The 72,089-nt window shown below is 39.0% G+C and overlaps 1 protein-coding gene and 1 long non-coding RNA gene across 2 annotated transcripts; both read left to right on the top strand.

Moving 5' to 3' along the window:
* Window positions 1-9,694: 9,694 nt before the first annotated feature.
* On the top strand, window positions 9,695-20,852 carry LOC110905266. The gene is made up of 4 exons (XR_002572991.2): window positions 9,695-9,802; window positions 9,904-10,032; window positions 10,137-10,200; window positions 20,826-20,852. It is a non-coding gene; the product is annotated as an uncharacterized LOC110905266 (long non-coding RNA).
* Window positions 20,853-28,063: 7,211 nt separating this feature from the next.
* Window positions 28,064-32,311, top strand: LOC110905265. The gene is made up of 8 exons (XM_022151123.2): window positions 28,064-28,143; window positions 28,766-28,906; window positions 29,074-29,163; window positions 29,297-29,401; window positions 30,154-30,255; window positions 30,357-30,485; window positions 30,590-30,653; window positions 31,218-32,311. Exons 2-7 carry the CDS (start codon window positions 28,778-28,780, stop codon window positions 30,599-30,601), a joined length of 567 nt encoding a protein of 188 aa, XP_022006815.1. The 5' UTR covers window positions 28,064-28,143; window positions 28,766-28,777; the 3' UTR covers window positions 30,602-30,653; window positions 31,218-32,311.
* The last annotated feature ends 39,778 nt before the right edge of the window (window positions 32,312-72,089 follow it).

Raw genomic sequence — 72,089 nt, forward strand, 5'->3', positions numbered from 1 at the left:
CTATACAGGGGCAAAAAAGTCATTTAACATAAAGCATAGACGTCTCGTATAGCTCTATACGAGGCGTCTAGGCTTCGTATTACTCTGGGGGGGGGGGGGGGCTAGACGACACAGATCACACACCCAAACAAATAAACACACACATACGCTGAGCACTGATCTATACGCCTCGTACGTATTTTCAACCGTATTTTTGAAGATTTGAAGCATCACCGGTACGTATTTCATCCCGTAGTTAAGTATTTTTGTCTCGTTTATGCCTTTAGACCGTAGGTTTGCCCTAAAATTTGAATTTTTTTGGGTTTTGGGGGTTTGAGTATAAGTTTGAAGATGAACATGTAGAACAGGACGCCGAGTATAGCCCTATACGAGGGCTATACGAGGCTCTGAATTTTTTTTTTGTTATTATTATTATTGTTATTATTGTTTATTGTTATTATTATTATTATTAATTATTATTATTGTTATTATTATTATTATTATTATTATTTATTAATTATATTATTAAATATTATTATTATTAGAACAGGACGTCGAGTATAGCCCTATACGAGGGCTATACGAGGCTCTGAATTTTTTTTTTGTTATTATTATTATTGTTATTATTATTAATATTATTATTATTATTATTAATAATTATTGTTAATATTATTATTATTTATTAATTATTATTATTAAAAACATTATTATTATTGTTAATAAATATTATTAATATTATTATTATTATTATTATTATTAATAATAATTATTGTTAATATTATTATTATTTATTAATTATTATTATTTAATTAATTATTTATTTATTATTGTTTTATTTATTATTGTTTTTATACGTATACATTATTTATTATGGAGGACGATCTGATGCCGGGCCATGACATTCACTTAGAGCCGGTTCAGCAGGGTCCACGACGGAGACAGCGACCGCCTGTGGATACGCTGCAGGGGCATCCATATCTAGAGTTTCCCCATGGCACCGACGCCGCCAGTCATTGCGAGAAGCTTAGGAGGATGCACGTTGGATCGCATGCATCGATCGACCGACTGGGATGGGATGGATGAGATTGCTGAGACGCCGAGAGTGCGTCGGTTTATACCTGTCGATTCGCCGTGGCATCGTCTTTTTGATTTGGCGCACACGCCGACCTACAGGGAGCTGCTGGTCGAGTTCCTTTCACCCTCCTGGGGAGCCAGTGCAGCTTCCGTACCCAGGTGCTCCCCATCCGCCTGAGGTTTCTTTCAGGCTTGCTGGCGTTATGCGTTCGATGACGCTAGCAGAGTTTGCGGTGCATTGTGGTTTATACATTCAGGAGGAGATCGAGACTGAGATTTACACAGCGGGGCTAGTGGTGGTTGAAAAACCCACTCTTGTAGGGTTTTGGCAGGTGATTGCGGGGGCGGATCATTGGGAGCACGAGAAGTCGAAGGGGAGGGTGTCGTTTGTTCGGGACCCACTATACAGGTATGTACGTTTATTATGGCAATTATTGTTATTATATGCACTGTTTATTAATCTCTGTTTTTGTATTTCGCTAACACTATCTGCAGGTATCTGCACCAGTTGCTTGCTACTTCTATTTTGGCGCGCGGCTACAGCCGTGAGTGGTGTACGACCACAGATCTTTTTTTCCTTTATTGTTTGTTGTATAGGAGGTCGTGCGCGCTAGCACACGGTCTAGCCCAGTACTACGCCTCCGCCCATCACCGGCAGGAGCGCGGATTTTTGTATGGCGGGGCGTACGTGACCGTCATTGCCCGTTCATTGGGCCTCGTACCACACCAGGACCCACATCTACGGACGCCGGCAATCATGCCGACGCGGATGGGTATGCCGTCGCTGTGGGGGATGAGGGTTATCAAGAGGTTCCACGTTGGCCCGCGGTTTAAAAACCGCGAAGGGGGCGTATGGATAGAGGAGGCCCTACCAGAGCATTTCAAGCCTGTTCATCCTCCTGCAGATCCTGCTGATGTAGTGCCCATGGAGGACCCTCCGGAGGATCTAGACGGTGCAGCGGAGCCACAACCACCGCCACCTGCCGGGGCACCTCAGTTTCCACGTCACGTTATTCGAGGTCGTGCCCCAGGAGCTGTGCTACATCCGGATGTACGAGCCGAGCTTGACAGGCTCAACGATTTGGTAGGTTGGCTGGTACGGGCGGAGCAGGATAGACGAGAGAGAGAGGGATTACCCCCGATACCGCTTCCACCGGTTCGAGCACCACATCAGCAGCACCAGCCGCAGCAGCACCATCAGGATTCAGATTCGGATTTGGATGCATAGACCTGTTGTTGTTTTTATTGTTATTATGGATGTACAAACTTATCTTATATATTTTTGTTATGGATTTAAAAAGTTATCTTATATATGTCATATTTATGTTTGTTTTCAGTTATTCGGTTACTTAATGATTGTTGTCTTAAATTTAGATAATATGGCAACAAAATATGTTTTGAATATAATACGAAAACAATATAACCCCCTGAATATAATACGGAAACAATATTTGAAAGAAATAAAATTTTAATCGAAAGAATAATATTTAAAAAAGTAAAATGTTAAAAACAATATAATATTTAATCGATATAATATATTTAAAGAGCCGATTTTTAAAATAGTTGATTTAATCGATATAAAACAAAAACTTTTTATAGTGTAAAAAACAAAAAAAAAAACAAAACTTTTTTAAAAACCAAAAAAGAACGATTTTTAAAATAGTTGATTTTTAAAAAAACAAAAACTTTTTATAGTGTAAAAAAGAAAAAAAACTTTTTTTAAAACCAAAAAAAATTTCAACAAAAAAACACATCTTCAAAAACTATCCAAAAAACCATACCAAAACCCACCAAAACACCCCTCATTTCAGCCAAAAAAAAAAACCAAACATGGACGCCTCGTATAAGGCTATACCCTTCGTATAGGTTTCCTTAAACATTGTGCCTGACACCCTCTGAGACCCCATCGAATTCAGTGCATGTACGCCTCGTATAGAGCTATACGAGGCGTCTAGGTTTCAAAAAGTGTGAAAATAGGCGGACAAGGTGTCCGGATAGTCCCAGCCTTATTTATTTATGTTGTTATTATCAATATAATTTTCGTCAGCCCTTTTTATTATGTGCACTATTTACGGTTCACATAGTGCGTTTTCAAATCATTCGACACGCAGGGCGACGTTAATGAAACGGTTATAGCAAGTGATGACGAATACGCTATTGATGCTGACCCAATCTCATATAGCACACCATCCATGCAAAGGGTAAGCCTATAACCTGGTTGTCTTGGCTCGTTTTCTATGTGGCAATGCTATCTTAAGGGATTAGTCCCACTCACATTATTCTTCTTGAAGTGATTTGAGAAAGTGTAAGACTAATAGTAATTTTTCAAACCAGGGTCGAAAAAGGAGAACATTACAGAAATCTATCGTAATAGGTACTTCAAGCATCAAAATCAACCTTCCTGAACCCGAACGTACCGAAATTGAAGCCATTGATGCGGTGATTAATCTTGAACTTTTTAGTAACACTTGATTGTGTAAATATAACCTCCCATTACCCAATTTCACCATTACATGAACCACTTCTAGTATGGACTTGCACTAAACCAATGGTTCAGGTTTACAACAGGTGCATAACTACTATTTGATGGAAAACAATGTTCCACATTCAGACTTTATTGTTATGAACAAATCTAAAGCCTTATTTATTGGAATTTTGCTACAATTTTAATATAACAGTACACAACAAAACAAATTGGTCCAGATTTACAATAGTTTATCCTAACTTAGAATATTACTATGGTTGGTCTAGCCATTTCAAAGTCTAGATACACCCATGCGTACATTATACCCTGGAGACTCTTCCGTGCCTTACTTAGGTAGCAGTGAACTGTTTAAAGGATTCTATCTATATAAATTTCTTAATTTTATTAAAAATAGGTAGTTGATGTTGGCCCGAACTTGGATCTTGATCTCTAAATGAGCGTGAATAACTTGAATAACAATAACTTGTAATAATCAAAATGAATGTTTACAAATCGAATGAGAGTATATATTACAAATGAATCTACAAGTCCCTATTTATAGTTTTCTACGGGTACGAGTGAATAGTTGCGTCTCTTCGTGAAAGGACACGTCTCTTGGATATGTGGTTGAGATTGAATCTTGAAGAGGTGCGTCGAATATTGTCCACTCGATCAACAGTCGCGTCCCTTTGTTCTTTGCCTTGCACCGATTCGAAATGGTGTGTGTGTGTAGAGACACACCCATTCGGTTATTGAGGGTAGTTTTCAACTTCCATTTTGTCACTTCTGGTCCTCGTACTTTGTAACCGCTACTTAATATAATTCTAACTATCTATCTAACTAACTATGTACATGATGTTAAGAGATTAACCGGTTTCATTCACCCCCTTAATCTCGAACATCCATGAGTTGCTTTAAATCTTGAATTCCGAGCAGTTCCCTCATTGTAGCAAACTTGATCCTTGCTAGTGCCTTTGTTAGTATATCTGCTCGTTGTAGTTCTCCACTTATGTGTTCCACAGTGATATCTTAGTTTTCCACGCATTCTCTTATGAAGTGATATCGTGTGTCAATGTGCTTGCTTCTTCCATGAAAGACTGGATTTCTCATAAGTGCTATTGCTGAAACGTTATCTACTCTGAGTGTTATCTTCTCTTCCTTACAGCCTGTGATTTCACTTAACAATCTTTTAAGCCATAGTGCTTGACATGCTGCTGCAGTGGCTGCCATGAATTCTGATTCGCATGATGATAGTGCCACTGTTTGTTGCTTTTGTGTACACCAGGTTATAGGTGATTCTCCAAAGTAGAATACCAGACCAGTTGTTCCTTTTCCTTTGTCTGTATTAACTCCAAAACTACTATCGCTATAACCTGTGATCTTACATCCTCCTTGTCTTCTGTAGATGATTCCATGCTCTTTAGTTCCTTTGATGTAACGTAGTATTTGCTTTACTGCTTTCAGGTGTTGTTCTTTTGGTTCTTGCATGAATCTACTAAGTAGACTGACTGGGTAACATAGATCTGGTCTTGTATGCAATAAGTACCTGAGAGAACCTATCAGGCTTCTGTAATGTGTTGCATCTACTAGATCTCCTTCTTCAGTCTTTGTTAATTGAGTTCCTGGAGTCATGGGTGTCTTCGTGTCATTGCAGGATAACATATCAGCGTCTTTGAGTATCTTGTTGATATATCCTGTTTGCTTGATGCCTATCTCACCCCCTGCTTGAATTACTTCTATTCCCAGATAATATGCTAGCAATCCTAGATCGCTCATATCAAATTTGTTCTTCATCTGAGATTTGAAGATGTCTATCTCCTTCTTTGATGTTCCAGTGACTATCAAGTCATCAACATAGACTCCAACTATTAGTGTAGAGGCTTCCCTTGTTCTTGTATAGATTGCATTCTCTAAAGTGCACTTCTTGAAGTTAAGTGACTTTAGGGTTTGATCTAACTTCGTATTCCAAGCTCTTGGTGCTTGTCTCAATCCATACAGTGCTTTTGATAGTCTGTAAACCTTTCCTTCATTTCCTGGCTTTATAAATCCTTCTGGTTGTGATACATAGACTTCCTCCTTGAGATCTCCTTGTAAGAATGCAGATTTCACATCTAGATGATGTACCTCCCAACCTTGATATGCTGCTAAAGCCAACATTAGTCGTACTGTTTCCATACGTGCTACTGGTGCAAAGACTTCGTCAAAGTCTGTTCCGTGTTGCTGAACATATCCTTTTGCAACTAGCCTTGCTTTGTGTCTGACAATATTTCCGTTTGCATCTTTCTTAGTCTTGAATACCCACTTTAAACCTATCGCCTTGTGATCTCTTGGCAATTCCGTCAAACTCCAAGTGTTATTCTTGTTTATTGAGTCTAATTCAGCCTTCATTGCTTCAATCCACTTTCTGTCACTAGATGCTTCCTTGTAATTCCTTGGTTCTTCTTCAGCGAGTAATAATTCATGTGGATCTAGTTGAATTTCTTCTGTTTCTTCATACAGGTCTTCGAGACTTTTCAGTCTTACTGGAGTGTCGCTAATATTCTCTGTTGTACTTTCAGAAGTGGATGGACTTCCACTTGATAACCTGCTTGAACTTCCTGCTGAGTTCTGATTGTATGAATATGCTGGCGGGGTTACATAGGAGTCTGGTTCTTCTGTTTGATCTACTCCTGAATCGTCATGATGTGGCCCGCTACTGCCTGGACTACTTGGCTCATTTTCTTCTAATTCTGGTGGTATGTCATCTTCTTGAATGACAAAGTTTGTCCATTCGGGATTCCCTGAATCTACCGTCTCCATATAACTATTCCAGTTCCATGGTTGACCTTCCATGAACTTTACATCTCTAATGACACATATCTTGTTCTTTGCTGGATCATATAATCAGTATGCTTTTGATCCTTCTTCTATTCCAAGGTAAACCATAGGTGCACTTCTAGCATCTAACTTCTTTTGTTGAAGTGGTAGTACCTTAGCATAAGCAGTGCAGCCAAAAACCTTCAAGTGTTCTAAATTTGGCTTCCTTCCTTTTAGTGCTTCATATGGTGTCTTGTTCACCAGGGCTTTTGTCGGAACCCTGTTTAGTACGTATATCGCGTGTCGTATTGCTTCACCCCAAAAGTTCTGTGGCATGTTCATTGCCTTTAGCATACTGCGAGTAGTGGATAACATCGTCCTGTTTCGCCTTTCTACTACTCCATTTTGCTGTGGGGAATATGGTGCTGTAAGCTGTCTTGCTATGCTGTTGTTTTTGCAATACTTGTTGAATTCAGCCGATGTGAATTCACCTCCCCTATCCGTCCTTAACATCTTTAACTTGGTCTGCGCTTCCTTTTCCACCTTTTCTTTGAACTCCTTAAATGTTTCGAATGCTTGATCCTTGGAAGTTAGTAAATACGCCCACATGTAGCGAGTACAGTCGTCCACAAGTAAGAATATATACTTCTTCCCAACATGTGTTGGTGGAGTTATAGGACCACACAAATCTCCATAGACTAAGTCCAGAGGTTTTAAAGATCTGAACTTTGCCTGATTTGGAAATGGTGCCCTACTATGCTTTCCTAATAAGCATGCGTCACAAACTTGACTAGCATGACTTATTTGTGGAACTCCATGTACCAAGTTCTTACGAGTCATTTCCTTAATAGCGTCGAAGTGTAAATGGCCTAACCTTGCGTGCCATAACCATGCTGTGTCTTCGGTCTTTGATAGTAAGCAGATTGGTTTTCCTGTTTTCAGTTTGACTTTGTACAGCCTGTTCTTCATTCTCTTGACTCGCATTAGTAGCTTTCTATTTCGATCTCGGATAGTAAGTAAATCTCCGTCCATAACCACTTTGCAACCGATTTCTGTAAGTTGTCCGAGGCTCAATATATTGGTCTTCAGACTTGGAATGTAGTATACTTGTGAAACGATCTTTTGTTCTTGATTCAGACATTCCAGTAGTATTGAACCTTTGCCTTTAATTTCTACGTGTGACCCATCACCGAATCGTACTTGCCCTGTCACAGTTTTATCTAATTCCTTGAAGTGACTTCGCACTCCTGTCATGTGGTTGCTGGCCCCGTTGTCTAAGTACCATAGATTTTCATTTTCTGAGGCATAACTTGTCGGTTTTATATGTTCCTCGTTTAGCAGAGCCCTTTCTTGAACATTTTCTTCTTGTATTGTCATTAACAATACGGGTGCTTCGTCTTCCTCGACGAGGTTTGAATGTTCTTGTACATCGTCTTTCTCTGAACAGTCCTTCTTGTAGTGTCCAAACTTTTGACACTTAAAACATTGGCTTTTACTTAGGTCGGTTCTTGCAAACTTCCTCCAATTTCTAGAATTCCCATTTCTAGGTCTAGATGTAGATCCTTCGTTTCTGGGACTTTGCCTATTTCCGTTGTTACTCCAATTTCCACGTGTCTGGTTAAATCTACCACGACCGCGGTTTCCAGATTGCCTTCCTCTGGAGTTATCCTGATGTGTAAACATAAGCCTGTCTTGGCTTTCTCCTTGATTTCCTTTCTTTAACTTGAGACGTTCTTCATATGTCTTTAGTCTTCCGACCGCTTCCTGTAGCGTCATGGTTTCTAGATCGGAGTATTGTTCCATAGAGGCAACGATTTGAGTAAACTTATCTGGTACGCCATTTAAGAGTTTGCGTACTAGAGTCGGTTAACTCATTGTCGTTCCTACTTTTGTTGCTCGGGTAACGATACTATTAATCTTTGCGGTAAACGAATCAATAGTGTCGTCATCCCTCATTTGCAACAATTCAAATTCTGACATTAGCGTGTGCATACGCGCCTTTTGTACCCGATCAACGCCAACGTGTCTAATCTTTAGATTTTCCCAAATCTCCTTTGCAGTTTTACAACTTGCAACTTGCAATACAACGTCTTCTGGTATTGCTTGAAACAGATATGCAATTGCAGACTTATCTTTCTTAGTGTCTACCGTTGCATTCTCTGCCGGTTCAATCGTTTCCCACAAACCATTCGCTTCAAGAATCGTCTTGATACGAATAGCCCAAACCGTATAGTTTGTTGGTTTCAGAATCGGACACTGAAACTGGGAAAGAGAATTTCCATTTATTGGACTTTGCCCGGATGATCCTGCCATATCTTCCTGCCGAATAATCTTCACTTCTAATAAACTTTCTTTTGGTTTCAATATATCTCAACAACCCCGATTACCCGAATCGTGTAATAACCAAATAACCAAAAACAATCTAATTCGCACTAAAACCCCGGAATCAAAACAAACGAACCCTAGATTCCTAACCGTTCGGTTCAACCTACTTTCCTAGAACCGAAAATAAAAATTCTGAAATGAAACTTTTGCGAATTTAAACGAAATTGAAACCTGATCGCGAATTCCCTGCGATGCCTTGCGATTCCCACGCCTAGAGCCTGATGCTCTGATACCAATTTGTTGGCCCGAACTTGGATCTTGATCTCTAAATGAGCGTGAATAACTTGAATAACAATAACTTGTAATAATCAAAATGAATGTTTACAAATCGAATGAGAGTATGTATTACAAATGAATCGACAAGTCCCTATTTATAGTTTTCTACGGGTACGAGTGAATAGTTGCGTCTCTTCGTGAAAGGACACGTCTCTTGGATATGTGGTTGAGATTGAATCTTGAAGAGGTGCGTCGAATATTGTCCACTCGATCAACAGTCGCGTCCCTTTGTTCTTTGCCTTGCACCGATTCGAAATGGTGTGTGTGTAGAGACACACCCATTCGGTTATTGAGGGTAGTTTTGAACTTCCATTATGTCACTTCTGGTCCTCGTACTTTGTAACCGCTACTTAATAATAATTCTAACTATCAATCTAACTAACTATGTACATGATGTTAAGAGATTAACCGGTTTCAATTGAATAGACTGTGTTCTTTTTTATAGTTTTCATTTTGCTACAGCTTGATGTTTCCAAATTAGAAGTACATCGATTTCGCCATTTAAATTGAAAACAACCTTCGGTAATTACATGAATGATATGCATCCAATTCTAGCTAGTGACTAAGATGTCAGTATTTTCAGCCTTGTTCTTAAGTAAAGGTATTAGCGAGTTCAAACTGCATTCTAGTGTTTTATTGTATAAAAGTTATTCTGATTCCATCAAGTTTTTACTGCACCCGCATCTTTCTCTCTAGCTCCTATATTTTTATACTTTGTAAGTGCAGCAATGGTGTACAGAAGGAGGGGAATATCTCCCGATGTCCAAACTGCTTGACGGTTGGACCGAGGAGAAAAGGAGAAGAGTGGACACTGGCACAATTGATAAGGTTCGGCCAATGTACAGAGTTTTGCATATTCAGTTAACCTCCTAAAAACTCTCTAACTAATCACACAAAGAAAATAAGGTATATATGATATCCCTTTGCAGTTTTACCACCATAACTATTCCAGCAAGACTTACCGCTCTATGGTGGAAGTTCAAAGTTATATTAAGCATCACAGCGATCCACATAAAAAGAATTCTATTACACTTGGAGACTCGCAAGAAAGAAATCAGGTATGTGTGATCAAATAAAAGACTTTGGATATATGATTTTCTTGGGAGGCAAGTTCATACAATTCAATGGTTCTTTTGTATTTTGTTGCTCAGAATAATAATAGGCCTTTGCATGATGAAGAAGACGTGACATCAAAAATAAACAACATATTGTCAAATTGGGACAAGGTATCCTTGTTTTTTTCCTTTCGCTATTAAGATTCTAATTGTCAGATAACAGGATCTAGCATATCACTGAATAGAATTTCTTAATAGCTGACTTACTATATAATGAAAGATAAATTAAATGAATATCAGCTGTAGCTACAAAATCATAAAGTTTCACTTACGGGAAAGGCTGATCAAAAGAGAAATGCAAATGCATCTTGTTATAGGAAACCAATTAAACTTTGAGACGTCAAAAAGGTTTCTTTAGCGTCATTCTACATGATAAACAACACTAGAGCATCGGAATTAACTTTCCATCCTTCTGCATGCTAAAATTTAAAATGGATTCTATCATCAAACTTTTCGAAGTGGAATTTAGCATCATGCCCTTGGTGGAAATTCTATCTAAAGCATGAGAGGCCAACTGTCACACCCCCAAAATCCCACCTGCGGAGTACTACCGCCTAGAGGCGTGACTGACCAGGATCCAGCCACCAATCATACTGAACAAGCATATAAGTAGTTATAAAAGTTTAACCATCACGATTGGTGTTCCAAAACAAATAAGTTTAAGTTGCAAGCGGAAGCATAAGTTTAAAGTTATAATATAAGTTCCAAAAGTTTCAAGTTTAACATAGTCTTGTAGCAATCCCTGTCCCACAACGATCCTCCTCCATGCAAGCTCCCACTGAGTACCTATGGTCCTGCAAAGCATGTAGTAACGAGTCAACAACTAGTTGAGTGAGTTCACGGGTGGGCGTTCGTTTTAGTTGTTTCGAAAACAGTTTACTTTATCTGGCATCCTGCCGTGGGGGTTACCCCATAGTTTAAAAATGTGACCAGTTCGTTCCCAGTTACTCCGGCACTCCGGCCGTGGGGGCTACCCCATGTAGTTATCAGGCATTTCGGCCGTGGGGGCTACCCCATGTGCATCATCTGGCTCTCCAGCCGTGGGGGCTACCCCATGTGTATACTAGACTCGTTACCGTATCGATTGCTGACTGTAGTCATGTTTATGTGCCCTGAAAACATCAATGTCTATCATCATTGACGTGCCCCAGATCCATTAGTTCACGCCCGTCCTCTGCGGCACGGTGTGAGGCTTGTCAGACCTAAATAGCGCTATCTAACTAATGACCCGCTCGCCATTGGCCCGGCGATTAGTCGATACAAAAAGGAGGGACTTCGTGATAGAGTTTTAGTCTAGTACGTTTATCCGTCCATCCGGACGAGGAATCACATTCCTGAACCACTGACGTCCTACCCAAGGTAGACGAGGAACCACGTTCCTTAACCCCGTTCCCAACCCAGGGAATCCCATGCTTTGTAAAGGGTGTGAACTCACCTTGGTTTGCTCGGCAGTCAAACACAGAAAGTCAATCAAGTCGCAAGTAGTCAATAACGTCCTAACACGGATATCACGTATAATCAGATTCGAACCAAGTAGTGCACAGATGTTCAACACGTTTGGCAAGCACGTTTAATCAGTAGCAGTTCACAGTTAACATTCAAACACAATCCACAGTCCAAACAGTTGGGCTCGTGATAACAGGCCCAAATAACTCATCAACAGTAGCACAGAAGTTCATAAATTCGGCCCACTAACTTAGGCCCAAAGTGTGGTCTCGAGTCGCAACCGGACTCGCAAGCATGGTCTCGAGTCATGCTGTGTGTGTTGATCTCAGGTGGTTGCGAGTCGCAACCGGTGTCGCAACCGTGGTCTCGATTCATCATGCTGAGGTCTCGAGTCGCAACGGGACTCGTAACCTGTGGTCTCGGCTTGTCCTGTTATGGTTGCGAGTCGCAACCGCGTGGTCTCGAGTCATCACGCTGTGGTTGCGAGTCGCAACCGGGTGATTGCGAGTCGGTAGCAGTCGTTTTCAAGTTCACGTGTTGATGCAGATGTGGTCAGATTAGTGGTACAATATAATCAGGCCCAAATCCGGAAATAACCAATAGAATCCCACTAACATATTTCCTAATCAGGCTACTAGTCAAAGATGGATCAAAATCACAAGGGTTTTCATATTCTTAACTATCATTCAAAGTGTTCTTCACATATTCAAACACATATTCATCAAGATCATAACATATTAATCACTTATTCACCCAAAACTATGAACAAGCATCAAAACACTAAACATAACACACAACTCGGTTTTCATATATGTCCGATTTTCATGCCAAGTGCAACCCGATTTCATGTATCATCAAGATCTAGTAGTTTAAACTCTATTTAACACATGAACACATTCCAACACTAAACTTTTTAACACACATAAAACTTCATCTCATTCATGCATCCATTTAAGCACAAACATATCATGAACTAACAATAATCATCAAGAAACACTAACATTAAACATCATTTCATGCATTTTATCATACATCACAAAGCACAACAAGATTAACCATAAAAATACTAACCGGTTGGTGATGTGTGTGTGTGTGCCGATCCGAAGTTCCAAGCCCGAGACTTCTTGTGCTAACCGATTAGATCCGAGAGTCTTGGAGGTGTGTTTGTGTTCTTAAGGCTTAGAGAGAGAAGTAGGAGAGTGTGTGTGTTGTATTGTTCAACAAATGGTAAAAACTAACTAAGGTATGGTATATATAGTCAAGTTCCAAGAGTGTGCACCCTTAGTGGGTTTCGAGTGGGGGTTCACGGCCCAATGGCCCAACCGGCCACAAGGTTCTCGGCCCAAAGGCCTATTCGGTCACTATTCACTCGAGACCTCTTGGTCTCGAGTCGGGTCCGTTGTTTCGTGTCGGGTTCTCGGTTCACATATAACACGTACACACATATATATATATACAATACACGCGTAACAAAGCACTTATCACATAAAAAGATTCACGTTATCATTTTAACTAGTCACATAACGTACAAGTAAGTTACAACGAAAGGTTCTAAATTTCGAGTTGTCACATCATCCCCAAGTTGAAAGAAATTTCGTCCCGAAATTTGACGGCACTCACTGAGGAAGCTAGTTAGGTTGCAAGGTTTTCCCGGTTATCCTGGGGTGTCACATCCACCCCCCGTTGATCTGGAATTTCGTCCCGAAATTCCGTAGCTTCAGCCTCAGTAGCGTTTGTACTGTTCTCAAACAGTTGGGGATACTTTTGTTTCATCCGATCTTCGCGCTCCCAGGTAAACTCTGGGCCGCGACGTGAGTTCCAACGAACTCGAACAAGAGGTATTCTAGTGTTCTTGAGGACCTTAACATCCCGGTCCGTGATCTCGACAGGTTCTTCGACGAATTTCAACTGTTCGTCGATCGTGAGTTCCTTCAGAGGAACTACGTGCGTCTCATCTGACAGACACTTCTTCAGATTTGACACATGGAAAACGTTGTGAACTGCCCCGAGTTCTGCTGGTAATTTCAGTCTGTAGGCCACCTTGCCTATTTTCTCAAGAATTTCGAAAGGTCCAACGTACCGTGGGTTGAGTTTCCCTCGTTTACCAAAACGAACCACACCCTTCCAGGGTGAAACTTTGAGTAATACCCGCTCCCCAACCTGGAGCTCAAGTGGTTTCCTGCCCTTATCGGCGTATGCCTTCTGACGGTCACGAGCGGCCGCCATGCGTTGTCGTATTTGAGCAATCCGCTCAGTAGTGTCTACCACATGTTCTGGACCAGTGATCTGACTATCCCCCACCTCTGCCCAACAGAGGGGTGACCGGCATTTACGTCCGTACAATGCCTCAAACGGAGCAGCTTTAATGCTGGTGTGGTAGCTGTTATTGTACGAGAATTCTACGAGTGGCAGATGCTTTTCCCAGCTGTTGCCAAAGTCGATTACACAAGCGCGAAGCATGTCTTCTAAGGTCTGAATAGTTCGCTCGGACTGCCCGTCCGTCTGTGGGTGATACGCTGTGCTCATATCTAGACGTGAGCCAAAAGACTTGTGCATTGCCTGCCACAGTTCCGAAGTAAAACGTGCATCTCGATCAGAGATAATAGAAGTGGGCACCCCGTGCCTCGAAACAACTTCCTTGAGGTATATTTCCGCCAGAGTGGAGAACTTATCCGTCTCCTTGATTGCCAAAAAGTGTGCGGATTTTGTGAGTCGATCCACGATCACCCAGATAGTATCGTTTCCGCGCTGGGATCTAGGTAGGCCAGTAACGAAATCCATGGAAATTTGCTCCCATTTCCATTGTGGTATCTCTGGTTGCTGAAGTAGGCCTGAAGGTTTCTGATATTCCGTCTTAACTCTCGCACAAGTCAAACACTTGCTGACATAAGTTGCTATGTGGGCCTTCATGCTAGGCCACCAATACGTAGTTTTAATATCGTGGTACATCTTGTCCGAACCAGGGTGTACCGAGTAGCGAGATTTGTGCGCTTCATCCATCACAAGTTCTCGTAATTTGCCATAGAGTGGGACCCAAATGCGTCCTGTTACATAATAAGCACCGTCTTCCTTCTGTTCTAAGCGTTGCCTTGACCCGCGTAGAGCTTCTGCTCTAACGTTTTCTGGTTTCAGTGCTTCTATCTGAGCAGCTCGTATTTGCGAAGGTAGACTAGAATGGATCGTGAGTTGTAAAGCTCTTACGCGCTTAGGCGTAGTGTCCTTTCGACTCAGGGCGTCCGCCACTACATTGGCCTTGCCCGGGTGATACCTGATAGAGCACTCGTAATCATTCAGCAGCTCGACCCATCGTCGCTGCCGCATATTCAGTTCCTTCTGTTTGAATATGTGTTCTAAACTTCTGTGGTCGGTGTAGATGGCGCACTTGGTTCCGTACAGGTAATGCCGCCATAGTTTAAGTGCGAAAACAACAGCTCCCAGCTCTAAATCATGTGTCGTGTAGTTCTTCTCGTGAACTTTGAGTTGTCGTGAGGCGTAAGCTATGACTTTATCTCGTTGCATCAATACACAACCAAGACCTTGAATTGATGCATCACAGTAAACCACAAAATCGTCTGTGCCTTCTGGCAGTGAAAGGATAGGTGCACTGCAAAGTCTATCCTTTAGATGCTGAAAAGCTAACTCTTGTGCATTTCCCCAATGATAAACAACGCCTTTCTGCGTTAGTAAGGTGAGAGGCTGCGCGATCTTAGAAAAATCCTTAATGAATCTCCTGTAATATCCTGCCAATCCCAAAAATTGGCGAATTTCCTTTGGTGTGCGAGGCGCAGGCCAGTTCTTAATAGATTCCACTTTGGATGGATCAACGTGAATCCCATCCTTGTTCACCACATGCCCTAGGAAATGGACTTCACGAAGCCAGAAGTCGCATTTCGAGAATTTTGCGTAAAGCTGTTCCTTCCGAAGGAGTTCCAAAATAAGTCGTAGATGCTGTTCGTGCTCTTCTTTACTCTTAGAATAGATCAGGATGTCGTCGATGAAGACTATAACAAACTTGTCCAGGTACGGTTTGCACACTCGATTCATCAAATCCATAAAAACTGCCGGTGCGTTTGTCAGCCCAAACGGCATGACCAGAAACTCATAGTGCCCATATCGAGTCCTAAAAGCCGTCTTAGAGACATCCTCTTCCCGAACTCTCAGCTGGTGATATCCCGATCTCAAATCGATCTTCGAATAGTAGCTCGACCCCTGCAACTGGTCGAACAAGTCGTCAATACGCGGTAGAGGATAACGATTCTTCACAGTCACCTTGTTGAGTTCGCGATAGTCGATACACATTCTGAAGGTACCATCCTTCTTCTTCACAAATAACACTGGAGCTCCCCAAGGCGATGAGCTAGGACGAATGAAACCCTTATCCAAGAGTTCTTGTAGTTGCGTGGAGAGTTCTTCCAACTCTGATGGCGCTAAACGATAAGGTGCACGGGCTACAGGCGCGGCTCCAGGAGCTAGATCAATCTGAAACTCGACTTGGCGATGGGGCGGAAGACCAGGTAATTCCTCAGGGAATACCTCAGGATAGTCGCGTACAACCGGAAAATCCTCTAGCTTCTTCTCTTTTTCTGTGGTGTCAGTAACTAGAGCCAAAATCGCAGTGTGGCCCTTTCGTAAGCATTTCTGGGCTTTAAGAAGAGAGATAATGTTCTCAACAGCACTTCTCTTGTCGCCACGAATCATGAGAGGTTCATTACCTAGACCAGGAATACGAACGATCTTCTCGTTGCAAAGAATCTCTGCTCGGTGTTGGGATAACCAATCCATCCCAATGACAACGTCGAAACTACCCAAGACAATAGGAATAAGATCGATAGAGAAGGTCTGGTTAGCGAGAATAAGCTGGCAACCCTTGACTACGTGTGAGGCTTCCAAACTCTTACCATTAGCTAGCTCTACAGTGTGCTTGTCGCTCAGGGGTGTAGGAATACGCTTAAGCATCTTACTAACTTCTAGTGACACATAGCTAGTATCGGCACCCGAATCAAATAAGACTGTAACATAAAAGTCGTCGAGAAGGAACTTACCCGTCACCACGTTGGGATCATTCCTTGCTTCACCTTGACCAATCACGAACACACGTCCCCTAGCACCATTGTTGTTGTTTCCATTGTTACCATTCCCCTGGTTGTTGTTGTTGTTCTGGTTCAGTTGGGGACAATCTTTCTTGAAATGACCTTCAGCTCCACACTGAAAGCACCCTTTGTTGTTACCCTGCTGCTGTCGCTGATTCTGCTGAGGTTGCTGACGATTCTGATTGGCGGGGTATGCGCTTCTGCAATCCTTTGCAACATGACCAGGCTTGTTGCATCGATGACAGTTGCCCCTGGTGCATGGCCCACTGTGGTGTAGGCTACAACGATTGCACTTGGGGTGATTCCCCTTGTATCCACCGTGACTTTGACCACCAGACGACTGCTGACTGGGGCTCTTGTGATCGTCCGTCTTTCTCTGCTGAGACTGAGTTTGCACTGAAGTTGAACCCCTGCTTGAAGTTCCATCCCATTTCCGTTTATCCCCACTAGAAGTACCAGAAGTAGTTGCAGCACCTATACGCTTCGGTAACTTGTTCTGCTCCACCGCTTGGTCAGTGAGACGGTGAGCCAACTGTACAACCTGCTGGATAGTAGTCAACCTCGCTGAAGTCACATGACTTTGGATCTCTGGCACCAAGCCCTTGAGATAGAGTTCAATTCGCTTGTAGGGAGGATCCACCATAGTAGGACACAACAAGGCAAGCTCATGCGATCTCTTAGTGTATGCCTCAATTTCTGATCCCGACATCTTAAGATTGTAAAACTCATCCTCCAGTTTGTGAATGTCGTCACGACTGCAGTATTCCTCCCTGATCATTTCCTTGAAGTTTTCCCATGGGGTGGCGTTGGCAGCAACCAACCCTAACATCTGCACTTGAGCATTCCACCACGTGAGAGCCAAACCCTCGAGAGTACCAGTAGCATACTTCACCCTGCGCGCTTCAGGGCATTCGCACATTTCGAACACAGACTCCAGTTTCTCAAACCAGTGTAGGAGACCTACTGCTCCTTCAGTGCCGCTAAAAGTTGTGGGTCGACAGTCCATAAAGGTCTTAAAAGTGCACACCGGTGCCTGACCTAAGGTAGGTGAAAGAAAAGACAGAGTTTAACACAAAGGTTGGTTCACGAGAGTAGGATCCAAATGATCCTAGAACAATTTCGGACTGCAGGATATACCTCCTGCGTGTGCAGCTGCGAGCGCTGCGGCAACTCGCTCGTTGATCAAAGCCGTCAACTGGGCTTGTGTCATGTTAACGCGTCCAGACATGGTTCTTCATAACAAGAGTAACACGTGTGAGAGAGGTTCGCGAAAGCACGATAGTAGGACAGAGTAAGCACGCACGTGTTCAAACAACAGTAGCTATACTAATCAAGCATACCATGAGCAGTGTACTACGCAACTAACAAGTAGGCAATATACATACATCATATTACCTAGAACGTCGAGCCTTGCATGAGGAGCGAAGTGTCGTTGTGGACCGTCGAGCGCTATACCGGTTATAGTCTGGTTTTAACAAAAACGTTTCTCCTTTATTAAAACCAAGTTCACTATAACCAATGGCTCTGATACCAATCTGTCACACCCCCAAAATCCCACCTGCGGAGTACTACCGCCTAGAGGCGTGACTGACCAGGATCCAGCCACCAATCATACTGAACAAGCATATAAGTAGTTATAAAAGTTTAACCATCACGATTGGTGTTCCAAAACAAATAAGTTTAAGTTGCAAGCGGAAGCATAAGTTTAAAGTTATAATATAAGTTCCAAAAGTTTCAAGTTTAACATAGTCTTGTAGCAATCCCTGTCCCACAACGATCCTCCTCCATGCAAGCTCCCACTGAGTACCTATGGTCCTGCAAAGCATGTAGTAACGAGTCAACAACTAGTTGAGTGAGTTCACGGGTGGGCGTTCGTTTTAGTTGTTTCGAAAACAGTTTACTTTATCTGGCATCCTGCCGTGGGGGTTACCCCATAGTTTAAAAATGTGACCAGTTCGTTCCCAGTTACTCCGGCACTCCGGCCGTGGGGGCTACCCCATGTAGTTATCAGGCATTTCGGCCGTGGGGGCTACCCCATGTGCATCATCTGGCTCTCCAGCCGTGGGGGCTACCCCATGTGTATACTAGACTCGTTACCGTATCGATTGCTGACTGTAGTCATGTTTATGTGCCCTGAAAACATCAATGTCTATCATCATTGACGTGCCCCAGATCCATTAGTTCACGCCCGTCCTCTGCGGCACGGTGTGAGGCTTGTCAGACCTAAATAGCGCTATCTAACTAATGACCCGCTCGCCATTGGCCCGGCGATTAGTCGATACAAAAAGGAGGGACTTCGTGATAGAGTTTTAGTCTAGTACGTTTATCCGTCCATCCGGACGAGGAATCACATTCCTGAACCACTGACGTCCTACCCAAGGTAGACGAGGAACCACGTTCCTTAACCCCGTTCCCAACCCAGGGAATCCCATGCTTTGTAAAGGGTGTGAACTCACCTTGGTTTGCTCGGCAGTCAAACACAGAAAGTCAATCAAGTCGCAAGTAGTCAATAACGTCCTAACACGGATATCACGTATAATCAGATTCGAACCAAGTAGTGCACAGATGTTCAACACGTTTGGCAAGCACGTTTAATCAGTAGCAGTTCACAGTTAACATTCAAACACAATCCACAGTCCAAACAGTTGGGCTCGTGATAACAGGCCCAAATAACTCATCAACAGTAGCACAGAAGTTCATAAATTCGGCCCACTAACTTAGGCCCAAAGTGTGGTCTCGAGTCGCAACCGGACTCGCAAGCATGGTCTCGAGTCATGCTGTGTGTGTTGATCTCAGGTGGTTGCGAGTCGCAACCGGTGTCGCAACCGTGGTCTCGATTCATCATGCTGAGGTCTCGAGTCGCAACGGGACTCGTAACCTGTGGTCTCGGCTTGTCCTGTTATGGTTGCGAGTCGCAACCGCGTGGTCTCGAGTCATCACGCTGTGGTTGCGAGTCGCAACCGGGTGATTGCGAGTCGGTAGCAGTCGTTTTCAAGTTCACGTGTTGATGCAGATGTGGTCAGATTAGTGGTACAATATAATCAGGCCCAAATCCGGAAATAACCAATAGAATCCCACTAACATATTTCCTAATCAGGCTACTAGTCAAAGATGGATCAAAATCACAAGGGTTTTCATATTCTTAACTATCATTCAAAGTGTTCTTCACATATTCAAACACATATTCATCAAGATCATAACATATTAATCACTTATTCACCCAAAACTATGAACAAGCATCAAAACACTAAACATAACACACAACTCGGTTTTCATATATGTCCGATTTTCATGCCAAGTGCAACCCGATTTCATGTATCATCAAGATCTAGTAGTTTAAACTCTATTTAACACATGAACACATTCCAACACTAAACTTTTTAACACACATAAAACTTCATCTCATTCATGCATCCATTTAAGCACAAACATATCATGAACTAACAATAATCATCAAGAAACACTAACATTAAACATCATTTCATGCATTTTATCATACATCACAAAGCACAACAAGATTAACCATAAAAATACTAACCGGTTGGTGATGTGTGTGTGTGTGCCGATCCGAAGTTCCAAGCCCGAGACTTCTTGTGCTAACCGATTAGATCCGAGAGTCTTGGAGGTGTGTTTGTGTTCTTAAGGCTTAGAGAGAGAAGTAGGAGAGTGTGTGTGTTGTATTGTTCAACAAATGGTAAAAACTAACTAAGGTATGGTATATATAGTCAAGTTCCAAGAGTGTGCACCCTTAGTGGGTTTCGAGTGGGGGTTCACGGCCCAATGGCCCAACCGGCCACAAGGTTCTCGGCCCAAAGGCCTATTCGGTCACTATTCACTCGAGACCTCTTGGTCTCGAGTCGGGTCCGTTGTTTCGTGTCGGGTTCTCGGTTCACATATAACACGTACACACATATATATATATACAATACACGCGTAACAAAGCACTTATCACATAAAAAGATTCACGTTATCATTTTAACTAGTCACATAACGTACAAGTAAGTTACAACGAAAGGTTCTAAATTTCGAGTTGTCACACCAACGCCCATTTATCTTCCATACTTTTATTACAATACATAGGTGTCTAGTAATACCTGTGGTTTTGTTTCAAACTAGCTTATGGCAGCACGTTTGTATTATAAACATAAGTAAAAGCTTCTAGTGTTCAATTCTAACTTTAAATTACATTTGTATCAACAGGAATATGCCGACTTTCAAGACATGGATGAGGTGCTTGTCGCTCTTTCTCAGTAACACCTCTTTGCATAGTTGTCAATACGTGTATAGATCTAGGCTCGCTTTTAGGGTTGTAGTTATAGATAGCAATAATAGCTACAGTTAATTTTGTTTATACAAATAGCAATTAAATATAGTTATAACTAACTGAATTTTAGGTTTCTGTTAAGAAATGCAAGTAAAATAGCATATATACTAGGGTATTTTATATGATATAAATATAAAAAATAAATTGTTTTCTACTGTGTGGTTATTTATAAAATAGCCACCGCTTATTTATCAATATTCGTAATGTAGGAAATAGTTACCTTATTGCTATTTGTCGCTATTGCCATTAACAACTATGTTTCTCTGTGCATTTATTGTTTAATGGGATAACGATGTGGACAAATACTATCATTAAAACAAAGCCATTTTTATTGAAATTTCACTTGAACATAACCCAATTGCACCCACCAAAAACAATAATTGTGGACACAAAATACAAGTTAAGCTTCGGGATTATATATACATTTCTTAATCATTTTAGTACGGAGGCCTATTAGACTTCCTATTGGGATGGTGTTCTGTAGGGACCTTTCTAAATATTATTGAAAAGGCATACGTGTATTAATGGTTTGACGTGGTTAGATGTTTTGCAAATGTGAGATACAAATTTTTGGCTTCACCATAATGGTATCCTTAGAAATTCATGAATTGTTCGTATTTTGTTCAACAGAATTACTATATGCCGCTGCCTATTGAAGAAGAGAAGAAAATTACAGAAGATATGGTTCAAGATTATTTACTTTTGGGCAGAAAAAGTACAATGGAATTTATTAACATGGGATAAGGTAACCATATGTTGAAGAAAGAGTGTAGGATGAGAGTGGCAACACCATGTATATATTGAACTAGAAACTTAATCTAGTATGTATGTTATGTACATTATTCGTATATTAGGTTAATTGACTCTTTATTATGTTTATTAGGATTGTAAACCATATATTATATTTGTAATAAAAAAGTATCAACAATGACGGCTGTTCCCGCCAAATTCTTAAGCGCCCTAACTGTCAGATTAACAGTGTATATCAGGTTATCTTCCTGCAATTCAGAAGATTACCTAGATTGTTAGTCCGATTCGAGATGGTCAATCTCCCAAGTAATAGACATGTTGAGTGGGTTATGCTCCAAAGAACATAGATGAAGAAACTAGATATTTTGCAACAGTTTTTCTCAATCCTTTTTTAATTCCTAAAGGTACATATATATTGGAAAAACAAACGTGAACATGGTTTCCTAAATTAATACATCTGATGGCTCCAAGGATGAAGTCACCTAAGGCACATGAGTGGTTTTTATGGTGGACGAGGTTTGGGATTTGGGATTTGGGAATGAGTTTTGTTATTGGGTTCATTAAACGAACAGGAGAGTAACACTTGAGGAGTTGGAGATGCAACTCCATGGGTGAGTTCCTGAATGAAAGCACCAATGTTAGTAGACCGATTCGAGATGGTCAATCTCACAAGTGATAGACATGTTGAGTGGGTTAGGCTCTAAAGAACATAGATTAACAAACTAGATCTTTTGCAACATTCTTTCTCATTCCTTTTTAACGTCAAATGGTACATATATATATAGGAAAAACAAACATGAACATGGGTTCCAAAATTATTGGATATGATGGAGAACATGGAAGGAAAATGAAAAAAAAAACGGACTAAACAACCCATCTAAACTTATGCATGCATGAACTACGTGGGTTGAGAGACTAATGTGTTGAAATGGTCTTCCTTATGGGTCATGGGTGGTATCAAAGATATTGCATTTCAATTCAATATCCCTATCCCATTCAATATCAATTTTAGTTCTAGTGTACGTGTCCTGTCCTTGATTCCAAATACAATACACTGGTATTAGAGTATTCATAAACTCCACCCTAAGGCTAAACACCATCCAAGAGACAAAAAAACTCTCAGTATTCATAACGCTTTCCTACCATCACTGCAATGATGAACAGCCAAGAAAATCGATGTGAATACAATTGAACCAGAGACAATGTTACCATTTTCACTGCTATAGACACTATTTAGCGAATTGTGCAATCAAAGAACAAGACAAAGCAATTGTTTGTATATGTCAGGCAGGCGCTCGAGGCAATCAATACAGTAACACAAGACCAATTTGTAGGATCATATTTTGATCTTCACAAACACCGGCGCCATAAATTCAACCTGTACCAATCCATTAGTGTGTGGAATCCACTAATCAATCTATCAAATGAAACACAATGGTCTAATTTAAACTGATTTGTTTTCGATTAACACGAACACATTTGATTACAAAGGGATTGGAAATATAGGGTTTGGGGGTTTCTAGAGAGATAATCTATGGAGTGTGTGTGAATTGTGAGGGAAATGTATTCTAGAATGTTATGACAATTAGTAATTTATTCCCCTTATATAGTAGATTTTGTAAGGACTCCTAACCAAGGATCTCACTTAGCAACAATCACCTGGTGTGCGGAATCCACCTAGCAATAACTACTTTATGGTATTGGATCAAGAAAGTGTAGAACAAGAATGATAAAAATGATGAATGACATCACACACAGTAGCCGTCAATTCATACACAGTGACAATGATTAGGGTTTCTTGAAGAACAAACTTTCCACAAAAGAAATGGCCATGTATAACATATCACTGAGAGTTTATATACAATGGGAAGTGCTGACTCAGGACATGGGCCCAAAGCCCAAGACAAAACAAACCCTGACTAAACAATCCACCAAAATTCGGACTAGGGAAAATCCCTAAGTCCTGACCAAACCAAAACCCTAAATAACTAAGTCCTGACTTAAGAGAACAAGTAAATTCGGACCATACATACTCTTTTAACAATATACATACAAAACCCTTAAAGATTTGAGAGCCTGCACTTATCACCCAAAGTGCATTTACAGACTCCCCCTTGATCAGTGTGGATCTTCAATGTAAAGCTCAAGATCTTCTCTTTGTTAATGCTTCGAGTAATCGCTGCCTGCACAAACTTGATTCTTCACACAGAACTGCACTACCTTGATGAAATGAACTGCTAAAGGACGATCTTCTTTATTGTAGCACAGAGTCGTCTAGAACCTTCAGATGTTCCATCTTCAGATTCACCAGCCAAACTGGATCCAAAATCCGAAGGATCTCTTCAGTCAGCTTCTTTTTTGTTATAACTGCTTCGCCAATTTTTCCATCGTAATACCAATCCCCAATTCCCTGAATCTTGTCAAGATCGAACTTGCGCAAAAGAATTTTACGTAGGCATCTGGCTGTGGGTAAACCATCTTCAAAACATGTTTACCAGTGAACTTATCTCTGGTTTTGATGGCTCGGCCGACTGCAGGTTTGAAAGTCTTCCACTTGTTTTCGCGGCTTTCAGCTACCAGATAAGGAATTAAACCTCTAATGCTGGCTACATTGGTATGGTTGTTTAAATCCAACTGTGCCAGATGATGAAGATCACGCGCAGGTAAGGATTGCAAGAATTTGGCCCACGGCCTGAAATATTGAACCCCATCGTTCGTTTGATCGTAACCTGACTATGTTGTTCGTCGAAATCCCAACTTATTATATGACCCGTGTATTCCCCTTTTGTGTTCACATACCTCTTCTTTTGAGTCTGATTAGGAAGAGATTTTAACTATTTGTGAGATGCCAAAGGGATCTCTTCGGGAATTTGTATGGGATCAGTAATTTCGTCCGGAGGAGCATCTCCAAAAACATAGCTTCTTAGATCATTCATATTCACACCCACGGAGTCATATTCAATATTCTTTCCCTTACAAGTTTCAACATAAGCATACTTATCTGCAATCTCATCATCTGTCCTCCACTCTTCCACTGGACCAATCAGAACATCACCATCATCCAGAATCTCATCAGTAGAAGAATCCTGATTATCAGGATCAAAAAGAGGACCAGAATCATCAGTAGAAGGACCCATTTCCTGTCCACCCACAGCTCCTGAACCAGACTCCCCCTCAACCTGAGCAATGGTAGCAACTTCAGAAGCTTGTGAGCTCCTTGGCTGCTCCCCCTGCTTAGCGGCTTCGGGATCCTTGTCTTTATCCAAATCATCACGAATTTTCTTGAGCTCATCAATCCTGCATTGAGCTTGCACTTGCAGAGTTGAATTCTCCCCCTGAGTAGTGAGGATCTCCACAAGATCCGTAATGATCTGATGTAGCTGATCAGTAGCTTTAACTAGATTCTCATGTTTGGCTGTTGTAGCAGCATCCTTTCTAATGAGCTGACGTAACTTAACTGAGAGCCTTGTTCATTTGTCAGACTAAACAAATGAGTTATCTGTTGAGACTTCGATTCATCTTTCCGTTTCCAATAAGCAATCTCTCTCCTGTGAATCTGGATCAGATCCCGATGTTCCTTCATAACTGAATGAACATCCGCAAACTATTGACGGACAGATTCAGGAAATCTCTGTGCACCATTACCACTGGCTGTACCTTGAGGTCTCGAAGTAGAAGTGGGAGGTCCAGAACCGAAAGCAGTTTTTGGGCGACCACCACTAGACGAGGCTGCACCCGTTGCTGAAGTTCACATAATCATTTGAGGACCTGAAGGACATTCAATGACCTGTGGCCTGCAAAAAAATCTGACGGCAACGGCGGCAAACTTGCACTTTCTCAAACAGTAAACATATTACTAGAACTAAAAGAAGTGCGAAGCGAGCTAAATAGAGGTGTAGAAGGAATAGGAGAGGATGAAACTGGAGGTAAAGCAGCTTTGGAGGAAGCAACACATGTGGATTCAAATGGAACAGCTGCAGTCACAACTAGAAGAGAACTCGAAGTCTGAATAGAACTTGAACTACTGATGACTTTTCTTGGTTTATAAACCATAGCAGGCAGTGAGAAACTGACAGCTGCATTAGTGTCTGCTAAAAGATTGTTTAAGTCTTTGTTCCAAGAGGCTAGACGTAAACCCCAACCGGAAGAGGGATCGAGAGAGGCAACTGTTGCTCGGAACAAGTCAAGCATCTCTATGTCAAACTGGGAGATCTTGTTGAGCATATCTTTACCAACCAACTCCAAATACTCATCCCGAGTCAATGTATCATCAAATGTATCTTCAGCACTTTCTACAACTACCCCTTTTCCTTTATCCAAAATTTTAGAAGAAGATCCAGTTTCAAGAGTTGCATCCAAGGCAATAATAACTGGATCCGTTTCAGCCAAACCAATTGGCACAGAAGTACCGATACTTGTAAAAGTTTGCTCCAAAATGTTGATACATTTTGTGTGGATGCGGCACGTTCGGTTCGACACTTTAACAGAATGAAGACCAAGTCGGGTATCCTCCTATCCTACCTGGGTCTGACAAGTTTGTCTCGTTTGTTATGTAATGATAAATGACCGTGCATGTTGCATATTGGTTGGTTTGTGTGTTTATAATAGTTTGCAGCACATCATACATGGGGAAACTCCCATGGGGAAACTCCATGATGAAACTCCTAGAGTTACACCATGCTAAATGACAAAACCATGATGAAACTTCCCCTTGTGAAACTCCCTGCATGTTGATGAAACTTCATTTGTGATGAAACTCCTAGGAGTTTCACCATGCTACATGACGAAACTCTAGGAGTTTCATCAAGCTCCCAAGTTTCGTCGTCCCCCATTCAAGTTTCGTCACTGTTGTGCCATGCTGCCTATATAAACACCTCATAGTTTCATTTTGAAACTATGACAACACAGCCCACTGTAAAAGTTTATTTCAAAGATTGTTTGTATGTGTTTGATACCGGTTCTCATCTAATCAATTGAGTGTGTTTCATTGGTTACTTTTTGCTCGTCATCATTATCTGTGTTTAGTTTTTCGTCCTTGGTGGAAATTCTATCTAAAGCATGAGAGGCCAACGCCCATTTTTCATCTTCTATACTTTTATTACAATACATAGGTGTCTAGTAATACCTGTGGTTTTGTTTCAAACTTAAGGCAACACGTTTGTATTATAAACATAAGTAAGAGCTTCTAGTGTTCAATTCTTATTTAAAATTACATTTGTATCAACAGGAATATGCCGACTTTCAAGACATGGATGAAGTGTCTGTCGCTCTTTCTCAGTAACACCTCTTTGTATAGTTGTCAATACGTGTATAGATCTAGGCTCGCTATTAGGGTTGTAGTTAGATACCAATAATAGTGACAGTTATTTTTGTTTATATAAATAGAAATTAAATATAGTTATAAATAACTGAATTTTAGGTTTTTGTTAAAAAAAAATGCAAGTAAAATAGCATATATACTAGGGTATTTTATATGATATACATATAAAAAACAATGTTTTACAGACTCTCTCAAAGTCTCACAGCTCTCCCCTCTGTTCTCTCTCTCACACAGAACCTATGAGGGGGTATTTATGCTAGACAGACACAGACAAAGACGAAACGCAATGATGGCACGACGAAACAACAAAGTCGACGAAACACTTTCTATTTCGTCGACATACATTTTAATCCATATGTTTCGTCATTTGTTTTGGGCCCAAATATTTGATTGGCCCAACAGAAGAGTTATTACGACCCAAATATTGGTTACATTCAAGACTGTTCACAAATTCAAGATAAGACAAAACTTGTGACATCATCATGATGATGTCACGATGATGTGTCACCGGAAATAGGTTCGCGACTCTCCGTGCTTCGCGTGTCGAACTATGGGGTGCACGACGGAGGAATGTCGTGACGTCAGGCTTGAGCCGGACCTAACCGCGTCGAAACCAATTTGAACCGAACCGAGTCGAGTCGCGTCCACATAAAGTGTATCAACAAAACCATCAAATTACCCCACCAAAACACCTATTTTTTCAACAAAAAAAAAAAAAAAAAAAAAAAAAAAAACGCAACTCCTAAACGTCCCAGACGAGGTGTCTAGGGCACCAAAGGTGTCTAAATTGGTAGGGAGGATGTCCAAATTGATTAACCTTTTGTATATCCTCACAATTCTTTGTGTATCACCAATTTACGACTCTTAGTTAAAAAAAAAAAACAAATCGAAAAAAAATCATAACTACCTTCATCATTCATGGGATACCGCTATCCATTGACAAGGACTTGGGTGTAAATTTCAGGTTTTTAGGGGTTGCTAATTGTAATACACAAGTCAGGTTTCAGTATATAAAAGACGTGACGTGCTCCTACTAAAAATAAAACAAGCAGCGCTGTTCTTTCGTTCCAGCAGAATCCCTAATTCCTGCACCCAGATTGCATTTCAAATTTCATTACAATCAGGTAAGTGCAGTGTGAGAAAATCCAGGGCCTATAATCTCAGAAAGAAACATGGTCATCTGCAACCGGCCAATTGACAACTTTTTTCTAATTTTTATCTTGAAAGGTTCTAGAGAAACCCTAGTTTTTAGCTACGGTGTTTTCAGTTTTAGCAATTTTCTTTAAACTAAATTTATCACTTTTAATTTATAATCAAATATTCTGTGTCAAATTTATCACCTTATCCTTTAATCGGTGTCCTTCCCGTTCGTGTTCGTAAGCCTTTTTTTAGTTTTTAAGAGGGGGGTTAACTCTTGTCAAGGGTTAGACGCATACTTATCAAATTGAATTGAAGATCAAGGCTAGCATGTTCAATCTTACTAGTGATGTCATAATTTCATTAAGATTACCTGACTGGTTAATCTATAGTCCTTTATAAATGAACAAGCTTCACTGAATAAGTATATACTGATTCTTGATATCTTTTATTTGATAATCATTTATGTAATGTAAACCGTACTGTTGGGAACAAAATGTGGATCTAAGTATTTGAGTGTTGGTTATCTATCTAATTCTTGAATGTGTTGTGTTTATATTGTGTTACCCATTTTAGAATTTATATTTAACTGATCTGTATTGTTCTCAGCTGGCATAAGATATGGCATCTTTAAACACTTTGGAAACCATGAACAGCAATGGAAAAAATTCCCATAATCCCAATCACGAGTCAACAAACATAAATGAGGAGAAGCAGTCATATTCCGCACCGAAAGTTTCTCAATCTAATGTAAGTATAGGATGGAAACATATAGCTACGACCCAATAACTTTTATTATTATTATTATTATTTTATTCATTTATGTTGTTATTATCAATATAATTTTCGTCAGCCCTTTTTATTATGTGCACTATTTACGGTTCACATAGTGCGTTTTCAAATCATTCGACACGCAGGGCGACGTTAATGAAACGGTTATAGCAAGTGATGACGAATACGCTATTGATGCTGACCCAATCTCATATAGCACACCATCCATGCAAAGGGTAAGCCTATAAACTGGTTGTCTTGGCTCGTTTTCTATGTGGCAATGCTATCTTAAGGGATTAGTCCCACTCACATTATTCTTCTTGAAGTGATTTGAGAAAGTGTAAGACTAATAGTAATTTTTCAAACCAGGGTCGAAAAAGGAGAACATTACAGAAATCTATCGTAATAGGTAATTCAAGCATCAAAATCAGCCTTCCTGAACCCGAACGTACCGAAATTGAAGCCATGGATGCGGTGATTAATCTTGAACTTTTTAGTAACACTTGATTGTGTAAATATAACCTCCCATTACCCAATTTCACCATTACATGAACCACTTCTAGTATGGACTTGCACTAAACCAATGGTTCAGGTTTACAACAGGTGCATAACTACTATTTGATGGAAAACAATGTTCCACATTCAGACTTTATTGTTATGAACAAATCTAAAGCCTTATTTATTGGAATTTTGCTACAATTTTAATATAACAGTACACAACAAAACAAATTGGTCCAGATTTACAATAGTTTATCCTAACTTAGTATATTACTATGGTTGGTCTAGCCATTTCAAAGTCTAGATACACCCATGCGTACATTATACCCTGGAGACTCTTCCGTGCCTGGCTTAGGTAGCAGTGAACTGTTTAAAGGATTCTATCTATATAAATTTCTTAATTTTATTAAAAATAGGTAGTTGAATAGACTGTGTTCTTTTTTCTAGTTTCCATTTTGCTACAGCTTGATGTTTCCAAATTAGAAGTACATCGATTTCGCCATTTAAATTGAAAACAACCTTTGGTAATTACATGAATGATATGCATCCAATTCTAGCTAGTGACTAAGATGTCAGTATTTTCAGCCTTGTTCTTAAGTAAAGGTATTAGCGAGTTCAAACTGCATTCTAGTGTTTTATTATATAAAAGTTATTCTGATTCCATCAAGTTTTTACTGCACCCGCATCTTTCTCTCTAGCTCCTATATTTTTATACTTTGTAAGTGCAGCAATGGTGTACAGAAGGAGGGGAATATCTCCCGATGTCCAAACTGCTTGACGGTTGGACCGAGGAGAAAAGGAGAAGAGTGGACACTGGCACAATTGATAAGGTTCGGCCAATGTACAGAGTTTTGCATATTCAGTTAACCTCCTAAAAACTCTCTAACTAATCACACAAAGAAAATAAGGTATATATGATATCCCTTTGCAGTTTTACCACCATAACTATTCCAGCAAGACTTACCGCTCTATGGTGGAAGTTCAAAGTTATATTAAGCATCACAGCGATCCACATAAAAAGAATTCTATTACACTTGGAGACTCGCAAGAAAGAAATCAGGTATGTGTGATCAAATAAAAGACTTTGGATATATGATTTTCTTGGGAGGCAAGTTCATACAATTCAATGGTTCTTTTGTATTTTGTTGCTCAAAATAATAATAGGCCTTTGCATGATGAAGAAGACGTGACATCAAAAATAAACAACATATTGTCAAATTGGGACAAGGTATCCTTGTTTTTTTCCTTTCGCTATTAAGATTCTAATTGTCAGATAACAGGATCTAGCATATCACTGAATAGAATTTCTTAATAGCTGACTTACTATATAATGAAAGATAAATCAAATGAATATCAGCTCTAGCTACAAAATCATAAAGTTTCACTTACGGGAAAGGCTGATCAAAAGAGAAATGCAAATGCATCTTGTTATAGGAAACCAATTAAACTTTGAGACCTCAAAAAGGTTTCTTTAACGTCATTCTACATGATAAACAACACTAGAGCATCGGAATTAACTTTCCATCCTTCTGCATGCTAAAATTTAAAATGGATTCTATCATCAAACTTTTCGAGGTGGAATTTAGCATCATGCCCTTGGTGGAAATTCTATCTAAAGCTTGAGAGGCCAACGCCCATTTTTCATCTTCTATACTTTTATTACAATACATAGGTGTCTAGTAATACCTGTGGTTTTGTTTCAAACTAGCTTATGGCAGCAGGTTTGTATTATAAACATAAGTAAAAGCTTCTAGTGTTCAATTCTAACTTTAAATTACATTTGTATCAACAGGAATATGCCGACTTTCAAGACATGGATGCACTACAAGAAAGGGACACCTTTAGCGGCGACAGGTGTCGCCGCTATTGCCCACATTTGTCGCCGCTATTACCTTTTACGGCGACATGTCGCCGCTAAAGGGTCGCCGGTATTGATGGGTCGCTATTGGCCTGGTTGTCGCCGCTATTGATACCGTCGCCGCTAATGCTCTTGCCGGAGAATTTGCAGGAAAGATTGCCTGAGATAGATTGCCGGAGATTACATAACAAACCGTTTATCAAAAACTTGTCGGAACTAATAAATTTAAAGATTACATAACTTTTCATTCAAATTCTCATCTCAAAAAATGGATTCAACGGTACTATCAAAAACTTGTCGGAACTATACATTTTCTAAACAATAAAACGATAAAATGAAATTGGCCGGAACTTGTCGGAACTATACATTTTATAAACAATAAAACGAAAATGGCCGGAACTTGAGCTTGATGATGGTGGTTCAACGGCGGTTCAACGGCGGCTAAGATAGATTCACGGTGGTGGTGGTGCAGCTTGATAATGGTGGTGTTGGAGCTTGATAATGATGGTGGTGGAGCTTGATGATGGCGGTTCAACGGTGGTTGACGGAGCTAGACGGTGGTGGTGGTGCAGCCGGTCCAATGGTGGTGGTGGAGATTGATGATGGCGGTCCAACGGTGGTGGGTGGAGCTTCAGGGTGGCGGTGGTAGCTTCATGGTGGTGGCGATCCGGTGGTGGTGGTAGCAGGTTGTTGTTGTTGTGTAGATGATGGAGTTTGGTGATTGTGTTTGTGGGTGAGTGTGTTTGTTTAAGGAAGAGAAAGCAGGAAGGAGCCCAAACCGTTGGATCATACTCTCATCAAGGGCAGAGATCAGCTCTTTTCAAGCTTCACACGGATTGACTTTTAGCGGAGACAACTGTCGCCGCTAATGCCTATTGTCTTGTCGCCGCTAATGCTCTTTAAATCCCCAACCGTTAGATCAGAATAAGGATCAACGGCTGGGGTTTGGTTTCAGACTCGGGGACGCGGATCGACCAATAGCGGCGACATTTGGCATGTCGCCGCTAAAAGTGGTTATTTCTTGTAGTGATGAGGTGCTTGTCGCTCTTTCTCAGTAACACCTCCTTGCATAGTTGTCAATACGTGTATAGATCTAGGCTCGCTTTTAGGGTTGTAGTTATAGATAGCAATAATAGCTACAGTTAATTTTGTTTATACAAATAGCAATTAAATATAGTTATAACTAACTGAATTTTAGGTTTCTGTTAAGAAATGCAAGTAAAATAGCATATATACTAGGGTATTTTATATGATATAAATATAAAAAATAAATTGTTTTCTACTGTGTGGTTATTTTTAAAATAGCCGCCGCTTATTTATCAATATTCGTAATGTAGGAAAGTGTTACCTTATCGCTATTTGTCGCTATTGCTATTAACAACTATGTTTCTCTGTGCATTTATTGTTTAATGGGATAACGATGTGGACAAATATTATCATTAAAACAAAGCCATTTTTATTGAAATTTCGCTTGAACATAACCCAATTGCACCCACCAAAAACAATAATTGTGGACACAAAATACAAGTTAAGCTTCCGGATTATATATACATTTCTTAATCATTTTAGTACGGAGGCCTATTAGACTTCCTATTGGGATGGTGTTCTGTAGGGACCTTTCTAAATATTATTGAAAAGGCATACGTGTATTAATAGTTTGACATGGTTAGATGTTTTGCAAATGTGAGATACAAATTTTTGGCTTCACCATAATGGTATCCTTAGAAATTCATGAATTGTTCCTATTTTGTTCAACAGAATTACCATATGCCGCTGCCTATTGAAGAAGACAAGAAAATTACAGAAGATATGGTTCAAGATTATTTACTTTTGGGCAGAAAAAGTACAATGGAATTTATTAACATGGGATAAGGTAACCATATGTTGAAGAAAGAGTGTAGGAAGAGAGTGGCAACACCATGTATATATTGAACTAGAAACTTAATCTAGTATGTATGTTATGTACATTATTCATATATTAGGTTAATTGACTCTTTATTATGTTTATTAGGATTGTAAACCATGTATTATATTTGTAATAATAAAGTATCAACAATGACGACTGTTCCCGCCAAATTCTTAAGCGCCCTAACTGTCAGATTAACAGTGTATATCAGGTTATCTTCCTGCAATTCAGAAGATTACCTAGATTGTTAGTCCGATTCGAGATGGTCAATCTCCCAAGTAATAGACATGTTGAGTGGGTTATGCTCCAAAGAACATAGATGAAGAAACTAGATATTTTGCAACAGTTTTTCTCATTCCTTTTTTAATTCCTAAAGGTACATATATATAAGAAAAACAAACGTGAACATGGTTTCCTAAATTAATACATCTGATGGCTCCAAGGATGAAGTCACCTAAGGCACATGAGTGGTTTTTATGGTGGATGAGGTTTGGGATTTGGGAATGAGTTTTGTTATTGGGTTCATTAAACGAACAGGAGAGTAACACTTGCGCAGTTGGAGATGCAACTCCATGGGTGAGTTCCTGAATGAAAGCACCAATGTTAGTAGACCGATTCGAGATGGTCAATCTCACAAGTGATAGACATGTTGAGTGGGTTAGGCTCTAAAGAATATAGATTAAGAAACTAGATCTTTTGCAACATTCTTTCTCATTCCTTTTTAACGTCAAATGGTACATATATATAGGAAAAACAAATATGAACATGGGTTCCAATATTATTGGATATGATGGAGAACATGGAAGAAAAATGAAAAAAAAAACGGACTAAACAACCCATCTAAACTTATGCATGCATGAACTACGTGGGTTGAGAGACTAATGTGTTGAAATGGTCTTCCTCATGGGTCATGGGTGGTATCAAAGATATTGCATTTCAATTCGATATCCCTATCCCATTCAATATCAATTTTAGTTCTAGTGTACGTGTCCTGTCCTTGATTCCAAATACAATACACTGGTATTAGAGTATTCATAAACTCCACCCTAAGGCTAAACACCATCCAAGAGACAAAAAAACTCTCAGTATTCATAACGCTTTCCTACCATCACTGCAATGATGAACGACCAAGAAAATCGATGTGAATACAATTGAACCAAAGACAATGTTACCATTTTCACTGCTATAGACACTATTTAGCGAATTGTGCAATCAAAGAACAAGACAAAGCAATTGTTTGTATATGTCAGGCGCTCGAGGCAATCAATACAGGAACACAAGACCAATTTGTAGGATCATATTTTGATCTTCACAAACACCGGCGCCATAAATTCAACCTGCACCAATCCATTATTGTGTGGAATCCACTAATCAATCTATCAAATGAAAGCACAATGGTCTAATTTAAACTGATTTGTTTTCGATTAACACGAACACATTTGATTACAAAGGGATTGGAAATATAGGGTTTGGGGGTTTTTAGAGAGATAATCTATGAAGTGTGTGTGAATTGTGAGGGAAATGTATTCTAGAATGTTATGACAATTAGTAACTTATTCCCCTTATATAGTAGATTTTGTAAGGACTCCTACCCAAGGATCTCACTTAGCAACAATCACCTGGTGTGCGGAATCCACCTAGCAATCACTACTTTATGGTATTGGATCAAAAAAGTGTAGAACAAGAATGATAAAAATGATGAATGACGTCACACACAGTAGCCGTCAATTCACACATAGTGACAATGATTAGGGTTTCTTGAAGAACAAACTTTCCATGTATAACATATCACTGAGAGTTTATATACAATGGGAAGTCCTGACTACTAAAGTCAGGACATGGGCCCAAAGCCCGAGACAAAACAAACCCTGACTAAACAATCCACCAAAATTCGGACTAGGGAAAATCCCTAGGTCCTGACCAAACCAAAACCCTAAATAACTAAGTCCTGACTTAAGAGAACAAGTAAATTCGGACCATACATACTCTTTTAACAATTTACATACAAAACCCTTAAAGATTTGAGAGCCTGCACCTATCACCCAAAGTGCATTTACAGACTCCCCCTTATCAGTGCGGATCTTCAATGTAAAGCTCAAGATCTTCTCTTTGTTAACGCTTCGAGTAATCGCTGCCTGCACAAACTTGATTCTTCACACAGAACTGCACTACCTTGATGAAATGAAGTGCCAAAGGACGATCTTCTTTATTGTAGCACAGAGGCAGACGACGAAGAACCTTCAGATGTTCCATCTTCAGATTCACGAGCCAAACTGGATCCAAAATCCGAAGGATCTCTTCAGTCAGCTTCTTTTTTGTTATAACTGCTTCGCCTGTTTTTCCATCGTAATACCAATCCCCAATTCCCTCAATCTTGTCAAGATCGAACTTGCGCAAAAGAATTTTACGTAGGCATCTGGCTGTGGGTAAACCATCTTCAAAACATGTTTACGAGTGAACTTATCTCTGGTTTTGATGGCTCGGCCGACTGCAGGTTTGAAAGTCTTCCACTTGCTTTCGCGGCTTTCAGCTACCAGATAAGGAATTAAACCTCTAATGCTGGCTACATTGGTATGGTTGTTTAAATCTGTTGGTGCACTTGTGTCTGTACTTTGTCTATATTTTGTCACGATATAAAACGATGTCCTTTGTTAGTCCTGTAAGTTTGACCAAGTCAACCATCCTCCTGGTTTGACTTGGCCAAACAGTTAGAAGTTGATTGTAATATGTTTGTGTCGAAGGATGAGTTGTCGAAGGATGAGTTGTCGAAGGATGAGTCATCGAAGGATGAGTCATCGAAGGATGAGTCATCGAAGGATTGTTTAGATCCTTCGATGAGCTCGAAAGATAAGCCTTCGATGGATGATTGATGGACCTCGAAGGACATCATCCTTCGAGGTGTATATGTGGATCCTTCGATAGGTTTCAGATCGATAGATGATCTTTCGATCATCTATCTGATCCTTCGATCAGCCTATCTGATCCTTCGACCACACGAGCTGTGATGGGTATATATATACTCATGTAGTGTTCACTTCACAGATAGATAGACAGAGAACACATAGTGAGAACAGAGAGAGCATTCTGTTGAGAGCACACACACACGAGTGTTTTAGAGGGTTTGCAAAACACATTTGTAAACATAGCTTTGTAACCGAACCTTTCATTCGTATTAATACAAGTGGTGTTAATCGGTGAAGATTGCGTGTTGTGTTTGTGCGTGTTCTATCTCGGTTTGCCTTTCCGGTTGGATTCCGCACAACCGGGTTGGTTAGTATACAAGGATTGGACGACTAGATCCTCCTAGCCGGACCTACAAGTGGTATCAGAGCCGTGGCTCTTTTCCTTGTTAAAAACCGAGTTTGTACAAGACTTTGGAGTGTTTGGACAAAAACTCACATGGTTTAGCACCCGTTTTTAGTGTTTTTCTCGCATTTCTTGACATAAAAACGTGTTCTAAACTAACCGGGTGTGTTAAAGGATGGGTTGGGTAACTTACAAATTTGTTTTTAAGAAGTTTGGTCATTTCCGGCCAAATTCCGACTTACTCCGGTGACCGGTTTCTGGATAAGATCCTTCCATTTTTGGTAATATTTTATTAGTCAAATCTGATTTGGTAGAAAGTATGGTCTGAGCATACCTTCTGCCGAAAGTTCTTTACCAACCAATCACCTTTTCACCAACCTGTCACCTTTTGTCTACTGTGTCCGTACAGATCGAAGGATATCCTTCGAAGTCGAAAGATCATCTTTCGATCAAAGGAGGTTCGATAGATAATCATCCTTCGAACATCCTTCGAATTCTGTGACTTATCCTTCGATCCAGGGAATCTTTTCGAAGGATATATATTCGAAAGATAAGGATCTTTCAATTGTGAATCTTTCGAAATCATTGTTCGAAATTCAACAGTGATCTTTCGAACACTGTTGATCCTTCGAACAAGTATTGATCCTTCGATCTTAGTCTGTTTAGGTTTAACAGGTTTGTGTTTTTCAGGTCTTTCGATCAGGGATCTTTCGGCTGGCTGTTATCATTCGAAATATTAACATAGAATTCATTTTTCTTATCAAACATGAACCCAAGTTGGTGGGGAACTCCGGCTCCAGATAGTGGAAAATACACAAATACAAGTTCATCTCCCTCATGGTGGGGTACACCGGCTCCAGATAGTGGAAGGTACACAAATACAAGTCTATCTCCCTCATGGGCCGAATCTCCGGTGTCGACATCTGCGCAAGCAAATGCCATATCGACAGGTCAATGGGCATTAGTATCAAATCAAACTCCGAGCATTCAAAGTATCTTATTGAGCGAAAGCGAAACCGGAAGTTTGAATCGACCTCCAAAGTTGATGCACTTAAACGAATATCCGGGATGATTTGATAGGTTCTACACTTATGTGCTAGGGCAAAATACATAATTGTGGTTACGTTTCACCACAGATTTCGATCAAACAATAGAGGTTGCCGCTTCATCTGCCGGCACGTTTGCCGATCTTCCTGAAGATCAAAAGAAGATGTATGATCTGGAAAAGAAAGCATACGCCATTCTCACTCAGGCGTTAAGCAAAGATATTTACCATCAGTTTGTCTGTTTCAAGACAACGAAGAAACTGTGGGACGCATTGAAGACCAGAGGGGTAGGAAATGAAGCAACACGTCAATTGCGTCATGATCTTCTCAAGAAAGAATTCGATGGCTTCACGTGTATGGATAAGGAATCTTTGGGAGACATGACAAGCCGGTTTTATCACTTGCTTACAGAGTTGAACAATTTTGGAGTAGTGACAACTACAGAAGAGGTGGTGAAGAAGTTTGTTGATGCATTGCCTCCCCAATGGAATAGTTTCTTGGAAATCTTGAAGTATAACGGAGTGTTGAGGACTACAAACATCAACGACTTCGTGCAGCTTTTAGAAAACAAGGATCAGGAGGAAACCTTAAAGGCAAAAAGAGTTCCAGTGCCACAAAATCCAGAGATGTATTATGGAACTTCCAGTTCTTCGTCTGCAAGAACCGGTCCACATGCTCCACTTCAAACGGCGTTTGTCACAAGCACGGATATGTATGGCAATCCAGTACAAGTTCCTGTTAAGCCGGCTCCCACCACAGACATGTATGGAAATCCTCTACAACCATCTCCTCCTGCTCAACAACAAGCGTGTTATGGAGGGACATCATCTGCTGGTCAGCAATCAAAACCAAATACAGTACAGCTCGACACTTCAAGCTTCTCTAAGGTCAGTGTAGAAGTAGCAAGGGAACACATGGAGCTGCTTAACACTTTAGTGAGCGCGTACTGTGGGTTAGTGGAAGGTCAGATTGGCAACATTAATCTGACACAAGAAGACTATCGGCAGATTGACAAGGAAGAGATGGACTTGATGGATATCAAGTGGGCCTTTGCTAGTGCTGTAAGAAGGGCAAAGGATTTCATGGAAAGTACTGGCAGAACCAGCTTGGAAAGCAAGAAAGACACCAAGTATGGGTTCGATAAACAGGCAGTAAAGTGCTTCAATTGTGGTGAACGGGGTCACTTTAAAAGGGAATGTACAAAGCCAGCACAACATGGGAACCAGAATCCTTTCAGAAACCAAGGCAACCAGCAGAACCAGAACAGGAACAATGAGCGTACATTAATACCTGTCAACAACCAGAGCCAAGCTGGAACATCAAATGCCAACCGGGCACTTGTGGTTCAAGTGGATGAAGGTTGTGACTGGTCAATCCAGTTGAGTGGTGATGCTCCAGATGGAACAGCATGTTTTGCTGAAGTGGTTAAGGATTTAGTTCACACCAGTGGTGGAGAATCTTCCGCCAATGGTGGTGAATCTTCTGAGGATGAAGACTCTTCGGGATATAGCAGGAGTTCAGATGAAGAATCCTCAAGTTCATGCGATGATCATGTGGGTGAGACATCAAATGCGTCAGTTGATGCAGATATTGATGAGCTTTTGGAGGAAGCTGCAGCAGGAACTCAAAGAAGATCTATCTTGGTGGATCAAGCTGCTTATTCTTCGTCTTATCTCCATTCAGCCTTTATGGGTAATGTCGACAGTTCATCAAGTCAGGTATGTGTCGATGAACCCACTGCTATTAATTGTGATAATTGTGATAGTTTGCATGTTAAATGTGCTGATTTAGAGGCAAACATGTCTGAGTTGCAAGGCAAACATGATGCTTTACAAGCTAGTTTGTTTGACTTGCAAGATAAACATGTTTCTTTGAATGCCAAGTGGTGTGAATTGCAAAGCAAACACGAGGCTTTGCAAGAAAAGTATGATGTGACATTCATCCACAATCAAAAGCTGACCGTGGATCTTTCAAAATGCACTGAAGCCAATATGTTTTATGAAAACCATGAAAAGGAGTTTAAATCGGTAATTGAAAAGTTAAAGAAAGATAAAACCGAGCTAACTAAAATGGTTTCCAGAAAACAAACTGATATTAATTTGTATATATCTCGCCTTGAGATTATGCAAAAAGGGATGGCTTGTGTGAAAACCGAAAGTGAGGCGATCCAACTTAAGCTAGACAGTTATTTGAGCTCTAGCTATGTGTTGGATCACATCATTGACGTTCAGAAAGAGAAACGGGATGTCACATGCATAGGATACAAGAAATGTCCACCACCAGTGAGACACAATTATGATGCAATGCCTGACGAGGAGGATAGAACGTTCTTTGAACCATCTGTTCCTCTAGATGTTAAAGAATTTGCAACAGAACTCGGATACAAGAAAGAAGTATCATCAGATTCAGATGTGTTAGAAGATACATGGGTGTCTTCTGCTGAACTGAATCAGGATCCTCCAGTTATTATTGAGGATGCTGATTCTTCTGATGATGAATCCGATGATACTGATGTAGCAAAGTCTGATGCGGAAATCAAAGAAGAGGACATACCTCTTGAGAATCATATTCTATGTGATCCTCCTGCAAAACCCGCTAAGACTGTTGCAATCAAGTCCTCATCTGCAAAAGAGTCGGAGAGTGTGAATTTGCTGTACACTCTTGTTGGTGATGATAAAATTTATTCAGATAAAGATTTTCCTATTAAGAATGTTAATCAATCCTTAATCAGTAAAGTCTTTGAAAATTCGACAAGTAAGTTTTTGGGAAAGACAGGACCACGTGTTACAGTTACACAGTGTCCTCCTATTCCAAAGGCCGAAATTCGAAAACAATATGGCAATAAGAAACTACCAACAGTGCAAAAACAGCAAAATCACACCAAGCCAAAAGGAAAATCACCGGCTCAAGCTCAAAAGAAGCCGAATCAAAAGAAGAACAAAAATGTAAACTTTGTGAAATCGACGGGAACGGACAAAATCGAAACGTTTGAAAACAAATCTAACTTAGATTTTGTTAAGAAAGCAACTGTACAGAAAAGAAATGAACCAAGTAGTTCAAAACCTAGTACCTCGGGATCACAAAGTTCATCATCATCGGCAAGACGATCACATGATTCGAAATTGTTGAACGAAGATCATGTTTTGAGTGTGGAACAATTGGACATATAATTCGAAATTGTCCATATCTTCATAAACAAAAAGGAAAAGTTGATGTTCCCCGTGACCAAACTGACCGCAGGCAAACTGTTTCGGTAAAACAAGATCCCCGACTTGTAAAAGAAAGGGAAATGAAACAGAGACGCCAACAGGTCAAGAAAATTGAAAAGGCAATTAAAGCCGATGTGGTTAACAAAACATCAGTTTCTGTCAAACCAGAAAATTCAAAAACTTCAGACAACCATGAAGTTAAAATTTTAAAGAATAACACTGGTAAAACAAAACAGACCTGGAAACCAAAAACGGTTACTGAATCAGGGGGACCATCACAATTTACCAATCATCAAAGACAAGAAGTTATTGTTATTGATGAAAATGGAATACCCACGACCACAATGGCTTGGGTCTCCATCTCCAACTAATTGATTGAGTTCATGTGCAGGGTGTTCTAGGAGGAACTATCAGTAGTCATTGGATTGTTGATAGTGGGGCATCCAGGCACATGACAGGCGACATGAAGCTTCTCTACGACGTCAAATCTATTAGAGGAGGTTATGTTGCATTTGCTGGAGATAAGGGTGGTTATATTACGGGTGAAGGAATGATATCCAACGGGATTGTCAGCTTTGACAAGATCAACTTTGTGTAACAACTTGATCACAATCTTCTTAGTGTTTCTCAAATTTGTGACAAGCAATTCTCAGTACACTTTGATGCTAATGGATGTTATGTGCTGAAACCCGGCTTCAAAATTCCAAAAGAATGGATTCTCTTGTCAGCTCCAAGGATAAATGATTTGTACGTCCTTGATATAAGCCAAGCTATTACTACGTCTGCACAAGCAACTTGTTTCGTTTCCAAAGCCACAGAAAAAGACTTTATCTCTTGGCACAGACGAATGGGTCACATTCACTTACGCAAAATGAATCATTTGGTTTCAAATGAATCGGTGAATGGTGTTCCTCTTAAAAACTTCCATCTTCAAGACGTCTGTGTTTCGTGCCAGAAAGGAAAACAAACGAAGAAACGACATCCTACTAAGAAGATCAACACGGTGGCAGTTCCTCTTGATAGTTTGCACATGGATTTGTTCGGTCCTGTCAAGCACAAGAGTATTCGGAATGATCAATACTGTCTGGTGATAACTGATGACTATTCAAGATTTTCTTGGGTGGCGTTCATGGCACACAAGAGTGAAACTTTTGGTATTATCAAAAACTTGATCATTCAGATTGAGAATTTGTATAAGTTGAAGGTTAGGCGGATACGTAGCGACAATGGTACTGAATTTAAAAATCATGCCATGGCGGAGTTTTGCACTTCAAAGGGTATTCTTCATGAGTTTAGTGCAGCTTATACTCCTCAACAGAATGGCGTCGCTGAACGTAAGAACCGCACATTGATCGAGACTGCTAGGACAATGTTGGTAGAGTCGCAGTTGCCCATTCCATTCCGGACTGAAGCTGTGGCATCTGCATGTTACACATTGAACCGAGTCCTTACAGTAAAAAGGCACAACAAGACCTGCTTTGAGCTTCTTAACAAATGGAAACCAGATTTGTCTTATCTTGAACCGTTTGGAGCTCCATGTACAATCATCGATCCTAATGGAAAGTTTGGGGCTAAAGCAATTGACGGATACTTTCTTGGGTATGCCACCCCTAACTTACGAGTCTGGAATCTAGAGACTAAAAGGGTCGAGGAATGGTCTGAGGTCAGAGTACAAAGGCACACTTTGCCAGTCAAATGTCCTGGTCAGCCTTGGATGTTTGAGTACGATGACTTTTTCAATTCGATCAATGTTGAAGTCGTTGAAGAAAGTGCTGCGGCAAGGATGTTTTTCGAGAGTGACAATCCAACAGTTTCACCGGTGGTGCGTCCAATTCTTGTCAATCAAGAACCATCTTCGGTGAACAATAATACTCTCAACAACGAGGATTTTCATGATGCAACCGAATTGAACGAATCTTCAGAGGATGATGAATTTCTAGATGTAGATCAAGAAGCTCCAACAATAGCAGTTCATGGTACTTCAGAGGGTACTCCTCCAGTGGATGCCCATAGAACAGCTGAAGCTACTGCATCATCCTCTTTGTCAATTCCGGGCATTGATTTAGTTGTTGATCTGAATTTCAACAATCTGGGTATAAATATTCTAGTTCCAGATAATCCAGAAACAAGGATTCATAATACCCATCCTCAACAAAACATCATCGGAAATGTGCAAAGTGGCATTCAAACAAGAAACATGTTGCGAAACAACAACAATGCAGGCCTGTATGCAGCTATTCGAGAATCCGGGCAACAAAACGATTGGTCTTTCGCATGTTATGTTTCACAGGAAGAGCCAAGAACTTGGAAAGAAGCCATGAAAGATAACTCTTGGGTTGAAGCAATGCAGGAAGAACTGCAACAGTTCCAGAAGCTTGGTGTCTGGAAACTCGTAGAGAAACCTGCTGGCTACAAGAAGATTGGTACCCGTTGGGTGTTTAAATGCAAAAAGGATGACCGCGGAGTTGTTATCCGGAACAAAGCACGTTTAGTCGTTCAAGGTTTTCGTCAGATAGAAGGAATCGACTACAACGAAGTCTATGCACCTGTTGCACGTCTGGAAGCAATTCGGATCTTTCTGGCTTATGCCTCATTCAAAGGATTCAAGGTTTACCAGATGGACGTCAAAAGTGCATTCTTACATGGTGTGGTTGAAGAAGAGGTGTACGTCGAACAGCCTCCAGGTTTTGAAGATCCTATCCATCCCGATCGGGTTTGGTTGCTCAACAAAGCTCTCTATGGTCTACATCAAGCACCGCGAGCTTGGTATGCAACCTTATCTAACTATCTGCTGGAGAACGGTTTTCGAAGAGGTCTTATTGACTGTACTCTTTTCATCAAAGAACAAGATGGAGATCTTCTTCTGGTACAGGTATACGTTGATGATATTATTTTTGGTTCTACTAATGATGTCTTGTGTAGGAATTTCGAGCGCATTATGCAGGATAAATTCGAGATGAGTGCTATGGGGGAAATGACTTTCTTTTTGGGCCTACAAGTGCAACAAACTGAGTCTGGGATATTCATTCATCAGACTAAATATGTTGGTGACATCTTGAGCCGGTTCCAGATGTCTGATGCAACGCCCATTGGTACCCCACTGCCACAAAATCACGGAATTACTCCAGACTTGAAGGGTGAAGCTGTTAGCCCCTCATACTACCGCGCAATGATCGGATCTCTTATGTACCTCACAGCATCAAGGCCAGACATAATGTACCCAACGTGCCTGCTTGCCAGATATCAAGTCAACCCGAAGGCCTCATATCTTGCAGCTGTCAAAAGGATTTTTCGTTATTTGAAGGGTTACCCTGACACCGGTCTATGGTACCCTAGGGATAATAACTTTGACTTGATCGCTTTCAGTGATTCTGATTTTGGCGGATGCAAAATCGACGGCAAATCCACAACGGCTGGATGTCAGTTTTTAGGAAATCGCCTAGTCACATGGCAGTGCAAGAAGCAGACGTGCGTCGCTACATCAACATGCGAAGCTGAATACATTGCTGCCTCAAGTTGTTGCTCCCAAGTTCTTTGGATCCAGCAACAATTACGCGACTACGGTTTTGAATTCCTAACTACTCCTATTTACGTTGATAATTCTGCTGCTTTACAGATCACTAGAAATCCTGTGCAGCACTCAAAGACTAAACACATCGAAATCAAATATCACTTCATACGTGATTGCTTTGATAAAAGGCTAATCGATGTTGTTAAGGTCCACACCGATGACCAACGTGCCGACCTTTTTACCAAAGCATTTGACAAATCAAGATTTGACTTTTTATTATTGGTAAACGGCATTAAGGTCAAGCAAGAGTAAAACCAACATCGGAAAATCATTTTTGTAAATACCTTTGTGTTTTTTAAATTCTATCTTAGTTTATTGATTTTAGGGGGAGTAAATCAAAATTTGAAAATCCAAAAACATCAAAAAATTTAAAAACACAAAAACAATAGAAAAGCAAAAATGAGTTTCCTGGCGAGCAAAAGAGAAAATGATAGTACATCAGTGGTCTATCCAAACCTCTTTAAACCTTAAATGAAAAACGATAAGCAGCTCTATATAAGATGTATCGGTAGGCTCACAATCATTTTAAAGTGTGCAGGGTGATATAAATCTTAATCGACTGAAGACCAGGTGGGAACCATTCATTGGCATATGGTCTTACTACCGAAATTTCGTTTGATAGATTGCCGAGGTTCTGAGATATTCGGTCTTATGCTGCTTATCATCTGGGTATCATGGTTGTTTCTTTTACCGAAAAATAACGGGGACGCAAGTCTAGATCTTCCATGATACTATACATACGTGTACATACTGCATTCGACCTCAATAAGTGATCAACAATCACATGTCCAAACAAATAAGTGATAAAATATCACATTTATCCGGGAGTCAAGTTCGTCTCTCTGCTGTACGGAAGTACTGACCTGTTCACGGACTTGCTCCTGTGCCCTCATGCATATGAAAATCAATTTCCTCATCAATAAGTGATTCTATCACATAGGGCTTGTTTTCAAATCAAAATAAGTGAGAATCTCACATCATATACGGTGAAACAGATGATAATCGGTATACTCACCGGTAAGATGAACCCTCGTGCATACCTTGATACGGGAATGTGTCGTGATGTGGATGAACACCGGTCGGTAAGTATAAATCATACCTTAACGTATCTCCTCGCCATGATTACATCTGATAAGTTGAGCTTAAGTGGACAACAATACCGATAATCGTTATAGGATGCTTATCTTAATGTTAACTAATTGAACAACAAGAGCGTTTTGGCATGACCGTACACTGATATGATTCTCTTACCCTCGAAACTCGCAAAAAGAATGTCTGTATATATTTATTTACTGCTTTCAGTCTTTACATTTCAAATATTCAAAAATACCAAAAAGATTTTAGGTGTGTTTTAATATAAACTTTATAAAAGCCAAAAAGATTTTAATTCTTCTTTATTTTCGATCGTACGATGTTGGATCTCCAGTCTTCGTTACCTGAAACCTGACTGAAAACCGAATTGACTAAATCTTCATAAACGGTCGAAATTTGCAAGTTTTTGAAAGTTAAATCTAAAATTGACAAATTTATTAAACTTTCAAACTGTCGGACGGTGTTTGATTGAAACATGGTCATACGTGTGTCATTTGGTTATGCTAACTACATTCCAAGCAGTTGTTCTCATTACGCGTTTAGATTTCTTGCATGTGCAGATTCTAAAGGCAAGGAGAACATAGTCGATGACAAGCTTCGGAATGAAGACACGACGTGAAGGCCCTCAAAAGATGAAAATGATCGAGTTGCCGCTGGCCATCATCAACACCACAAGGATCTCAAGCATTAATGGTCAAGTCAGTCACGAGCATAACTCAAGGGGGAGCTTATGTTAAGGGGGAGTTTGTCAACACACTTCCTACATGAAACAGGGAGTTTGTTGATACACTTTCTGCTTTCAAGACGTGAAGACTTTGAAGATCCTCCGACATTGAAGACTTGAAAGGACGTCAGAGACTTGAAGACACAAAGATCGAGACAAAGCTACAGCCAAGGGGGAGTTTGTTGGTGCACTTGTGTCTGTACTTTGTCTGTATTTTGTCACGATATAAAACGATGTCCTTTGTTAGTCCTGTAAGTTTGACCAAGTCAACCATCCTCCTGGTTTGACTTGGCCAAACAGTTAGAAGTTGATTGTAATATGTTTGTGTCGAAGGATGAGTTGTCGAAGGATGAGTCATCGAAGGATGAGTCATCGAAGGATTGTTTAGATCCTTCGATGAGCTCGAAAGATAAGCCTTCGATGGATGATTGATGGACCTCGAAGGACATCATCCTTCGAGGTGTATATGTGGATCCTTCGATAGGTTTCAGATCGATAGATGATCTTTCGATCATCTATCTGATCCTTCGATCAGCCTATCTGATCCTTCGACCAGACGAGCTGTGATGGGTATATATATACTCATGTAGTGTTCACTTCACAGATAGATAGACAGAGAACACATAGTGAGAACAGAGAGAGCATTCTGTTGAGAGCACACACACACGAGTGTTTTAGAGGGTTTGCAAAACACATTTGTAAACATAGCTTTGTAACCGAACCTTTCATTCGTATTAATACAAGTTGTGTTAATCGGTGAAGATTGCGTGTTGTGTTTGTGCGTGTTCTATCTCGGTTTGCCTTTCCGGTTGGATTCCGCACAACCGGGTTGGTTAGTATACAAGGATTGGACGACTAGATCCTCCTAGCCGGACCTACAAAATCTAACTGTGCCAGATGATGAAGATCACGCGCAGGTAAGGATTGCAAGAATTTGGCCCACGACCTGAAATATTGAACCCCGTCGTTCGTTTGATCATAACCAGACTATGTTGTTCGTCGAAATCCCAACTTATTATATGACCTGTGTATTCCCCTTTTGTGTTCACATACCTCTTCTTTTGAGTCTGATCAGGAAGAGATTTTAACCATTTGTGAGATGCCAAAGGAATCTCTTCGGGAATTTGTATGGGATCAGTAATTTCGTCCGGAGGAGCATCTCCAAAAACATACCTTCTTAGATGATTCATATTCACACCCATGGAGTCATATTCAATATTCTTTCCCTTACAAGTTTCAACGTAAGCATACTTATCTGCAATCTCATCATCTGTCCTCCACTCTTCCACTGGACCAATCAGAACATCACCCTCATCCAGAATCACATCAGTAGAAAAATCCTGATTATCAGGATCAAAAAGAGGACCAGAATCATCGGCAGAAGGACCCATTTCTTGTCCACCCACAGCTCCTGAACCAGACTCCCCCTCAACCTGAGCAATGGTAGCAACTTCAGAAGCTTGTGAGCTTCTTGGCTGCTCCCCCTACCTAGCGGCTTCGGGATCCTTGTCTTTATCCAAATCATCACGAATTTTCTTGAGCTCATCAATCCTGCATTGAGCTTGCACTTGAAGAGTTGACTTCTCCCCCTGAGTAGTGAGGAGCTCCACAAGATCCGTAATGATCTGATGTAGCTGATCAGTAGCTTTAACTTGATTCTCATGTTTGGATGTTGTAGCAGCATCCTTTCTAATGAGCTAACATAACTGAGAGCCTTGTTCCTTTGTCAGACTAAACAAATGAGTTATCTATTGAGACTTCAATTCATCTTTCCATTTCCAATAAGCAATCTCTCTCCTGTGAAGCTGGATCAGATCCCGATGTTCCTTCATAACTGAATGAACATCCGCAAACTATTGACGGACGGATTCAGGAAATCTCTGTGCACCATTACCACTGGCTGTACCTCGAGGTCTCGAAGTAGAAGTGGGAGGTTGAGAACCGAAAGCAGTTTTTGAGCGACCACCACTAGACGAGGCTGCACCCGTTGCTGAAGTTCGCATAATCATTTGAGGACCTGAAGGACATTGAATGACCTGTGGCCTGCTAAAAAAATCTGACGGCAACGACGGCAAACTTGCACTTTCTGAAACAGTACACATATTACTAGAACTAACAGAAGTGCGAAGCGAGCTAAATAGAGGTGCAGAAGGAATAGGAGAGGATGAAACTGGAGGTAAAGCAGCTATGGAGGAAGCAACACATGTGGATTCAACTAGAACAGCTGCAGTCACAACTAGAAGAGAACTCGAAGTCTGAATAGAAAAATTTGAACTACTGATGACTTTTCTTCGTTTATAAAGCATAGCAGGCAGTGAGAAACTGACAGCTGCAGTAGTGTCTGACAAAAGATTGTTTAAGTCTTTGTTCCAAGAGGCTAGACGTAAACCCCAACCGGAAGAGGGATCGAGAGAGGCAACTCTTGCTCGGAACAAGTCAAGCATCTCTATGTCAGACTGGGAGATCTTGTTGAGCATATCTTTACGAACCAACTCCAAATACTCATCCCGAGTCAATGTATCATCAAATGTATCTTCAGCACTTTCTACAACTACCCCTTTTCCTTTATCCAAAATTTTAGAAGAAGATCCAGTTTCAAGAGTTGCATCCAAGGCAATAATAACTGGATCCGTTTCAGCCAAACCAATTGGCACAGAAGTACCGATACTTGTAAAAGTTTGCTCCAAAATGTTGATACATTTTGTGTGGATGCGGCACGTTTGGTTCAACACTTTAACAGAATGAAGACCAAGTCGGATATCCTCCTATCCTACATGGGTCTCACAAGTTTGTCTCGTTTGTTATGTAATGATAAATGACCGTGCATGTTGCATATTGGTTTGTTTGTGTGTTTATAATAGTTTGCAACACATCATACATGGGGAAACTCCCATGGAGAAACTCCATGATGAAACTCCTAGAGTTTCACCATGCTAAATGACAAAACCATGATGAAACTTCCCCTTGTGAAACTCCCTGCATGTTGATGAAACTTCTTTTGTGATGAAACTCCTAGGAGTTTCACCATGCTACATGACTAAACTCTAGGAGTTTCATCAAGCTCCCAAGTTTCGTCGTCCCCTCATTCAAGTTTCGTCACTGTTGTGCCATGCTGCCTATATAAACACCTCATAGTTTCACTTTGAAACTATGACAACACAGCCCACTGTAAAAGTTTATTTCAAAGATTGTTTGTATGTGTTTGATACCGGTTCTCATCTAATCAATTGACTGTGTTTCATTGGTTACTTTGTGCTCTTCATCATTATCTGTGTTTAGTTTTTCGTCCTTGGTGGAAATTCTATCTAAAGCATGAGAGGCCAACGCCCATTTTTCATCTTCTATACTTTTATTACAATACATAGGTGTCTAGTAATACCTGTCGTTTTGTTTCAAACTTATGGCAGCACGTTTGTATCATAAACATAAGTAAAAGCTTCTAGTGTTCAATTCTAATTTAAAATTACATTTGTATCAACAGGAATATGCCGACTTTCAAGACATGGATGAAGTGTCTGTCGCTCTTTCTCAGTAACACCTCTTTGTATAGTTGTCAATACGTGTATAGATCTAGGCTCGCTATTAGGGTTGTAGTTATAGATACCAATAATAGTGACAGTTATTTTTGTTTATATAAATAGAAATTAAATATAGTTATAAATAACTGAATTTTAGGTTTTTGTTAAAAAAATGCAAGTAAAATAGCATATATACTAGGGTATTTTATATGATATACATATAAAAAATAAATTGTTTCCTAGTGTATGGTTATTTACAAAATAGCCGCCACTTATTTATCACTATTCGCAATGTAGGAAATAGTTACCTATCGCTATTTGTCGCTATTGCGATTAACAACTATGTTTCTCTGTGCATTTAATGTTTGATGGGATAACGATGTTGACAAATACTATCATTAACACAAAGCCATTTTTATTGAAATTTCGCTTGAACACGACCCAATTGCACCCACCAAAAACAATAATTGTGGACACATAATACAAGTTAAGCTTCGGGATTATATATAAATTTCTTAATCATTTTAGTATGGAGGCCTATTACACTTCCTATTGGGATGGTGTTATGTAGGGACCTTTCTAAATATTATTGAAAAGGGATACGTGTATTAATGGTTTGACACGGTTAGATGTTTTGCAAATGTGAGATACAAATTTTTGGATTCACCATAATGGTATCCTTAGAAATTCATGGATCGTTCCTACTTTGTTCAACAGAATAACCATATGTCGCTGCCTATTGAAGAAGACAAGAAGATTATAGAAGAAATGATTCAAGATTATTTACTTTTGGGCACAAAAAGTACAATGGAATTTATCAACATGGGAGAAGGTAACCATATGTTTTGCTTTCCATTTGTGTGACTGGAGAAGCTAAATGTCTAGTTGAATGTCCTTATGCAGAAAATGTAAGTGCAGTATCCCTTGACTGAGATATCAGTGTCGGACAGAACTGATAGCAACAATTAAGGGGGAGTCTATAAGTGCAGTTCCTGCCGGGTAACTACGCATTATCCGTTCTGGTCTATGGTCAACAAAGTCCAAGCCAAGTCAAGAATTCAGAAGCTTTATCAGTTCCGAGTTTATGATGTTAAACTCGGAATATGTTGATTATTATTGTTGTCCGATTTATTTGTTTTGTACCCCGGACAATATGTTTTGTCTGGGTTTAGTCCCTACTCTATATATATGTGTTGTATAGGGTAGATTAGGGTAACCCTTGAGATAGCTTTGTGCACCTCTCATAAATCCCAGCCATCCTTCACTAGTCTTGGCATTCTAGAGAGAGAGGGATACTATGTGTTAGTGACAGAAAGCTAGGTTTAGATCTTTGTGATCTAAACCAGCTTGTAGATGATGTATACTCTTTTGGGTTGTGTAATCTGTGATGGCTGATTCAATAATAAAGGGATTCATCTTCTACATATTTCTATCTTGTTCATACTTTGATGTCTCGCGTCTTGAATCAAGTGCAATGTTGATGTTCATCATCGATCCATGGGGTCCATGGGACTTTAAGAAAATAAAAGAGGAAAGAATTCAGAAAAGAAAGCGAGTGCTGAGAGTGACGCCCGACTCTTGGAATAACCATGGATGGGGTTATTTAAAAATATCAGTTTGTATAGAATATAGATGTTTGGTCTTTGAAATTGATAGCTTTTTGAGTTTAGAAAAACAGAAAAAGCGGTGTAAGATTGTCCACCAACTAAAATCTTTTTGTTAGTGTTTATGCTTTATAGCAATTGTTTCCAATATACTGTGGCAGAGAGACTGGGGTTCATAAGCGAACAAACCAGAGCCGGAGACGACCAATTGGTTTGAACAGAACTTGAAAACTCCAATTTCTGAGCTGATTGGAGGTTGAAGAAAGAGTGTAGGATGAGAGTGGCAACACCATGTATATATTGAACTGTAAACTTAATCTAGTATGTATGTTATGTTCATTATTCGTATATTAGGTTAATTGACTTGTTATTATGTTTATTAGGATTGTAAACCATGTATTATATTTGTAATAAAAAAGTATCGGCAATTCTTAGCTGCCCTAACCGTCACATTAACAATGTATCAGGTTATCTTCGCAACTCAGAAGATTACCTAGATTGTTAGACCGATTTGAGATGGTCAATCTCCCAAGTAATAGACATGTTAAGTGGGTTACGCTCCAAAGAACATAGATGAAGAAACTAGATATTTTGCAACATTTTTTCTCATTCCTTTTTTAATTTCAAAAGGTACATATATATAGGAAAAACAAACGTGAACATGGGTTCCCAAATTAATGCATATGATGGCTCCAAGGATGAAGTCACACAAGTCACATGAGTGGTTTTTTTGGTGGATGAGTTTTGGGATTTAGGAATGGGTTTTGTTATTGGTTTCATTAAACGAACAGGAGAGTAACACTTAGGCAGTTGGAGATGCAACTCCATGGGTGAGTTCGTGAATGAAAGCACCAATGTTAGTCGACCGATTCAAGATGGTCAATCTCACAAGTGATATTGAGTAGGTTAGGCTCTAAAGAACATAGATGAAGAAACTCGATTTTTTGGAACATTTTTTCTCATTCCTTTTTAACGTCAAGATTTTTTGAAACATTTTTTCTCATTCCTTTTTAACGTCAAATGGTACATATATATAGGAAAAACAAACGTGAACATGGGTTCCTTAATTAATGCATATGATGGAGAACATGGAAGGAAAATGAAAAAACACGGACTAAACTACTCATCTAAACTTATGCATGCATGAACTATGTGGGTTGAGAGACTAATGTGCTGAAATGGTCTTCCTCATGGGTCTTGGGTGGTATCAAAGATATTGCATTTCAATTCAATATCCCTATCCTATTCAATATCAATTTTAGTTCTAGTGTACGTGTCCTGTCCTTGATTCCAAATACTGGTATTAGAGTATTCATAAACTCCACGCTAAGGCTAAATACCATCCAAGAAACAAACTCTCAGTATTCATAATGCTTCCCTACCATCACTGCAATGATGAACGACCAAGAAAATCAATGTGAAGACGACTGAACCAGAGACAATGTTACCATTTTCATTGCTGTGGACACTATTTAGCGAATTGTGCAATCAAAGAACCAGACATAGCAAATGTTTGCATACGTCAGGCGCTCGAGGCAATCAATACAGGAACACAAGACCAATTTGTAGGATCATATTTAGATCTTGTTCTTCACAAACACCAAGAGCGCCATAAATTCAACCTGTACCAATCCATTAGTATGTGGAATCCACTAATCGATCGATCAAATGCAAGCACAACGGTCTAATTAAAACTGATTTGTTTTCGAGAACACATTTGATTACAAAGGGATTGGAAATATAGGGTTTGGGGTTTCTGTTGGGAAAATTAGTGAATGGAGATTTAGTTAATTTATAATTGAGTGAAATTATATTTACTAATTAAATTCCATATGTGAAACTCTTGAGTAGAGTTTTATGTCACCTAATTAGCTTTTATTAGAGTTTTATGTCTCTAATTAAATCACTAATTAAGTGAACTTTTATTAGAGTTTTATGTTTCTAATAAAATCACCAATTAAGAAAAACTCTTCACTACCCACAACTCTTGTAAAAAATTGTAGGGTATGTGACTCATTGGAATGATGAGAAAACTACAAGAGAAAGATAATATGTATAAAGAATTCTTGGAGAAGTGGTGAAGACTTAAACATCCATATGTTGGGAATTATAGAAAGATGAGTTTCCTCTACTCGATTCCATCACCTTCGTATCATTATTTTTCCACAAGTTCGAACACTATAATTCTATTTGGTGTAACCTCGGGCGCGTGGCCATTTCTGGCAGTGCAGACTGCTTTGGCTGTTGTACCCTGGGAGACAGACGCGTCGTCTTTAGTAGAGGCGCGAAATCTGTTTTAAGGGAAGCGTGTTGAACACGTGCCTCAGCCATAATCGTCAACATTTGTTTGTTCTTTTGTAGGAAATTATTGTACAAGAAGACGTGGTCAAAGACCTTGTTGAATCCTACACAACGGACTAAAAACACAACGAACCATACAAATAGACGCGGTTAAAGATCAAGTTGAAGACTTTACCTTTTGAAGATATTGGTTTGAATCGATTGTTTTATTAAATATGTTGTAGTTCATATTTATTTTCGTTTGAATTTGTACACGGTTCATGTGCTACAATTTCCCAAATATTTAAAGAGAGTATCTTCATTTTTTATTAGTTTTATTAATAAAAATGTGACCCATTTCCTACAAACTTAAAACAGATTTCGTGAGATTGTTGGTACAATCTTAAAAACTTTATTTATAAGGATTTTGGGTTTACGAAAGGATTTATAATAGAATAAAAAAAAATATTTTTAGAGGTTATGATCTTATATATAATTTTTTTTTAGGAAATATGTATGTAAGTACAACTTGTTGTGTTTGGATTTTTTGAGATTGAGATACAATCTTAAATCGTATACCGTGGTACAAAACCAATAGTTTTCGTTCCAACATTTGGGTTTGAAATGATTTTGGGAATCGTTAATTTTTCTAACCTTTGTGTTAGATCGGGTTTATTAGTGTAAACTATACGTTTTTTGTAAACGTTAAATTCTCTAACATGTGTGTTAGACCGGAATTATTAGTGTAAACCATACGTTTTTTGTAAACGTTAAATTCTCTTAAGTAGAGTTTTTATGTCTTTAAATAAGAGTTTTATGTTACTTGAATAGAGTTTTATGTCTCTAATTAAGTCTCTATTTAAAGTGGACTCTTCATCCAACCATGGATTGATATGAACAAATAAATCTTATAATGATTTTTGTAATCATTTGTCTTCTAACATGTGTGTTAGAAACGTTCATGAAAAACGTTAGTTTGGAAGCAATTTTTTAATTGTTTAGTTTCTAACGTGTGTATTAGAAATGACTTATTTATTTGAACCATATATGTGTTTTTAGCAAGTCGAATTAACATTTTGTGGAAATGTTAATATTTCTAACGTGCGCATTAGAATTTCATTTATTTTAACATGATTGTTAAAAATGGTTAAAATACAAATGCTTTGAAATGTTTATGTAAACATTTTATATAAGTAATTTGTTGTAGCATTGTTTTTAATGCTTTGTGTGATTTAGAAATAAAATGTCATACATTGAAGTTGATGTTTGATTGGCTTCAAGGAATTAAATCACCATAAAGTTATGGTGTGGTATTTATATGAATTTAATGAAATTAAAATCATTTACTAGACTTTCATATGGAATGGAAGATAAACTCTTAAGGAGAGTTTCATGTCAATGTATTAGTTTTTATTAGAGTTTATGTCTCTAATAAAATCTTTAATTAATTGAGAGTTATCTCTACCCCATGTGTCATGTATTAAAAGTAGGCTATGTGCCTAACTTGATGAGATTGACAAAAAAAATACAAGAGTAAGAATCCAAGAATTAAATCACCATAAAGTGATGGTGTAGTTGTGTGTGATTTTATCACCAACTTTAATTTGTGATTTCTAAATCTAAATGGTCATGTTTTACATAAAATGACTTAAATTTTCTAACACGTGTGTTAGAAAATGTGTATAACGAATACGAGTTTAGAGATTGTTCATAATGAACAGGAATGTTTTATGTAAACATATAATTGCCTATGTATGCATTAAAAATGATGAGAAATGGTTTATTTTATAAACAATATCTTTCGAAAAACGTTTTATGTAAACGTTCGATTCTATAATGTGCTTGTTATAACATTTTTTTTCTAACATGCGTGTTAGAAAATGTTATTTTGTGAAAAACAACTTGGTGTTGTTGTGAACAAATTTAGTTGTTCAAGTTTACTATTAAATGTAGTATTTGTAAGAACTTGGTGTTGTTTTGAGCATAATTGTCCAAGTTTAAAGTTTCAAGATGAAATGGGGAACTTGTACTTACAAGTGCATGGAGTCTTATTGAGGGAGTACCTCAAGACATGCCATGGCACGATATTGTTGAGAAGATTTCGGTCAGATTACAAAGTGTTGAGGATAAAAGCACTTTGCTATTTGATGTCTACATATTGTCTATGCTTCCGTTTAAATTTCAAAAGTGATTGGCACTTATGATTTAGTTTCCAGTGTATTTTATTGTTTTGTGTTCAATATCTTCGGATAACACATGCAATTTTTTACAAAGAAATAAATCACTAATGGTTGTGACGTATAAATTATTTTTGTGGAAAATAATTATAACGTCGGTTATACATTGTTTAAAAGAATATGGTTTTAAACGGATAGTACATGAAAATACTTAGACATAAACGACTTGAGAGTTGTTATATTGACTAAAAGTCAAAGACGAAACATCAAATGTATAACCACATCATAAGTGAGTAATGAAAGAACGTAGTGAGTGTATTGAGATTAAATACACTAACGACATTCATGTCGACATACTTCATTAGAAGTCATTGGAAAATCCAGAAGTGTGAATTCTAACATATGAAAGTAAAAGTACTATATGTTATTGTATACCTTTAATAAATCTTGCGAGATTTATATGTAGATGCGTCTACCACTTGATTATTATTAGATCTAAATGGAGATTTTACCTTCATTTGGGAAAACATCCTAAATATACATATCTCCTAATGAATAACAATAGATGTGTGCAAATCACTTATGGCAAAATTATTAATGCCATGTTGTTGAGTGTCGATCTAGTTGACTCTATCTCACACATAATAGTGATTGTAGACGAGAAACATTCATCTTGTTGGTGATGAATGTGTTCACCAAGTGACTTGGATTAAGACTTATGTTTAAGTACTTATGAGTCAATGGAAGATTGTTGGAGATCAAAGGTAAACAAGTTATGTTCTTTAAATGAATGATGAAATTTAGCTATGTGCTATATACAGTAATTTGTGAGACCTTCCTAAATATTGATGTTTTAGGATTATGAATAAGTCTCATTATTTTGTCTTAACAAGGGATGAATATTGCAAAGTGATATTATGATATCCTTAGGGCTGTGAAGAATCAGAATGATGCATCTTCTATTCACATGCTAAAGTAATGTAGTCTAAAGCATGCTAGACTAGTACTTGGTTAATTATGGGTCTTGACGGAGACTAATTAACTCTAAACATTCAAATGTGTATGAACACAAAAAGAATTTGTGTATGGACAAAGTTGAGGGAGAATTTTCATTCATTATAAGGAAAAGACATGTAACTTTTGAAGAGTTTATTCGAAAAACTAATGAGGAGAACTCATTGTCTAGGCTTATTCTAGGTGTTAAATTAAAATTATTCTAAGTTGGTGACAAACTTATGACAATGGCATGTGTTGCTTTGGTTAGCTCGGAAGCTTATGTAAGCTAATGCAATATGAGTTGAATTCACTGATACAATGAGGTTGATCTTGTTCAATCATATGTGTATAAATGCCGTCATAAGTGAAGTTACAGAAATGTTGATCAAATGGCAAGAAATGTGGGGGAGGATCCATTTAGAAATAACCCTATAAGGGTATGTAGAAATGGTTTTCATTACCCCATCTGGATGATATCCTATATAACACTTAAATGTGGGGGTGTCTTGCATTTGTATCATAAAAGTTTGGTAATAAGGATTTTGTAATCAAATCTAACATTGCAAACAGACGACTATGTGGAGGACACAAAGGTCGTAGTGCATAATAGAGATGTGTTTGCCTTAAATGATAAACATAGCTTACAAAGACATATATTATAACCAGATTCAGATGGCCACTGAGGTTATAGTCTTAGAAGTTGGCTATAGGCAAAATTAACTTACGAGTTAAGAACACAACATGACAACTGATCTCAAATACGTAAAGTTATTTGTTAATGTTATGGATCCAACAACCTGAGGGTTTATTAGAGATCAAGTTGTTGAATGAGACTGAAGCCCATGGAAAAAGGGTATGTGAAGGACATCTAACTTAGTTGACTAGAGATCCCAAGATCTAAGTTCAATAGGACAACTAACTCATATGCTTAAAGGTGGTCACTGTGGGGGTATAAATGATATGCATAAGCTAGTATATATGGTTATACATACCCCCAAAGTATAAAAGAGTGTTTGAATACGTCCTAGTCTATTCCTATGATATTTAGTGACAAAGAGTGAGGCTAAGCATAATATGTGGTAAATGATTTGGATAAATCACGATAACCACAATGCTTTTAATGATCTAAGGAGAATCACCTATGTTAGAGAGAAGTGGGGTCGCTTCGAATGGAATTGAGGGCACAATTCCTAGAGCTCTCGCAGAACCAGGAAAGTGTTCCACGACCATTATTGGACACGACTATGAGGAGATGACCCGACTAAGGAGAGTTTTGTGTGAAGTGTATTGTCGTCTACACAAACGACAGACGAGTTCAAAGACATCGAGATCTACTCAGAGCTAGTGGGCTAAGTGCATTTCATGAGCGAAGGTTCAAAGGGTAACACCTACCTATCGTATGCAAAACTCAACTGTCGAGGTTATATTGGAAATTTTAAGTGTTTTGAACAATCTCCATTCATGTGGGGGATTGTTGGGAAAATTAGTGAATGGATATTTAGTTAATTTATAATTGAGTGAAATTGTAATTACTAATTAAATTCCATATGTGAAACTCTTAAGTAGAGTTTTATGTCACTTGATTAGCTTTTATTAGAGTTTTATGTCTCTAATTAAATCACTAATTAAGTGAACTTTTATTAGAGTTTTATGTCTCTAATAAAATCACCAATTAAGAAAAACTCTTCACTACCCACAACTCTTGTAAAAAATGGTAGGGTATGTGACTAATTGGAATGATGAGAAAACTACAAGAGAAAGATAATATGTATAAAGAATTCTTGGAGAAGTAGTGAAGACTTAATCATCCATATGTTGGGAATTATAGAGAGATGAGTTTTCTCTACTCGATTCCATCACCTTCGTATCATTATTTTTCCACAAGTTCAAACACTATAATTCTAATCGGTGTAACCTCGGGCGCGTGGCCATTTCCGGCAGTGCAGACTGCTTCGGCTGTTGTACCCTAGGAGACAGACGCGTCGTCTTTAGTAGAGGCGCGAAATCTGTTTTAAGGGAAGCGTGTTGAACACGTGCCTCAGCCATAATCGTCAACATTTGTTTGTTCTTTTGTAGGAAATTATTGTACAAGAAGACGTGGTTAAAGACCTTGTTGAATCCTACACAACGGACTAAAAACACAACAAACCATACAAATAGACGCGGTTAAAGATCAAGTTGAAGACTTTACCTTTTGAAGATATTCGTTTGAATCGATTGTTTTATTAAATATGTTGTAGTTCATATTTATTTTCGTTTGAATTTGTACACGGTTCATGTGCTACAATTTCCCAAATGTTTAAAGAGAGTATCTTCATTTTTTTATTAGTTTTATTAATAAAAATGTGACCCATTTCCTACGGTTTCTAGAGAGATAATCTATGCAGTGTGTGCGAATTGTGAGAGAAATGTATTCTAGAATGTTATGACAATTAGCAACTTATTCCCCTTATATAGATGTGAAGCCCAATTACGCATCCATAGGCTCCCCTTGGCAATAGCTCGATATGTTTTATCTTCGGTCTTGATTTGTCTGAATCTCGCCTCTTCATTTTGGAACGTGAGCTTCAAGGATGTATCAACAGACCACCCTAAGCTGAATTTTCAATCTTTTAACTCGAGTGCTTCTTTTGTTAATAGCGGATTAGTTTTATGTTTGTACGTCTGCATTTGTTGTGAGGCATTGAAGTATCTGGTGATCTTCATGGTTTGTTTACTTAGGTGACTATCCCGAATTTTACACCTCATGCGTTTTGCAGCAACTTATCTATTCAGTATCACAAATAGTTATCTCAAAAGTCTCCTTAGTCGTTCACAATACAAGACAAACTAGTGTTTATCTGAAAAGGCTTCATGCTTTTTGTAAAAACGTAAGTTTATCAGTTCAGTTTAGTGTGAAAGAACATCAAAAACAAACTAAAAGATATATTCTTTTTAGATTTTCGAAAGTTTATGCTAAAACACAACAAAAAAGTCTGAACTGTTTTAGGCATATTGTAAAATAGAAAAAAAAAAACACATTTATCAAAATATATTTTTGCAAAACAAAAAAACCCGAAGACCTAAAATTGTTTTAGTGAACAAATGGAAGTTGTGAAACCCTTATTTATTAAAATTAATATAAAACATTAAACTTAGTTTTAATCTATTTAAAATAAAAAATTTGTTCCTACTGATAAAGCAAAGTATAATGTCCTAAATTGATAAAATATTTTGTATAGGGTGTGCATATTCACACACCTTAATCCTTATTTCTACACCCTTTAAGACGCCTCGTATAAGCCTAGATGGGTCGTCTAAGGTCTTTAAGATGCCTCGTCTAGGCCTAGATGGGGAGTCTAGGATTTTATCTCCGACCAGACACTGACACTGAACCTCGTACAAGGTCAAATCAATCACATCAGACGGGGCATCCAGGTCTAGAGGAAGGACCAATACGATAGAGGAAGACGCCTCGTCTAGGCCTAGACGGGGCGTCTTGAGGACTGATTTACTATCTTCCAGGCATATGACTTAAAGTAATATGGGGCGTCTACGGCTATACGAGGCATACATATTGGAAATAAATAGTGACATACATTGCATTCTTCATCCATTGTTCTCCGTTACACCCCTCAACTTCTGTGCTTCTTCTTTGCTTTCTTCTTTTAATCAGTTGTAAGGTGCTGAAATGTCATCTACTGGGATGGAAACTATGTCTTTGGGTCGTATTCTATTCTGGCAAGTCATGGGTGCCCGAAAACGTTCTGGTAACAGTTATTAGCTTAACTGTTTTAATTACTTGTTGTTTTAATTAATTATTTACTAATGATGACACCATTTTTTTGGAGGAGACTAGCGTTCCCGATTCTAACGAACAAGAGGAGGTTATGTCTAGTGAACAAGGAAAACGAAGCAGACCGTTTCTAGATTTGAACACGCATCCCCCTATTGATGAAACATCCCCTGTAGATGACTCATACCATGCTGATGAATCATGTTATCCAGCGCAACAAGGGTATCCAGATTAGGGATACGGGTGTGACTATCCTTACGTGCAACAACAATATCCTGATAGATACGGAGGAGACGGTGGTCATCAACAATTCATTTCCCTGAGCAATCCTTATGTTCAACAAAACTATCCGAACGTTGGAGGATATGGTGGATATAGTGGATAAGGTGGTAAGGTACCCCCTATCCCAGGCAATCCGTACTTCACAAAGTAGGTATCAAACTTATTTAGTTACGTTAGATAGATTAATAAGTATAAAATCTAACCTAACCGAGTCGATGTTATAGGTTTTCAACTCTCTAGATGACCTAAAGAAATGGGCACAAGAAATGGCAAAGCCGGATGGTTTTGTTATTGTGACCCATCGATCAAAGAAAATAGGGGGAAGGACTGGGAGCGTATGGCTTGAATATGACCATAGTGGTGAGCACCATACTATAGCAATGGTTAGAAAAGCAAGAAGTAAAAAAACCGGTTGCCCGTTTTACCTGCTGGCGGTGCGAGACAATTCGTATGAAATCTGGGAGATAAAAGGGAGAAACGTTAAACATAACCACAAACTTTGTGGGGACCTGTCAGCCCACGCGTTTGTGTGAAGGTTTATTCCAAACGAATATAGACGGATCGAGCAGCTGATAGCTCAAAACATGGAGCCGCGCAAAATTTTTGAAACGCTAAGGAAGCAGGACCCCGACAAGGTTCATGTTCAGAAAGACGTTCAAAACGTTGTAAAGAAGATTAGAGCCAAACAAAGAGATGGATTGACTCCCATGCAGTCACTAGAAAACATCCTGATAAAAAACGAATTTATTTACGAGACACGAGAGGAACCCGGAATAGAGGTCGTAACAGAGATATTTATTGTTCATCCCTACTCGAGTGTTATATGGCATGCATTCCCGCACGTCTTGCTGATCAATTCGACGTACAAGGTAAACATATACAATATGCCATGTGTCCAGTTGTTGGTATGATGCCTACCAACCATTCGTTTTGTATCGTGCATGCCGTTATCTATAAAGAACGGAGTGATAACTTTGTATGGGTGCTTGAAAGGATCAAGTCAATGTTAGATGAATGTATGGAGCCACATGTGATTGTAACGGATAGAGACATGGCCCTAATGAGCACCTGTGCTAAAGTATTTCCAAATGCCTGCAGGTACCTCTACAGATTTCACATACAACAGAATATTTGTAAGCACTGCAAGAGTGCCTTCACAGAAGAAGATTAGCAAAAAATTATGGCATTCTAGGGTCACTGTGTGAGTCTCCATCAGTACCCATATACGAGTACTACTTGCGCAAACTGCAAAAGCGACTTGTAAAGTGCAAACGTTCAAGTAAGTTTTTTTAATAACATATGACTCACCTATGTACATTTAATAAATTATTTTTACTTTTAAGGGTCTTCAAATACCGTGTATGATAACTGGCTGAAAGATTATAAGGAAATGTTCGTCTTTGCGTGGATTGATCAAAGTCGCAAACTTTGGTCAGCGTACCACAAACAGATTTGAGAGCCAACACGCCAACTTAAAGAGATACGTCCAAGATAGGAGCTCGCTGGACTTTATAGTTGGCTGTGTCCAGGATATAGTTGAAACACAGTACGGTGAAATAAGGAGGGAGTTTTCAAGAAAGCATCGAAAAAAGAATGAACCACCACAGAAACCCGTTGTTTGACCACCTACATGGAAAAGTTTCCCATACAGCCCTTGACTTGTTGAGTGGAGAGCTACTTAGGAAGCTAGACGTCTTGCCGTGCTTTCATTCATCATGTGGTTGCCAGATGTGGTGCAGTTGTGGGTTGTCGTGTGCCTGTAGACTAGAAATGTGCCTACGTGTAGTTAATAATTGTTAAACATACAACATTTGTGTGATGTATGTCTGTTAACCATGTGACTTAAACAGTGCATTGTTTTAACTGTGTAGCCATCCGATTCAACTCAAAGACATAGACGTCTTCTATGGGAAGCTTAACTTTCAAGCAAGTAAATTGATAGTGATGTGTGTTGGTGTGAATATATTTTTAGTTATATTTTAAGCCCTTTTTAACACTTTAGTCATGTTTTACATTTATAAAACACGATATTATACTAACACTAAAACACACATATGGGCAAGTGCACCCATCGTGAGCGTAGTATAGCGTTGGTAAGATACCGAGGTCGTCCAAGGACACAAGAGCTTTTAGTACCGGTTTATCCTCAACGTCTAATCAAATCAAAAGTTTAGAAAAAGTTTTAAACATGAAAATTAAAAAACTAAGAATGTTGAAAAATAAAATAAAATAAAAACAGATAGACAAGATGAATCACTTGGATCCGTCTCGCCTTTAGGGTAACCTTTGATGATTTCCGCACTTTTGCACTTTTATGACATTATCTTAGTTATAGTAGTAGGCCCCACTTTTGAAGGTGACGTTGCCCTCAACCCAGTAGTTTGAGTCAGCAAGGATACAATCCTAAAGGGTCGGAATATTGAAAGATAATTAATTAAGTTATTAATGCGTAATGTGGTAGGCCCCTCTTTTGAATGTGACGTTACCCTCGGCTAAGTGGTTTGAGTCAGCAGGGATGTAATCCCAAGTAGCCGAGTTCATGTATTAATAGTAGTTTACATATGAGGGGATCAAGCCATTCGCACCCCCGCCATCCAATACCAGTGGGTATTGAAGGAGTTCCTAGTAACCTTGATCCAGGTCCTTGCAGGATCTATACACTGAACAAGGCAAGAACCTTACCAAACCATTCCCTTAACCCCCGACCAAGTAGCGAACATATCTCTATATAGACCGTAGAGATATGAATGGAGTAAATCTTTTATTTTATATAGACAGTAAAATAATGCCAAGACACCACGGACAAAGGATAAGGAAGTTTCACCTTTAACATAAGAAACTAGTTATTAAAGTTATTAATACAAAACCAAATAAAAAGTGCAAAAAGATTAAAAATCAAAAGTATTACACTAAATGCTTGTCTTCACCAAGTGATGTAAGAGACTTAGGCAAACATAGCCTTTGATTATCAAGAAGTCTTACTATCAATCTTGGATCCTGAGACTACTACACACACTCTATGATGGATGATGGATGATGGTGGTGGATGTGGGTTGTAGTGGTGGTGGAGTGTGGGTGAAGTGGGAGAGAGGTGGGTTCACAAGGGATGCCTTTGAAGTGAACCAAGCACCTATATTTATAGATTGCACAGAAGCCCGAACACGGCCCCGTGTCCATTGGCACGGCCCCGTGTCCATTGGCACGGCCCCGTGTCCATTGGGCACGGCCCCGTGTCCATCCACTTTCTCTTTCTCATTAATTGAAATTTGTCTGCATTAGCTCCATACGCCCCCATGTCCGCTGGGCACGGCCCCGTGTGCAGAAGCGTATCTGTACTATCAAGATTTGCTTAGATTCTGCGAATCATAGCGTTGACCACGGCCGTGTTGAGCTGGGCAGGCCCCCCGTGTCGACAAATAGAAGCTTCTATAGCTTTGTCCTTTCTACAGACACCTGGCCACGCCCCCGTGTCTGCTGGGCACGGGGCCGTGGTCCACCTTCTGTTCACTTGTTTTTGCTTGGGAAGATGCTGTCGAGGGGTCGGGCATGCCACGTTTATTTCTTTTCTTGTAATTATGTTAGATTTTGCTGCATATTTGCTTCTTTTGTTCATTTACGCTCATTTAATCCTGAACAAAAGGAAGACAAAAGCACACTTTTTCCAACATTAGTACTAAAAAAAGGGTTAGTTTTATGCCTCATTTGATGTAATTTATATGTTGCATTTTACACACATCAAATACCCCCACACTTGAATCTTTGCTTGTCCTCAAGCAAAACTCTTTATAATGTGGCTTACACTCCCAAATGGAATGGGTAGAAGAGAAGTTTTGGGCTTGTCTTGAGTGTCGGGAATCCAAGATCTTTATTAGGCTTTATTTTTATGTTATTTACAATCCTATTGTTATGATTTATTTTGAACGTTTCATAAGAGAAATTACTTATTTGGGCATACCATGCCTTTTTAAAATTCCATTTATATAAAAGTTCACATACCTCACGGGAGATCACTCAACACTCGGCCGAAGATGTATTTTTGTGAAACACTCGAGACCGGCATGGAACTTACTTCTATAATATGCTTGCCAAGCAATCAATCCTCCTCCTTTTTAACTATACACCTTTGTAAATATCAAGAGGACTTGGGGAATGGTTCGGCTTGGGTTAAAGGTAGGTGGTTTTGGGTTAGTAGTTAGCAAAAAGGGCTAAAAGCGTAAAAAGCGTAGGTCGTCGTAAAACTTTTTGTTTTGTGACTTTTATTCAAACGAAGCATTTTCAAACAAATTTTCTTTTGAGAAACTTGTTTGTTTATTGCTATACTTCATTTTTTTTTTGATAAGGAATGTCACATGAAAACCAAGCTTTTTACTAAAATAAAGGGTTAAAAATAAAAAGGGTTTTGGTAGGTAAAGGGTGTTTGTTTTGTGGGTTAGAAACGAAAATGTTTTGGCTCAAAGGCGTTAACTAGGGGGGATTTTGGGTAGGTGGGAAAAAATGAAAAATAATGGTGTTGAAAAGAAAAAAAAGGTTTAGTCCTAATGCCTCCATCATTCACTTACTTGGGTTTAAGTTGGTAAGTATCGGGAATGTATCATCATGGCATGTTCTAGAGTCGTAAGAAACCAAGCGGCTATTCACACAAGAAACGAAGGATGAGCATTTAATCTAAAGATGTGTATTTGTATGCTCAATAAAGGTTCAAAACTCACTTCTTGTGGGAATGGGTTTTTTAATGTGACCAAGTATATATAATCAAATTTTAACTAGATTTGTCATGCTGTTTCATAATTTTCTTATGTTGGTTCTTTTTATCACGACGCTATTGGTTATAAATTTGTAAAAATATAACCTTTTTAGAACTTGTTATTCCCGAATTAAACCAAGAAAAGTAAAAAAAATGAATAGTTTTTGAAAAAATTTTGGGGTGATTAGCGGTTCTAATAGAGTTTTGTGTAAGGCTTGTTATTAGGACTTGCAAAATTCAAGGTTTTAGCATCCCCCAACACTTAAATTACACATTGTCCTCAATGTGTCCCAAAAATAAGTTTTTAGGTTGATTGAATGTGTAAAAAGGTGTTTAAAAACAAAAAAATTTTGTTGTTGGGCGTCTGGACACGGGCCCGTGTTGATCCGAGCACGACCCCTTGTTCAGATTGCCAGTATCATCATGTAACAGAAGGTTGGGCATGGGGGCATGTTCGATGAACACGGCCTCGTGTCCAGTAGTTACCTGAACTGGGCATTTTCTGCAGATCATTGGGCACGGGACGTGTTGGCTGAGCACGACCCCGTGCTAAACTTGATGTAATGAAGAAAAATTATCGGGTGGCTCTGTTTTTGTGCATGGGGTGTGGGTTCAAGTTTCCCTTAGTAACCTCCATCATCCCGAGTGTGTTTTATTCATTAGAACATCATCTAAACACCATTTAATAATTAAAAACCATCATTCATTGAAAATAACAAATTACATAAGGTCCTAGAAAATTAAAAATAAATTAGAAAACTAAAAATTTCCTAAGATAGATAGCTCAAGTGATGCATGAAATCATCCTAAGGAGTTCTACCCTTATTGTAGGAATATCAAAAATCCAGAAATAGCTTTCCGGTATTTAAAGGCATCGTAGAACTCGAAACCGAGGGGTGTCCCCTAGATGTCATTGAGCCATTCTTCTATCTCTCTCGGGAGGAAGAAGGCGGGCTCATTTTCCACAACATCTTGTGGAGGAGGAGCGACGGAAACCGGGACCCCATGTAATATGTCTCGAGGGGGTTCCGTGTGCATGGCGTACCACTCGGCCGGTATGATGATTTCCGGTACCACGTTCTATCACACCCTGACTTTTGCGGAAGCGTGGGTTATTTGGTGTGAATTCTTAATATCATTGCATATGATCATAACAACACTATATGATAAAACCAGTAGATGTGCATCCATTAATTTAAGTTTAAAAGTAGTACAACATAATGGTCTGAAATGACGAGACCAAATTCAAGTTACAAACCATACCATGTTTTAAGGAGTTCAAAAAGACTCAACAAAAGATTTTAAAACAACCCCGAGTTTAGGACCATGTATCTCGTCCAGGATTAAGATACGCCTCCTAAGCCCTAATGACTTGGATGACATCCTTTATTCACAGCGCAGCTTAAAAACTCCAACGCCCGCCAGATCCATTTACTAATTCCCTGAAATACATGTAGTTTGAAAAATCAACAAAAGTTGAGCGAGTTCATGTGTAAGTGAGTATGTATAAACCTTTGTAATGTGCCTGTATGTATGAAAATCCCTGGTATGTAGCAATAAGGAAAAAGAAATCATCATTGGGTTGCAAAGCCAATGACATATGTGAAGTGATGCAGGAAGACTCAAACCTAGCGGATTTGTGCGTTGGGCACTTAGTCACCTCATGGTCCACTCAGCGGACTCAGGAGTGGGGCTCGCTACACCCGAATAGATCTATCACTAATGTCCCTCGATCCTACAACAAGGATTAATGGCCTTAAGTGTCATGCCCACCACTCATTTGCTCTAAGCGTCTAAACCCTCCTTAAGCTAACCATACCATTTATAAAAGCGTCTGTAAATGTGTAACATGTATTTCACCCCCGAAGTATAAAACTGAAAACAGTTAAAGAGAAAAGGGGGACATGAACTCGCTGTATTGCGTCTTCTGTGCTTGTAACTCAAGTCTCCTCAGCAAACACAACTCCCTACATTGTACTATGGTCTATTAGACGAACGGGTCGTGCCTTGCCTTTGTATTTACGTTTTTGAGTTACGTTTCTGGTATTATTCCAAGTTATAATAATTATATTTAACTTTGGAATAATTGTTTATGCAATATTTCTGTATTAATACTTCCCAAGTATTTTAGCTTCGTTTTTCCTTCCTAAGGATGGGGGTATTTATACATGTATTTTGTGATTTGAGTATTGACATTATACATTCCTAAGTCTCACTTTAGAAAAATATATAATAGCTTATTTATCCAAAACAACACATCCATAATATATATTTCCCAGTCCGCTAGAAAAATATATCATAACTTTCAAAATAATATATTTCTACTTGTTTCATAAATACGTTATATGTTGTGATAAATCACATTTATCAAAATGTTATCTATCCAAAATATACTAGTAACGGTATTTTGTTACAAAAATTATGGCGAGTTTTATGTTTGAAAACATAGTCGAAAATATACTAGTAAACTCTTGTCTACAAAATATTTACTAAGTGTTAGGATTTTCAGAAAATTTCGTCATAGTCTCCTTTGTAAATAGGGGTGTCCATGCTTCATAGCATATCATTTTCTTTTACGTATATCCCGTAGTTCATTTTCAATAATCAAACCGACATATAGACTTACAAAGCATTACTTACTTTATTTCAGCTTCATCACCCAAAACTGGACTGTTTTCGAGGATTTTTATAAAATAGTTAACCTTTTCCAAAAATTCCCAAATTTTTACAGAATGACTCATACGATCCAAATTTTATTGTGTAAAAATATCAGAGTCCAGTTCGTTACCAATATTTTATAGAAATTTATTTACCCGACTGCAATCAGATTTGTTACTTTCTGATTGCAGTTTACGGAATAATTCACTAAAAATTAACTGTAGGTCCGATTGACTAAATTCCAGTTGGAGGATCATCGTGACAAGAGTGACCATCTACAGTAAAAATTCCATGAGCTGTTTCTACTCAGTTTTTAAGTTATGACTCCAAATACAACCCACTTTTTCTGCAGTAAAAACACAGCTTGAGCTGCTGTCCAAAAACAGTCCCTTAAAAATAGTAAACGACCTCGAAAAACTACGATTCCAGTGCCATTTGTTCGGTTATTCCAAAATGCATATTTTAGGCTTCAGAAAATCAGTTTTTCGATATAAAACGGTCCAGTTACAGCCTGTTGAAGTCGGCTGAAAATGCCAATCAGCTTGCTGTTTACAAGGTAAAAGTTACTAAAAACGCATCAACAAAGGTCCTAACCATGGTTTATCGATGATTTAATGATCATACTTCGTGCATGCTTTAACCAACCCTAAACCAACCTGATTTCAACATCATACAAACTTTTAGGGTTCTATTTCTTGTGATTTAAACAAATAACGTTGTACATCACATTTTAACTAAGAATAAGATGGAACAAGGTGTAGAGACTTACTACTAGCACAAGGCTAGGGTAGAAATCTAGTGAAGATGATGGTGAGAAAAGATGATGATAAGATTAGAACAAAGCTCCCTTGAAGTTCCTTCAACTTGCTACCTTAATGAACTACCTTCAATGCTTGAATGGAGCTTGAGTATGATGAAAATGAAGGTGATTAAGTGGTGGTGATGGTGAAATCAGCTAGGAGCATCCGAATGGGAGAGAGAGAGAGAGAGAGAGAGAGAGAGAGAGAGAGAGAGAGGGTGAATTTGAGTGAGTGAATGAATGTGGTGAGGTTATAGAGGGCCTTGGAACTCTCATGGCCGACATCTACTAACCTAGGGCAAGGATTATGTGATTTTTGGCCAACCATCATTTAGATTACAATAAATAGAATCTTAACAAATATTTTGGTAATGATTTGGCTGCAAATTCGGTTGGGGGGGGGGGTAAATTGTAAAATTTTGGTAACTAATGGGTAAATAATTAGGAGGTTACGGGTATTTTCTAGAATAGTGGGTGTATGTCATGTTTATATAGTGTGTGGGGATTTTTTAACCGTAAATAATTAAGAATGATAAAATAATATTTCTGACAAAATTTTGGTGTCTCGGGTAATGTCTGGTTGTTCGGTTACGTATCGTTCCGTTAAAGTGTTTAATTGTACCGCATAGTATCTTTTATGCATCTTTTTGTAACGAATTTTAATTCCAACACTTAGGAAAGCGTTCAGGACCATTTATTCAATTCTCTGTATGATACGAGTATGTTAAAAGCTGAATCGTTGCTAAAAACGCAGAATTCTGCACTAAAAATGAGTTTTAGGCACTTCCCGGCACTCAAACTATCATCTAGTGACACAGTCTTATGGTCCTCACTTCCCTACACTCCATACTGGTGTAATACTTTATCCCTGGCTCATACTGGCCTCAATATAGTGTCTGTCTATGTGCTGGCATTGTCAGCATGTGTCTGAGTTATCCGCTCACTGTGCTAGGTGTGCTTTGTGCAGCAGGTTTGTCACTAAGAGTCTGTATGAATAAATGGAGTGACTATATGTAAAGTGATGCACATGTATGTATGTAACATAAATCAGTAAGCAGTTTAAGGTGTCAGTTGAAAGCAAGCACAATCATTAAGCACATAATCAAAATTAATTAATTTGTACAGTACCTGTAATTGTGAGGGTTGTCACATTCTCCCCCCGTTAAGAAAATTTCGTCCTCGAAATTTGTACTACCTTAACTCCTTAGGGTTTCGTTATGCATGTATGTATATGAATAGTACCGAGGTAGATAATCACCAAATCGAATCAAACCTTATTCACATTAGGTGAGTCCAAGAATATATATATAACACTACGAACCCAATGGTTTAAAGGTATGTGTTTTTATCATTCGGTGTCGAGGGTACAAGACGTATCGACGTATAGTCTAGTGTAATCCAGTTAACAGGGGTTCCACAAAAGAGGAGTCTTGTCCATTAGGATGCTTAGATAGTCGGTCACAATATGCCAACGAGTTTCACAACCGTAGCATCAGCTATATGAACTCAAAATCAATAACCCAAAAGTAGTAGTAAAGTGATCTGTAAATCTCCCGACTAAATGAACGGAAAGGTTTAGTGTGTTGGCACTCTTAAGTTTCGTAGGTACACACCGAATGGAATACAAGCGAATTTTGGTGTATCACGGTCTTGATTCGTAGTTGCATCAGAAATGTTTAAATGACAAGTCAACAAAAGTATATGTAGTTTTGGGTGAAACAGTTGACCATGATTAGCACAAGATAATGACACCACAGGGTGTCGAAATGACGAGATTCAATAATGGTGGTGACTAAACAAGTTTTACCGTGCCTGAAATCAAATGAAAGTGTACAAAGACAACCCGAAGGTTTGATTTACACAATGTCGTAAAGTTTCCAGTTGAACAAAGAATATCAAAGAGCCACTGTTTTTTATCGAAGGTGAAAAAGTATTAAATACCGCAAGGTATTCGATTAGTCAATGAAAGAGTCGTTAAGAGGTACATTGTGCTATGGAATAAATCTATGTACCATTGCCTTGGCACACAACTGTGTTGAGGCTGCTTTAATTGTGATAAACCAGACGGATTTAGAGCAAATAAATAATTAAAATCCATGTATGAAATGAGTAACCAACTTAGCGCAAGCTCAATTTTGTGAAGATATCACCGCAAGGTATTGAAACCAATCAAACGATTTAGTGGAGTCGTAGACCAACCGAATCTACTACGACTCGTAATGAAAGAACCTTTGCAAAAATGTTTGAATATGATGCTCCCAATACATCATATGACGTCTTAAACCAAATATGCGAAATGGATAAGTTCAAGCAATTGAACTTATTTTCAGCGTAACCCGACAATAAACGTATGTACCGATAAGGGAAATCTCAGCATGGTTACAAAAATAAACCGTGAATGTATCTTGAAACAAAAGAAGTGTTCGAGAAAGTGTGTTGACTTGATAGCAAAGAGTCAACCGTTACAATAATGTAGGCCCTTCGAATCACAGACCAGTAGTTTGAAAAAAAAACAGTAGTTAGATTTAGCAACATAATATTCGGATTTCAATGAAGCGTTCGAAATGAAACCGTATGCGTAGCAGATGGTGCACGCGTAACATGTGAGTTTCCAAGTGATGAAACAATGAGTATGAGGTAATGACCATGTATCGAAGCAAATGTGTGTTCTCTCTTAGCAAAGAGAATCAAAGCGATGCAACTACTTTAAGGGGAGTAGAGATGCAAACATCTACTCAGCTAGAAGCCAAAAGTGAAGATTTTAACGAAAGAATTTCAAGTACTTTCTGTTCCGTTAATTGAAATGGCATATATGTCAGGTTAATAGTATTTGATTGAGTTAACAGATATGGTGTCTAAGTAACAACCTTTACAAGTTTGGACCTGGGTTCCCAAAGGTCCTAAGCATATGTTTTCTAGATCCTCAAGGTTTCGTATTCTGTGTAACTCGGTTTTGTGCATTGTGTAGGAAACACCATCTTTATATACGTTTAAAAACATGTTATTGTCCCACAATTTCCCCTGGTATGCTTTCTTCCTGAATTTACAGCTAATGACACTCGACCGTCGATCAGTCGTGTAATAGTAGTTGGATCCTCACAGTTAGTTAAATAAGAAAT

The sequence above is a fragment of the Helianthus annuus genome, chromosome 14 (assembly GCF_002127325.2).
Source record: "Helianthus annuus cultivar XRQ/B chromosome 14, HanXRQr2.0-SUNRISE, whole genome shotgun sequence".
Taxonomy (NCBI): Eukaryota; Viridiplantae; Streptophyta; class Magnoliopsida; order Asterales; family Asteraceae; genus Helianthus; species Helianthus annuus.

Excerpts from the sequence above, each read along its gene's own strand:
- LOC110905265 (XM_022151123.2), top strand. The coding sequence starts at position 28,778 with ATGGCATCTTTAAACACTTTGGAAACCATGAACAGCAATGGAAAAAAT. Across the intron at positions 28,907-29,073 it reads CGAAAGTTTCTCAATCTAAT|GGCGACGTTAATGAAACGGT; the intron begins GTAAGTATAGGA and ends TTCGACACGCAG. Across the intron at positions 29,402-30,153 it reads AAATTGAAGCCATGGATGCG|CAATGGTGTACAGAAGGAGG; the intron begins GTGATTAATCTT and ends TTGTAAGTGCAG.